Source organism: Condylostylus longicornis, unplaced genomic scaffold, assembly GCF_029603195.1.
Source record: "Condylostylus longicornis isolate FDR11 unplaced genomic scaffold, ASM2960319v2 ptg000291l, whole genome shotgun sequence".
In the NCBI taxonomy this organism is placed as follows: Eukaryota; Metazoa; Arthropoda; class Insecta; order Diptera; family Dolichopodidae; genus Condylostylus; species Condylostylus longicornis.
In genome coordinates, this window is record NW_026578255.1 from 22,329 (window position 1) to 94,417 (window position 72,089).

A 72,089-nucleotide genomic window follows, 5' to 3' on the forward strand; every position below is an offset into this window, starting at 1 on the left:
ATTAGACGAAGCCTGTAAAGAGCATGATATTGCATATTCTCGAAGTAACACTATTGCTGATCGTCATATTGCTGATAATATATTAGCAGAAAAAGCCTGGCAGAGAGTTAAGTCAAAAGATTCAAGATTTGGTGAACGAACTAACGCCTGGTTGGTAACAAGCGCAATGAAGGCAAAAGTTAAAACTGGAATGGGTTGTAGAAATGGGGTAAAAAAGAAGAACAAACAACCTTTAAGAAAATTAATCCATGAAGCTAAAATTGCTATTAAAGGTTATAAACCTGAAAGAGAAAAAGATGCAATAAAAATTGCGCTTAAAGCAGCTAAAAATATTCGTAAAAATAGGAAATCGGTAAAAATTCCACGTATAATTCCAGTTCCAAAAACTGGTGGTATTCTTCCATTAATTCCGATATTTGCGGGTCTTTCAGCTGTTGGAGCTCTTACAGGAGGTGCTGCTGGTATAGCTAAAGCTGTCAACGATGCTAAAAACGCAAAGAAGATGTTAAACGAAAGTGAGCGTCACAATAAGATTATGAAGGCTATTGCTATTAGGGGAAAAGGTTTACAATTAAAACCATATAAAAAAGGGTTTGGATTATATTTAACTCCAAAAAACCACTAAATTTGCTACCCAAAAGAGCACTGACAAATATTGATATAAACGATTTTGGTCGAAAGTATTTACAAAATTTCCGTGGTGTTTTTATGAGAGATAATCTCCCTAAAACTAAGCCATGGAAACGTGAATGTGGTATTATAAATTTAGATAATTCCATAGGTCAAGGCACACATTGGGTAGCATATCATAAGAATTCAAATAATATTCAATATTTTTATAGTTTTGGAAATTTACAACCACCAATTGAAGTTGTGAAATATTTAGGCGATAAAATTTCATATAATTATAAGAAGTATCAAAAATTTAATACATACAATTGTGGTCATTTATGTTTACGTTTTTTATCTAATAAAAAATTTTAAGAATAAAATTAATTTGTTGTTGTTATTATTTTTGTATTCATTGCTATAAAATTACAAGTTCAAGAAAAAAACATGATAAAAAATGAAAAGCAAAAGTAGGTCAAGCTTTTTTCATATGCTGAGATTTATAATGACCACAAAATTGAGATAGCAGGTTCAAGGCTATTTTTTCGCTTTAATTTTTAGAATTTTATATGAATATTAAACAATCTGTTGAATTAATTAAGTTATAAAATTAATTGATCAGAACGGTAATTTAATTAATTTTCAAGGTGAAACTATAACAGCAAGATTACATTTGAAAAAACAAGAGAATACATAAACATGATTCTTTATGATAGTAACAACTATATATATGCAGTAAACCAGGTTAATCCATTCAATAATCAATCTAACTTAACAGTGAGAGGTTCGAGGAGAGCAGGTAAACCAACTTTAACAATTGAAAATCAGGAATTTTTAAAATCTATAGGATTAAAGCTGAAAATATATTAAAATGAAGAATTTATTCAATAATCCTGTTATTGATGGGAGCAAAACAAGTGAGCACTGGCACACATATTCACCATTTTTGAATTCATTCAATAAAAGCGATATTATACGCATACAAATACAAAATCAAAATTAAACATTCTACCTTCTGAAAGTTTACTCTATATTGAAGGTACTATTACAAAAGCTGATGGCAGTGAAACAGCTAAAACAAAGCTTATAAATAATGCTATTGCATTTTTATTCGATGAGATACGGTATGAGTTAAATGGGAAAGAAATTGATAACAATAGAAATGTGGGTATAACATCATGCTTAAAAAATTATGTTTCATTGAACAAAAATGAGAGTCAAGCACTTATTAATGGTAGCTGGTCACCTGAACAATCAATTCAACCACAGACTTTATTTTTCAATTATTGCATTCCGTTAAGAAGGCTTTTAGGATTTGCGGAGGATTACAAAAATATTGTACCTAATGCTAAACATGACCTAATTTTAACATACTTAATTCCTTACTTTGCTCTGATGCTAATGAGAAGCCGAAAATTCAACTAACCAAAGTGCAATGGAGAGTACAGCATATCAATTTAGCTGATGCATTGAAATTGGACTTGTATAGCAATATTACAAATAACGCAAAAATAATGTTGGCTTTCAGAAATTGGGAATTGTATGAATATCCATCGTTACCAGAAAATACTAATCATCATATTTGGAATGTAAAAACAACAACTCAATTAGAAAAACCGCTTTACATTATTTTTGCTCTACAAACAGATAAACTTGACCAAATAACGAAGGACCCATCGAAATTTGATCATTGTAATATAACTGATCTAAAAGTTTACCTTAATTCAGAATCCTATCCGTATGAAGACATGAATTTATCATTTGAAAGAAATCGTTATGGTATTGCTTATGATGAGTACACAAGGTTTCGAAGTAGTTATTACAATTATCCTATATCTGAACCTCTATTAATATTAAATGAATTCAAAGAAAAAGCTATGATTTTGATAATAGATACTCGTTATCAAAATGAAAATCTAAAAATGGGGCCGGTTGATGTTCGAATTGAAATGAAAAGTTCAGCTGCAATACCCGATAAAACAACAGCTTACTGTCTTATACTACACGATAGATTAGTAGAATTCACGCCTTTGACTGGTGAAGTTAATAAAATCGTTTAATGAAAGAAAAAAAATAAATGAATAATTGGACTTTGAATCAAACAAGCATAAGATCATCAAATTCAGCTTCAATTATAATTATTGTTATATAAACTTTCACAATCAATCTGGTGATTAACTTAAAATAAAAAAAAATAAAAAAATGGATTACGTCATCATCGATATACAGGGTTTTAGGGATAACAATAACAACTTCATATTAAAAGAAATTGCTATCCTTTCATCAAATGATGAAATACAACATTTTATTATAAAACCTCCATATGGTTATCATATACTTACATCTAAAACTAAGAATATAAATAATTGGTTAACAAAAAAACATCATGGATTTCGATGGTCGGATGGTCAAACACATTTTTGTGATATCATCAATTTTTTAAAGATTTATATAAATAATAATAATACAATCATATATGTGAAGGGTGAAGAAAAGAAGAATTGGATTAATAAAATTTTAAAGCATAGTAATACATATGATTTGGGGTCCAAACATGATTCAACAAGTTTAAAAAAATTGAAAAATCAGCATACTTATTATTCAAAAAAATGTTCTTATAAGCATATTGGTATTTGCGCTCTTGAAAATGTCTACTTAATAAAACTGTTAATCTAAGCGATTTTATAGTATTTAAGAAATGAGAACGACAAAAATTTATTCATTCAGTCATTTTATTTACGATTTTTAACATCAAAAAAACAAAATCAATATGGATAAAATAAAAAATTATTTTTCGAAGAATAATAACAATTATGAAAATATAGGAAACACATCAACTGATTCCACAAAGAGGTGGAAAGAAGAAATTAAAAAAGCAGATCAATCAGCTAGCGGAACATTTAATAAAAATAAGATATGAATTGTATAAAGAAAAAATAAAATAAATAATTGTAGTTATAGTTTTTTAAAACAATAAAAAATTGTTTTCTTTACCCTCCCCTCATTTTTAGATTTTTTTTTTTTTTTCCTCCACTCATTTTTAGATTTTTAGAAAACAAAAACCTGTAAAGCATGCAGAAAAAAGAATCTTACAACGATTTCGCAATAACGCCAATAAATTTATTTTAAAAGAAATTGCGATTTTTTCATCAAACAATGAAATTATGCATTTTATTGTTAGACCTCCATATGGTGAGCAAATTTTGAATTTCAAAGCTAAACAAACAAACAACTGGCTCACAAAAAATCATCACGGTTTTAAATGGAGTGATGGTATTTCAAATTTTAGTGATGTCACCACATTTTTAAAAATTTTTATAAAAAACAGCACAAAAATTTATGTGAAGGGAGAAGAAAAAAAACAATGGATTAAAAATACTTTAGGACTTTGTGATGTAATTGATTTAAGCGATCAAGATTCGACAAGTTTAAAAACAATAAAAAAAAAAAATTTCCGAGTAGCAAATCGTTGTTTATTTAGTCATATAGGATGCTGTGCTATCGAAAATGTTTATATATTAAATATGCTGATCCCAGCTAATTAATTCTTATACGAAGACTAAAAATTCTACCAATCATCATATTCAATTTAGATTTTAACTTGAAAAGGTCTTACAATGGATAATAAGAAAAATGATAGCAAACCTAGTTTTAGCGGACAACTAAAAAGGGCTATTAACAACATGGTGTATGAAATTAGAAAACCTTCATCATCATCATCATCATCATCATCATCATCATCATCATCAGCATCATCAAATACAAAATATGATAGGAAAAATTAAAAAAAATTTTTTTTCTCTTGTAAAACAATTTCAAAATAAGTAAAAATCAAATGGAAAAAGATAAAATAAAGTTGGGTCAAACCAATGGTTTGTATTGTAGCACTTTTCCCTTCAACAAGTGAAAATTCTGCTTTTAAATACAGTCTATGTATACCTATCACACTATAAAAATTATTTTCATTCATATACAAAACTATTACTAGGATTGCATATATTTAGGATGACGCATACTCGTATATGCAGTCTTTGAAATAAAGCAAAAATTAACATAAAAAGGGGTTAACATAATGCTCGATTTTAAGGGTTAATTGTGTGAGTTAAGAAAAATAATTATATTTTTTACTGTCATGGAATTTACCGTTAGCTTTTTGAGTTTATAAAAATTTGGAAAAGCTTGCGGTTTCGGAAATATAGGGTGTCAAAAATTCAAATTTTACGATTTTCAAGAGGTGATAACTTGAGAGGGGGTGGAGATGGAAAAAAAATTTCTTCTAACGAAATGAACTACTTGTTAATGTCTAAAAGCCCCTAAAATTTCAAAGTTCTAGAATATAGGATCTAGAAGAAAAACGACATCAAAAATTTGGAAAAAAAGGACTTTAGATAACGGTAAATTTCAACGGCCATTTTGTTTTTCTAAAGTTTAACTATAGCATACTGCGCTAGGGGAAGCAAGCCGCTGCCTTTCTGCGTTTGCGAAATTTCAAAAATGCTTATGGTTTCATTGCAACAAATATTTAAAAAAGGCCACTTTTAGGGTTTTGGGGGGGTATAACTTCTAGAGGGGGGGAGATAGGTAAAAATTTTGTTCTACGAAAATAAGTTTCTAGTAAAGATCTATGTATATATTCAGCTTTCTATCTTCAAGGGTGTAGAAGTTTTGTAAACAGATACACGGACGGACGGACGGACGGATGGACGGACAGAGTGAAACTAATAAGCACTTTTTTCAAAAAATTTTTTGGAAAAGTGCTAAAAATGAAATAATCTGTAAAAGCAATCCGAAAATAAAAAAAAGAAAACAACAAAACAACATTTTATTTTTTTTTTTCTTTATTAATCTTTCAGAAATATTTAGCTTAAACTATAGTGACCCCAGGGTAAAGAGTCATAAGAATTTTTTAACAGAAATCTTTTATTGTCATTTGAATTTAAACCAAGTTTTTTCTGTCTTGTAGTACTAACATTATGATTTTTTGATAAAATTAAATTTTGTGTAATTATTTTGTTAATATTGTCATTCAAACAGTTTTTATAATCATCAAAATTTATATCTTTTTTTACAACTGATTTTTTTACACCTTTAATTTTTTTTATAGGTTCTTCGTTTTCAATTTTTAATGTGTACATTTTTGATCTTAAACCAATAAATTCTAAAATATTCTTACCACACATTTCATCTTTCATTAATCCTAATACTTTCTTATTTACTAAAGGAATTCTCCACTTATTATTTATTAGATAATCACTAGTATCAAACCTTTCATAGCAGTCATTTTTTATAATTTCATATATATCGGTAATAAAAATTTCTAGAATAAGACTGTCAGTATCAGTATACAAAAGATTACAATTTTGTTTCAATTTGTTTTTCATGTAATCATAAAAAAATTCATATATTGATATTTTCGCTATATCTAATATTGCCATACCCACATATATAGGTTTGTTAAAATAAATTTCACTTCTATATAATTCTATGGCAACTAAGTTTTCATTAAAAATAGCAGAGCTTTTAAAATAAGGTGACGCAATTAATGCGTTAACCCCATAACGACCATGCCAGTAAGTTTTAAGTTTTATGTTGCAGTGTTTTCTCACGTTTTCTATCGTTTTGCCAAATATTGCATTATTCATTAATTTAAAGAGTTCTTTTGAAAAATTGTCTTTCGATTGTGCCCGTAATTTAGTATTCAACTCTATATATGGTCGCAGAAAATCTGATTGAATAAATTTTAAAATTTTATGAATTTTTGTTACTTCAAGACCATTTTTTAAAGCTAATTTTAAACTTCTATAATGAAGAACATATCTATCTTTATTGTACAAGGTAGCAACTAATTTTTTTTCGTTTGAATCTGTTAATAAATGTTCTGGACAGAAAGGGAGATCTCTATGAATATCGTGAAGTTGTGTAGGATAATTTAAATCCACCTCAAAGATATAACCAATATCATTTTTATCAGAAATGTTTAACATAAAATCTTTATCAAATTTATTTATTTCAGTTTCCCATTGAAAACTTTTTAATGGTAAATACTGACTCATACTCCACCCATATTGATTATTAACATCAAAATACATTAAATATTGAAATTGTAATGAAGAATCAAAGTCGTTCATGTATTTATTATTTGCTTTTGAATAGCGTTTAGAAACTTGAGTTAAACCTCCTCTTACACCATTTTCGATAAATAATATCATGTCAATATCTGTTAAAAGTTCAAAATTTACATTGGTGTATTTGAGCATAGCATCCCAGGAAAACCCTGGCAAAGTAAAATAATGAAGTGGGTCTAAGTCATATGTTTCCATACAAAATTTTCTGAATTTTTCAAAGATATCTGTTAATAACATAATATCAGTTTTTAAATACAAGTCAGAATATTCACCTAAATTTTTGATGTGAAACTCATTCCAAATTTTTATAGCATGATTGTAATCTTCATCACTAATATGCGATTTGTTTAATTCATTATAAAAAAAATATTTTTCAGGTAATGATGAAATTAAAAATTTTTCATGATTATCTAAATAATCATAAGGGTAAATTCTTTTTTGCTAAGCAATGAATATTGATTTTCTGTTATGTTTTCAAATTGATCTTTTAAATTTGGAAAATCGCCTAAATTTTTTGCTAGACTATCTAAACTACTTCCCAAAAATTTAAATGAATCTATAAATCTAAATTTTATATCACTATTATCAATATATTTCGTGAAACTAATATATTTCTCTTTATTTATAGGAAGTAAATCTATTTTACCTGATATAACTGAGTTTAATTCCTTTATAATAAAATGTGAATCATAGCCGCTTAGGTTATGAAATACTACAGGAACATAGAAAGAATTTTTATAATTTATGTTGCAGTTTTGATGAGCAGCTCCTCGATATTCACCATTTAAATGATCATGATCCTTACATTTAATATTTTTTTCTTTAAATGGTTGATCACAAATAAAACAAATCTGAGCCTCTTCAAATTGGTAATTTTGTTCTTTAGTGAGAGCTTTCATTTTTACAGGTGATTTTAGATCTGTTTCTAATAGGTTAGCAATTTCCTTAAGTTCATTTAAAAACCAATTGATGCAATTTTCACCTCGTAAGAAACGGTATTTTGTATTCGTTATATATGTTGATTTTAAATAATATCCAATAGAAGATGGTTCATGTTCTTGAAAAATATTATTATTAATATTATTTGGATTATTTTTCTTTAAAATGCATTTAATATCCGCATATATAACGCACGGTAACATAATTTTATTTTTAAAGTTACTAAATTTTAGAATATTATTTTTTTCAGTTGGTAATGTAATTGCAGACTTATTAATTTTATTGCAATAAAATGAGTGATTATTTAATTTTTCATTTGTATCAAAATAATTAAGGCATCTTTCACAAAAATATTTTTTATGACCTTTTTTATTAATATCTTGCGAAAGTAATCTTGATAAATCTTTAATTAAAACGTAATGATATTTAATCTCTACATCATTATCATTAATATTTGATTCAGAATGACAGTTAATTTTTTGTTTCTGTTCATATATATTTTGTATTAATAATAAGTTAGCATGTATTTCACTTTTTCCTTTTGTTAAGTATAAGGGCACAACCTTATATTGATTTTTTTTGATTAATTCTAGTCCAAAAACATTTACACTAATTTTATTTAATTTTTCAAACTTGGAAATATCTTTAATTAATACGGGAAACTTAATTCCATTGAAATTAAGTATACCCTCATAGTTTGGATAACTTGATCTGCGGTCTGAATGATGTTGCGAAGGATAAAGTAACCCCATTATACTCCACGCAAAGCATGCATTATCAGAATTTTTAATATTTATGCAAGCATGTTTTTTTTTAATAGATTGGGGTAAATCTATATATGACGAACCTGCCACAAATGCAGTATATGAATTTATATTAACAACTAAATTTATTATTGATGATAAGGCCCAACCGCTGCCTTTTTCCTGAAAATCATCAAATTTAGTTAAAAGTTCAGCGATTGTTCTTCCACACCAATCATCACTTTGATCCCTGAGCACAACCGAATTTTCAGTACTTAAATATTTTAAATCATACACATTATCAATATCATTATTTAAATTTGGTAATACAAATTCGCCGCAAAATGTTAAATTTATTTTTAATGCATTATATGTCAATAATATTTCATTTACTTTACTAGTTATTATTTTTTTACACTTTTCCAGAAATATTTTCGGGTCTACATCATTAATGTTTGTTATTACCCCTGTTTGTATTCTATTTTGGAATGCTGATGTCAAATTTTTCCATTCCAATTCACTATTGTCTTTATTTAATAACTGAAATTTAATTTTAGTTTTATATGACTCTAAACTAGAGATCACTGTACTTATGCAAGATTTGGTTCCGATATTTGATAATTTATTATCGCGCAATAATTGATTTAAATATAGTAAGTCTTTCAATATTATCATTAAATTTTCTTTTAATTTTTTTTCACTCGCGTTCTTTTCATTTTTAAGAGAAAGCCGTGTATGCTTTCTTAAAATAATTTTTGATATGTCCGTCATTGTAAAAATTATTTTTATTTTAATACGCAACTTAACCGTCCAATAAAAATTTTAAAACTAATTTCAATTTTAACAATTTGTTTTTTAAATTTGTTGTTTTTTTAATTAAAATTATCAGTAAGTTTTAATTGTTTAACATGATAAAAAAAAAAAAAATTATATATCCTTTGTACTGGTTCTACTACCTGAAAATTAAAATATCTGAAAATTAAAATACCTGAAAATGAAAATATTTGTGAAAAAAAAAATAACTAATAATTATTTATATTTTACTTTATTTTTAATAAATATAACTAGTACACTCTTTGTACTGGTTCTACTACCTGAAAATAAAAATATCTGAAAATTAAAATACCTGAAAATGAAAATAATTGTGAAAAAAAATAGCTAATAATTATTTATATTTTACTTTATTTTATTGATTTTTTTTTTTGACAATATTATTGGTTGTCAGCCAATTTTTCTTGTGAGAAAATGTCTTCTCTTACCAATTTGCATTTGCCTTTTTGATGGCATATCATTACTATATCCGATTCTACGTTGATCTTGCTAATTTGTTCATCTGTTAAGAAGTCTTTCATAAATTCCGGTAGGAAAAATACCGTATTTTCGAATTCCAGCATCAGTCGCTGGCCGTACACGGTATTTTTCCTTTCAATTTTATTTACTTGGTAATATTTGTTCAATACTATGTCTCCCACTCTTAAGGCTCTCTTCATCACGTTCCGCCTTATGACCTTTTCATTGAAGGTATCTAAAATACCATCAATATTTTCTTCACTTCGTCTTCTTTTACGGTTGTTGCCGTTGTTGTTGTTGTTGTTGTAGTTGCTTTTGCTGTTGATTTTTCTGTTGTTGTTGTTGTAGTTGCTTTTGCTGTTGATTTTGCTGTTGTTGTTACTAGTTACCCTACTGCTACTGGTGCCAGTAATAGCATAATCAAATGCTGATGGTGGTAGCGGATCCAGGATGATTGAATCTATTATTTCTACTTCGCTGGTCATTTTGAATTATTTTAATTATTTTAATTAATTAATTATAAGTACTATTTCTTTAAAGTAGTTTATTAAACTGAATAATAATTTCAAACGACGGTCCTTTTTATTTCAAAAATTACATTTGCGTAGGCGTGGGTTCCATCAATACAAAATTGCAATTCTTCTAACAGTTAGGTCTGAAATTACTGATAAAGTTTTATATAAACTCTAAAACACACAAAACTAGCCTATACTTTTATTTTTTTATTCAAGAAGCAAAGCAAAGGAATTCCCTATTGTGACGTCATTCTCATTCTTTCATAATAACAAAATCTTGCTTTTATTTTTTATTCAAGAAAGAATCTCTGACCTCACTTTCACTGTTCGTACAACCAAAATCATGAAATTTTTATTTTCTTATTTTCTTATTCTCAAATCACACAAAAAAAATTCTTATCAAAACAATTAATAAACACACATTATTTTTTTACATTAAAAGCTCTCCAATTTAATTCATACCATAACAATATACACTATGAACATTTCTTATCACCACTATGAAAAATATTAAAACTAATGACTCATTTCCTGGTCTAGAATCGGCCTGGTCTAGAATCGGCCTAGTATACCTACTCGCAGCAATATTGACCACAAATTTCTGAATAGTCCCCTTGCAATCGTTTGTAATTGCAGGCAGTGTAAGAACTTTTTAGAACTTTTTTTAAGAAATTGTGAAGCTCTTTTTGAACAGGTGCTTGTCCATACGAATCAAAATATTCAATAAATCCATTTAAAGGTACAAAAATGCATATCCAATGTTTACCTGGTTTAGTATGAACATCAGTATTTACCACTACAAATCCAGGTTTTTCAAAATGCTTAGGAAGCTTGTCTAGGGGAAGAACTCCTTTGAAAAATTTTTGTGTTTGCTGATTACACGACAATACATGTTTTATTTCTAAAGTGTTCATTGTACTTATTAATCGGCTGATTCAAAAGAAATAATATCATAAATCTTAGTATTCTCTTTTAAATAATGTTTTAAAAATTGCATGCTGGAACGACCATTTGTTATAATAACATCAAATTTTTCCATAAATCCGCGAAGTTCTTTGTTTTCTTGCTCATTAAATACATTGCCGAATTTATAGTTTTTTGTGGTATTTGGCATAATTTCTTTTGTAGGAAATTTGTAGTTTGTTTCCTTGGTGATTATTTTGGAATTTCCTCTTATTCCAACACATGTAACATTCTTAACAAATATATAATCGGTATTATCAGTACAAAACGTCAAATCGACAATTGCACAAGTTTTTTTAGACATGTTTGTTGTGTAGTGTACAACACTTGATTAATTTTAAGTTTGTAAAAATTGTTCTATTTATACATTTGTGTAGACATTGCGATTTTTGTCTATTTGAACGTTGGAATCAAATTCTCCATAAATAAGTGCTGTTAATGTAGATGAAGTTGGTTTTGATAATCTTGCTTCGATTCTTATAGTTCCTTGATTAAGTAAACCTTGGCAAATTTCATTACCCGATGCATCTGGTGTTAAATCAAAAGCCAATAAAAAGAAACCATTTGCAAACATAGATTTTGTTATTTGATGTCCTCTATCGTTATGATAAATTCCTGTTCCAGAGAATAACGTATGATAAGCTCTTGTATTGCAATTATTATCATCAGAAAAACTTGTTTCTATGGCAGCGTTTGGTACTTGCACACCATTAACATAGAGCATGAATTGTGAAATATCAAAATGCTTAAAATTGTATGGATTTTTTGATCGTTTTCCCGAATACCCTGCATTTTCAGTCATGCAAAAAATAATCGTGTTTGGTAATTGGCCAATAAAAACATTATCTAGCGAAATTGACGAACTATTACTGGTGATAGTAAAATTTTTCACTTCCACTCTTTTATAATGATATTTAGCATTTGATTTTTCTAGAACGGCATTGTGAGCTAACAATACACTAGGATTTATTGTTACATGCCGCATAAATAATTTAGCCTCTACAATTTTAAATTGTGATTCATCAGAGTCATCCGCAAATAGAAAGAAATCTGGTTTTTCTAATGTAAAAAGAATTCGAATATCCACATTATTTATTAAATGAGTGGGTTGATTAAACATATCCACATGAAGTTTTCCCATAAGCTCAACAACGTTACTATTATGATATAGTTTTTGACGTTCCTTTGAACCATTATTGTCAGATCTAGCTATATTCGGCTTATCTAAAATCCATCCAGCACATTCTAAATGAGTAGTTGCAGCATCAGTTCCATAATTTAATAGAGATTCAATATAAGCTCTATAATGGTAATTTCCATCTGATGGAGTAATATTTTTACCATTAAGTTGTACGTTACATTGCTTAATCAGAGAATGCAAAATATTATTAACCACACTCGGTTGTTGAATTGTTTTCTGATCTGCACCTTTATCATCATGCCATGCTGTTCCATCTTTTTTCAAAATTTGAACTTTGAGTTTTATGTATGTTGAAGATAAATCCCTGTAGGTGTCGCCGTGACCCAACGAAACAAATTCTATTGTTGAAGGGTTATCCAGAGAAGCAATGGGATTGTATGACACCTCCTCAGATTTTAAAATATTGGTTTGTATTGGCGGAGTTGCAAATAAATCTAACTCTGATTTCATGCATTCATTCATTTTTTTCTTGTTTTTTTAATTAAAAATATCTGTTTGGTGAATTTTTCTGCGTTTGCTCTTGGCTTTACGTTTCTTTTTATTTGAATGAGTTAATCTCGTTGCATGAGTTCTTTTTATAGTCCTTCTTCTTATACCTCTTCCATACATTTCATTCAATTTGTTTACAGCTCGGCGTCTTAAATTTTTTATTGCTTGTTTACTTCTATCTTGTAATACTTCTTTTGGATTTGCTCCAGCAGCAATATCAGATAAAGCATTAATTCCAGTATCTAAAGTCTCTTGTTTTACCAAATTTAAGCCAGATGATATGAGTGGTTTTAAATATTTAAACAACCCTCCAAAAAAACTTCCAAGTCCACGACCTCTTTGATATTGCACACTAGACTGCACTAACGGGAAAATATCATCAATACCTCTACCTGCTTGAATTAAATAATACTTATAATACGAACGATTCATCGTATAAGAATAAACGACATGAACCTGCCCACTTATTTATATCTTTTGAAATGCAATACAATTTTTGTAGGTATGTTACTTCTGGAGAAATTTATATTATATCCAAATTTATCGCAAATTAAAACTGAAATACTATCAAAGTTATCTTTGTCTATACTGCAATATTGAACTTTTTCAAATTGTATTATTGTATCCGCAAAGGGATTGATTGTGTTTATAGTTTTCATACATCTTGTCATTGTATCGCCGATATATTGCGGTTCTATTATATCGGTATAAACAAACAGCATATCAGTTTTTGTTTCCGGAGACGTCAACAACGTATTTGCTATTATATGATAAACCTCAATAATTTTAGTTTTATATTTTTTAAGTTCTTTTTGTACAACGAGTGCTTGTTGAAAACATGTTTTTAATAAAAAGTTTACTGTATACCCAGTACCAGCCAGTATTCGTATTTCGACCACAGGTCTTTCACTGCATAGTTTTATGTACTCTGTATGAGTGGTATCTATTTTAAATTTGTTATCCAAAACATAGTTAGCATCATTTGAAATAAAATTGTAGATTTCCCATATCAATTGTTGCTCCACTTGCTTTCTGGTGTATCCTGGATTTGGAAAAATATTTTGAAACAGCGTGGGTAATAAAAGCGTTTTCCAATCACATCGTAGTTCATTTTTATTATAAGGAATATAGGTTTTTCCAATACCGATGGAATTTTTTTCTGCTGTTCCAATAAATATTACAGCAGCTTTTTCGTAAACTTCTCCAAATATATTTGGAATAAAATTGTTCAAAAAAATTTCAGAAATTCCCACTTTCCAATTACTCTTGTTTAACTCAAAATGCTTTGGGAATTTATTTGTAAATTTTGATAAAGCATTTTCTGGAAAATATTTTATTGAGGCATCACTTAATAAAGTTATATAAAAATCCTCTTCCTGATTTATTTGAATCGTGTCCATGGTTGGGTTGATGAACCAGAATCAGATTTTACTTTTGTCTTCTTACGTACAGGAAAATTCAGTTTTAGCTGTTTATCGTCTGCTTTTGTAGATGATCGAAGTACTCGTTTTGAAGGTTTTTTAGGGCTTTCAATAGGAACACTTATAATATCTCCTGAATCAGTTTCAAACATGCGCACATTTGGTGTATGAATAGATTTGCGTGGCTTTAAACGTGCACCTTCCGAAGCTACTGATAGTGCTCTATCTCGGTGAAATGATTCGTCTTTTATAGTATCGTCAAAGACATCATCCTCGTCTAAACTCCAATTTTCAATTGGTTCAAATTCAAAAAGCTCCTCTTCAGGTAAAAATGTAGTTTGTAAACCAATATTTTTTTGGTATATATCATCTGTTTGAACACTAGTACTTTTTTGTGCCGGTTTTACGCGTGTTTGCGTGCCTTTAGACTCTAATAATATTGGCTTATTTAATGAGTTAACAGGCGTCTTTGACATTCCTTGGCGTTTTTTGTTACTAAATTTCATCAAGTTTTGACGATATAAATACCATTTCTGATTATCATTTAACTTTTTGTTAAATAGAATAGCTTTTATATTTCTATCAATATCCGAGAGTTCATTATCGTTTATGATATTTTCTTTAAGTTTATTGTATAAGTCTGGTTGAATAACAATCATCCGTTGCAATGTGTTGTTCATTTTGTATATTTTGAAATTAGTTTTCCTAGTAAACCCGATAGAACTGTACCGATTAACATTGGTAAAAAACCACCTTTTTGTATAATGAATTTACGTTTAACGTTTATAGATTTTTTTGGGCAAGCTAAATATCGAAGTTGATTTTTATATTTTCTTATTCCCAATAATTTGTTTTTGGAAAGTTTTGTATTTCCATTAAGAATGTTCAATGAAATTTCACACAAAGTTTTTATCACCTCAGAGTCACAATTCTTTATTAAAATATTTCGAAATTTTGTTTTAGATTTTTTTAACGTATGCAGTATATGCTGGTTTGCTATCAAACGTTTCATATTTCTCACATAACTTTTTATTTTTTAATTGATCTAGTGTGCAAAAGCACACACAACTTTTTATTTTATTATCATATATATCAGTTCTGAATTGAAATAAATCGTTTATACCTTGTGTCAGGTCTAAAATAATATAGCTATATGGCTTCGACGTTGTCTCATTATATAGCTTTTGAAATTCTTTAATGTTTTCTGGTACTATTTGTCGTGCCAAAGGTAAAATTTGCGATTTATCTCGTGGATTTTGAAATAGAACCAAGTACTTTGCATTTAACGATATATCTCTGCAGAATTTTCCTTGATGAAAAACATTTTGTGATACAAGCATGATTGATAGGTTGCGATGATGAGATCCTTTAGTAAAAAGTTCGCAAACTTTTTTACTGTAAGCATCATTCATTAAATCATCCAAAATAATCATTGTTGCAATATTGCTATCATTATTTAAATTTTCTGGAATTTCATTAAAATATTCAATTTGGGTAAAATTTAGGTTTTTCGGCATTGCGTTGTTTTCTGGATTACACCACATAATATGTTCTATTTCAGGCTGAATTAATTTATTCATTTGATTGATCAAATTACAAATAAATGTTGTTTTGCCTGAGCCAGACGGCCCAGCTATTATCATTGTAAACGGGTGATGGAATTGAATCATGTTTTAAACATAAACTTTTTGCAGCTCTTGATAATAAAATCTTCCGCTTATTTCTTTACCCTTCAAATCGTGCAGTACAAATAACGGATAAGGTTCTCTATTTATAATTTTATTTACTATAAAAATTTCTTTCGCCCATTTTTCTGTATAGCCATGTTCAAAAGTTGCTTTTTTTCTACGTACTCGTACTAAATCTCCGACAAAAATGTCAACAAATAATTTAGGGTCTTTTTGAAAACGTTTTTTAAAATTGTTGTAAATTTCTTTAGTATGTTTTAATTCAACTTCTGCAGGACGAAATTTTGTGGTACTGTGTACAGAAATATTGTAACTTTTAACGAGTTGCGGTAAAATGTCTATGTATCTTTTACTAGAACTTTCTGTAAAGAACCTGAACATCTTTTCTTTTAACGTTCTATTGAATCGTTCAACCACAGCCGCTTTATTTGTTGATGCTATTATTGGAAATCTTTGTTTGATATTATTATGTTGTAAAAACTTTTAAATATTATATTTTGGAATTCTCTACCTTCATCTGATTGAACCGTTTCTGGTTTTCGTTGACTTTTTAATATAATTTTACTAAAGGCTTTTGTAACTTCAGATCCTGTTTTTTGTTTTAAAGGTACTACCCAAGCAAATTTCGAAAAAACATCAATTGCTGTTAACAAAAATGTGTAACCATCATTATATTTTTTAAACATTTTTAAATCGCAAAGATCTATTTCCCACAACTGATCAATTTTTTGAACTAGGTAATGATTTCTTGGAAACTTTGTTTTCACCGGGTGATGTAACGTATAAGTTGGTTGACTCCTCAACCCAGCTTGAATTTTTTTCAGAGATATTTTATCATGTTTTAAAGCCTTGTGAAGTTTACTAATTGAACCATAAAGGTTTTCTGTATCTTTATCATAATATGTTTTAAGTATTTTAGAATTGACATTACCCATATTAAAAGCAACTTGTAAGCTTCAAATCTTTATATAAAAAGAAAACATTACAGAAAATTAACTTCTTATATATTATATTTTCTCTAAATTTTTAAAAAAAGTCAAATTTTAATAAAAAAATTTACAAAATGCGTTTCTTAATTCGACTAACAGGTATCGGTTTTTTATTCAAAATTTACATACATTCTGTTTAACTCTATAAACAACAGATTCTTTATCCATTCAAAACTTACATACATTCTGTTTAACTCTATAGATAACAGATTCTTTATCCGGCTGGAAGACAAAAAATTTTATATCTTGGCATGCCTACGTTTACGTTAATATTCCACCACGATTTATATTTTTCTTTTTATTTTGCTTTTTATTTTTAAAAGCTTTTTTTGTTTTTTATATTGGTTTGCTCGATCAAGTACTACTCGAAAATATTTTATATCTTAACATGTAAGCTACACCTACGTTAATATTTCACCACAATTTATATTTTTCTTTTTATTTTGCTTTTTATTTTTTTATTTTGCTTTTTATTTTAAAAGCTTTTTTTTTTGGTTTTTTATATTGGTTTCTTAGCAAAAGTGCTACTCGTAAATACCCTTTCACTCACTCCAATTATTTTTTTATATATTTTACTACGGAGAAGTACTACTATACTACTTATAACTCTTTCCTGCTCCATGGTCCTCTACTGGCACCTCTTCTCGATTTTTAGTTGGGCGAGGAGGTCGTTGGCCATTTTGCTCCTATTCGTATTACCTTGTAGTACTCTAATCATCGCGACGTTTTTATACCCTGCACTTCGTGAAGGGTATATTAACTTTGGTATGGAGTTTGTAACTACTTGAATAAGTCATCTGCGGTATGGACATATATATATATTCTTGCTCAGCGTAAAATTCTGCGTCGATTTAGACATGTCCGTCCGTCCGTCCATCCGTCCGTCCGTCCGTCCGTCCGTCCGTCCGATCGCACGATAACTCAAAAACGAATAATGCATTCGACACCTAACTTTCACAAGTTTTTTCTTTTGTGCCAAGGACGAACCCTATTGCTATTGGACTAATTCGGACAACGGGTTCGGGTAGCTGCCATACAACTCCAAGAGTTTATTTTAAATATTTCAAAAACTAATAAAGCTATAAATATAAAATACATGTATACATGTGTCCAATTATATTCTACATATGGTCTAAAAATTATAATGGGATAGCTGCCCCGGTTCGGGTGGCTGCCATACAACTCCAACAGCAAATTTTTTATATTCCGCAAAATAATAAAGTCAGATTCATGAAACTTGGCAGTCATGTGTCCAATTATAGGTCAAATATATTTCTGAAGGTTCGGGTACCTGCCCTACAACTCCAGAAGCTAATTTGAAATATTTGGAAAAATAATAAAGTCAGATTCATAAAACTTAGCAGTCGGATGTCCAATTATAGGTCAGACATATCCGTGAATTTTCTATAGAATGATTTTACAGGTTCGAGTAATTGCTACACAATAACGAAAGGTGCAGGGTATAATTCAATCGGTTTATACCGACTGAAACGTTTTTACTTGTTTTAGCTTTCTCTAGTGCCACCCTAAAAGCATTACATCTACCCGTCTACTTTGCCTTACCCTGCAGTTTATCCATCCTATTTTCACTCTACTCGTATTTGGCCTCCATTTCTATTATTGCCAACCTCTGCTCCCTTCTATTCGGTCTTGTTAGAGTCAGCTTGTACTCCGGCTCCCGCCCAAGAGCGCCCTTCAGCGCGGCCCTTACCTCTCCTTCCGTTGTAAGACAATCGAGGTCCCTTATTTCCAATGGAACAGTCGGAGTCAAACCCTTTACCACGGCCGTCGTGCCCAGCACATTCTGTAAGCTCCTAACAAAATCCCGCATATCTTTGGTCTCATTTGACATCTCCACAAGCACATCCCCCCTTTGGGTTCTTCGGATGCCACTGATGACTACTTGTGAACTCCAGGATCCACATTGCTCATAATATCCTTTTATATTTCCGCATATGATTTCCCTTGCCCGGGTCTAATTAACAATGCCTCTGACCTGGTTTTAGGCCATCCATTGTCCTTTCTTTCTCGAAGAATCCCTTTGTTTTCTCTTCTTCGAATTGCCGGTAAAGCCAGCCCGGCCCGGAACCCCTTCATTTTCTTCACGCACCAACACGCTGCCGGGCTTTCCTGGCCTCCTCGAAACCAAATGTCATTCTTCTCTTCTGAGCCGACTGTGACTCCGGGGCCGTGGCTGGACTCGGGCTCCGACCCCTCGTCCGCTTGTTGGAGATCGTACATGGCGGCACCATCCTGGGTATTCGTGCGAGTTCCTCTCTTCTTCTTATAATTTCGACTCTTCGCGACCTACATTATCGCATCTTCTCAATTGCCCCTTCGAGCTTCACGAGTCCATCCTTGATACTCATGCTCACGTTTTTTGGTACAGTGGCTGTCTTTAACATCATTCCGATGACATTCTGCATGACCGTGAGCTGCTCGTCCTCCATTTCTTCTAGCCGGGCAGCCTCGTCCACCTCTGTGTACTCGCTTCCAATCTTTAAAAGATCCGCCTGTTTCTCTTTACTTAGATTCTTTTCTATAACATTACCTGTTTGCTCTGGTGACCGGGCTAGCAGTCTGCTACGCCTGAAAGGATCTGTTTTCGATGTTCCATTCACCATAATAATCTCCATATTTTGCTTGTTGAGGTACGTTGTTGTCCTTTGGCCTACTGCTGTTACATTCTGCTTCCACGGCGTTGCCGTTGTGTCTTGGGTATCCTGTTGCCTGTTTGCTGTTGCCGTTGATCTCTGCTGCGTTGATTTATTTATAAAATGCAATAACTGATCCCCCCCAGAATCCGTGGGATCGGTCTCCAAAGAGAGTGAATTTTCCACCAGAACTGGATTTCCACCTGGGGTAATAATATCTTTCGTTTTATTTATTGCATAAGGTTTGAAGTTTGAGCTCTTTGTTGTGAAGCGGCTCCTCTTCGTCTAAGAATACGGCCCCCCCTATGGCGTACAGAAGCCGACCAAGGCGCCGCTCATTATGAGTACAGACGCGCTTGGAATTTTCCCGAAGTTTGACGACTACGCGTCCCATCGCCGAAACCCGTACGACGCTGGCGCACGCACCCATCCTACCCCCCAACAGCTAGCTGGTTTTAAGCGCCAGCGATTCGCATTTCACCCAGTCTCGTCGGCTCTACCGTGGTAGATTTCCAGGGGATACGCGGCAGACAACTATATTGCCTACCTTCGAGGAGGTGAGACTTGGGCTTGTTGGCAGAGCTGCTGACATCAGACCGGGATTTCCTAGCATTTACCGTAAGCACGTTGGGAGACTAGAACCGATACCAACTTTCATCCCCCGATAATTATAATAATAATAATAATAATAATAATAATAATAATAATAATAATAATAATAATAATAATAATAATAATAATAATAATAATGATAATAATAATAATAATAATAATAATAATAATAATAATAATAATAATAATAATAATAATAATAATAATAATAATAATAATAATAATAATAATAATAATAATAATAATAATAATAATAATAATAATAATAATAATAATAATGATAATAATAATAATAATAATATTAATTTAAAGTAATACTACATAAATTAAAGTAATAACTATATATTGAAGAAAACTGTTTAATATTTAATGAAAAATTTTAGGTTCTTTTAAAACAGCATATTTCGGAATCTGTTAATAAAATAGCGCTCAGAATATCTCATCTTGACCAAAATCAAAGAGACAAGTAAGAAATGCTTATTAAAACTAACAAAAATTTGTCTGTGGACCTAATCAAAAACTAAATTGCGCGACGGCTGGGATTCGATTATAGAAAAATTGGCGCTGTAACCGATCCAAGACATCAATGTAGCAATAATCAACGAATTAGAAGTACTAAAGGAAGGAGCATCCTGAAAAAACAATGAAGCTAAATTTTTTCTAATTGTCTCTTTCTTTGCTTCGACCATTGTCAGTCATAGTCTGACAGGAGCGTTTTTACTTTATTTTCTTCACTGGCCTCTACTATAAAATATGTGTAATTTGTAAGAACAATAAGTTGCAAAACTTTTTCAAATTAAAAACTAAAAAATATTTCTAAATATTTTTTCATTTTAGATATCTGTGAAATAAACAAATTTAAACAAAACTCATTATTTTCTTTTCCTGTTTGAATAAAGTTATTTTATAAATTGCAAATATGTATAAGTATTTTAATATCACAATATTTTATGACCCTCGAAAATGAACATACATATTTTGTTTAAACATTTCTTATATTATCAGTTTTGCTTGATAATTTTACTGCACAACTCTAAACATTATTAATAACAATAAATATAAATACATATAAATCTTAATGACTCTAAAACAGTGTAATTTTTAACAAATTTTAATTGATATGATGGTTATTACTCATTGAAGTAGATGGTATGTTGTCGTATTCTTCTTTATTCATTAATTAATCTTCATATACTAATTCATTCTAAAACAAAATATTTTAGAATATAAACAATTCACGCTAATATTGTATTTTACTTGCTAAATTCAACGCCATCGGGACGTCTTCATTTATTTTTTTGGTGACCAAATTTTCACTCTATAAAAGGAAATATATCTCATTTCATAATTTCCTGGAAAACTATAATTATACAAAAAAATAATTATTTAAAATGTTTGTTTGTACTCGTATGCTACATTTTATCAAACACAAACTCATTTTACTTTAAAAAAAACCTGTCCTGATAAAATTATGGCATCCGAAGAAATTTTAATTTAAAACAAAACCAAAAACATAATATGTTTTATGTGCAAAATTAAAAACTTAATAAAATTAGAAATTATGAATAATAAATAATTTTCATAATTTCATAAAAAATGATGATATCACATGTATATGATATAAAAAAACTATTTGTTTTTGCAAATGGGAATAACAATTTAAAACTATACACCCTTTTCTTTTTCAACAAAATTCTTTTTTTCATTATTAATTAATAGAAAACAGATATAGAGAAAACCGCATTTTCCGTTAACAACGGAAAAAACGAATTTACCTGACCTACTTTTGGCTCAAGAACACCCTGTCAATACGCAAAGAGTGCTAGATGATGTTCTCCGAGGACATATAAGCAAATATATAATGTGTATATAGATAATATTACCATCTTTGGTAAAAATGAGGAGGAACATTTAAATATAACTCAAAGAATAAGAAATAATAAGAATTCCTTTAAAACAAAATAAATTTCTAAGGATTCATAGTATCTAAGGAAGGAATAAAAATATTTGACACAAACTCCTGTTCAGAAAAGTTCTGTTAGTAAATTAGATGTTTATTTCTCCAAGAAACAGAAACTCATTTTTTATTTTATTATTATTATTATTTGTGGTATAATTATTATTGTGATTATAATTTAAGTTATTAACAGTTGCATGTCGAGCTTGAGAAGCAGCTATATCATAATAACTTTGAAGTTGTTATTATTAGGAACATATTTAATATGTATTTGTTGTCTTGAAAATGTTGATAATGACGAAAAATTAATATGCATGTTGGCATTAATATTGAATAGATTTTTATTATACCCGTACGAACGAATATTCGAAGGTTATACTAAATTTGCTTTACCGTTTGCAGCGCTAAAAAATAATAGTCTGAGATATACTCACTCAACTATATGTTTTTGATCAGCGTCGAATTCCGAGTCCATTTAACTTTGTCTGTCCGTCCGCCCCAACGACTCAAAGATTAGTTGAGCTAAGTTCACCAAATTTTCAGAAATGATTTAAAATGAAGTGCCAGAACCCTATTTAAATTGGATATGATCGAGGTACTGGCTCGGATAGCTGCCATACAACTTCAAAATTTATTTGACAATATCTCAGAAACCATAAAAGCTGTAAATTGAAATTTTGCGAATAGCGAATATATTAGCAGAGACAATGTGTTTGATAAAAATCGTTGAAATTTTGAAAAACAACTTGAAAAGTTATTTGGCATTATCTCAGAAATTATTAGAGCTACGATATAAAAATTTCATGATTTTTATATTACAAAGTGTATTATTACGGTTGTTATGTCTGATAAAAATCATTGAAATTTCTTGACTCGTTATAGTAGCTGCCATACAACTTCGATAGTAACGTAGTTTGGCCATAACTCGTAGATTACAGATTGCAAAAAAGCGGTAACAGTACACCGCGACCAGAAGATATAGATCTATTGTGCCCCCCAACTAAGTGCGGGACAAAGCCCTACAATAGCCCCTCGAGACCCACCCTTCTGATGAATTCGAGCAACTTTAAAGGGCCGGCAGACTGCAGCTCTGGAAATGCGCCGAGAACTCCTCGTCCTGTCCGAAAAACCTGCATACATCTTCACTTCCCAGGCCTTTTCAGGAGAATTATCACTTGATTCCTGCCGGGTCCCATTATTTTCCTAAAGCGCCGCTGGCCATAACTTCCCAGAAGCTCTTCAGCCTGTCGAAGCCCTGGAGACACCTCCAGCGCTCCGAACGCCGCCTCTCCATTTCCTTCCTCAATTCTCTCGTTTCCTTCTACGCTCACTTGTCCATGAACCCAGCACAGTGTGACACGGATGCGCTTACTCTATTTGTTTCTCAAGACAGCTCCATACTATCTCAGGGGATACTGCGAAAGAGCTCAAGCTCTGATGAGCAGCCTGACTATCCGACTGCACGCACATTTCTATGGCAAGCATCTCCGACTGAAAGACGGGTTCGAAGAATTTGGTTCTTGACCCAAAAACGCCCGCACTCATCCTCTCACGGGTCTTTGATCCATCCGTTTACCACATGATAACATGTGACCCGGTCGGGGAGCCCGAAAAATCTTTCTTCCATCTCCTTCTGTCGCTTAGCAACCAGGTGAAGTTTTTCTCGAAGGTATATCTTCTAACCATTTCATCTCTGGGAATTGTAAGGAGCGGAATCTGGCCGGTGAGGCGTTCCCAATCTCCTCCTCCGAGCACTCCCATCCCATTTTTCCCTAACCTTAGAATGGCTGCCTTCGCCACCAACTCGACAAGGAGATGCAATGGGGTTAGCCCCAAAATCACCTCCATTGCCGCGGTTGGACTTGTCTTCATAGCCCCAGTGATGTAAACACATGCAGGTCTCTGCAAACGTTCCAGGTTCCTTCTTTTTCCCTAGAGTATAACTCTTCTGCCCCAAGCAACCACCCCGTATGTAAGGAGCGGCACCACCATCATGTTGTACATCCACCTCATGACAGACGGGAAGCATCCCCACGATACAAATGGCCCTGCACACCATGAGTGCCCGGGTAGCCTTTGCCCTTACCACTTCTTCGGTTCTTCGCCTCCAACCCTCCAGTATTAATGCAGGCCTTGACAGGTGTGAGATCTCTTGTCATGTACTCTGAAAGTAAAGCTTAATTAATATTTTTCCTCATAAGTATGCAGGCTCTGGGTAGGTCCTGCCCATTATCTCATACTACCTGAACATCTGTAATTGACAATCCTTTGATTTGTCATCTATAAACCCAGGGTTCTTGTACCATAGCTATGCCCAGATGCTGTTTCATGAACATCCTTCCCAGGACGGCGGATGCAGCCTTCGCGTGGTGGAGGTTCACCTGGGCCACCCTGGTGTCCTTGCCCTTCATCGCTTCTGAGGGCCGAGAAAGGGTATCTTCCCCTGTCATCGGAGCACCTCCCTCTTGAGATGGCTCTTTCAGGCTGAGGTGGGTAAGCTTCAGGTTTTCGACTATCTCATCCATTGTTGTTAGAAATGGAGGTCCTCCCTTCCCAGGTGTTTCATACCCTTCAGAGAGTGCTTCCCCATCGCTCATCCATCTTACCATTTTTGGAGCGGTGTCTAGAGGCCTGTCCCATTCTGAGACCGTGAAAGGGGATTTCCCGAACCGGTACCGCAGAATGTGAACGCTCTGCCGATTAGCCTCAGCTGAAGCGTCGTCAATACCGCTGGCCCATGAATTTCCAGAATCGGGTGTGAATTCCCCCGCCAGCGTTCTACTAAAATTCTGTCCCGCACTTCTGGGGACGAAGGCGATTATGGCGTGTGGTTTCGGGATATCGTCTCCCTTCTTAGCGGCCAGTGGGGGCCCATCCCATTTCTCCAACACTGGTGCTCGCCCCATCAGCCACTCCGCCGTCTCCTAATTCGCTACTATAAGTAGGTATAAGAAATACTATAAGTAGATGGCTTCAGGCACTAGAAGAACTTTCCTTCCTGCGGCATACTGCGCAATATTACTAAATTTACTGCGACAATAGGGCAGGAAAAGACGCGCCGTAGTTTTTAGTTGCAGAACAAACCGGAGCTACAACACAGTCGATTTCTGAATTCTTTTCTGCAAAAGATATAAAATGCTTAAAGTTCCCCTGTGCTTAGATAGACGGCACTCAAATCTAACTTCAATATGTATCTGTAGCAGCAGTATATTCGTCAAAATAAAAACCTACAGCGGCCTTCCAGCTAAGGGGAAAGGGAAAAATGAAAAAAAATTTTAAGAAGAAAATAAACAAAATCTTTTAAAATCATTTATTTTTAATGTAAAATTCTACTAAAATAAAATTAAAATTTTACCTTGAAGACTTTCTTCCTTATTATATTGTCTCGTACACAAGTATCTTCTTATGGAGAAAAGAGAAAAGTTATTTTAAAAACTAAATAATAAAAAACGTTCCACTATATAATTAAATACGAATTCATTAAGAATAAATTTAAGATTAACATTAAATAAATTCTTTTTTTAAATAACCAAAAAAAAAATTTTTTTAAATTAAAAATGAACCAAAGTAGAATAAAAGAGATCTCTATATAAAAACATAAATCAATATTTTTTTAATCTAGTTTTCGAACCAATTGTAATAAATTAATTACACAGATATTTACTTTTCCTTCTCAAAGGAAAAATTAAAACATTTAATGTAAAAGTATGATAATAAAAAAAACCAACAATATCAGCAACGATACGGATCTAGCAAAATTGAATAAAATTCCAGATGTCGTAAAAGGTATAAGGGAATTTTCTAATGAACAAGGCGAGTATGGATCATAGAAGAAGAGTTTCGAAAGAATACTCGCCCTACATGAACTTTTAAAATGGACTCCGAAGTACTATAATATCATCAACACAATCAGGAATAGCCGATATAGCCTTGGAATGGTACAATACTCTGCTTCATTGTGGTGAAATAGTTGAGGGCCTAAATATTCATTATAAAGATAAAAGAGATTTAGGTACCCTAGAATATCAAATTACCATGATGATACAGGATAAGAGTCATGATAATGATTACTACAAGTGCATTTACAATCGCCCATTCTCGAAAAATTCTGTTCCGAAAGTCATACAACAATGACAGAAGCTCTAAGGACAAGGCCTTAGTTCAATTGAGACCCGCCAAAATTTATCAGTATAACAGAAGCACAACATCTCCCAGAGGCTCTACACCTTTACCTCAAACTTGATAAAGTCAACTACAGGATGAATCAGAACTTCCTCTATACAACGTCATAGAAATTCCAATATTATACCTAAATAACCCACAAAATTATTCCCGCATTAATTTACAAAGTAGCTACAAACATAATAATCAAAATAAAACAATAGTTCTTCATTACAATAACCAAAGCTAAATAGTGATCAATAGCAAAAAATCTTAAATAAACACCTACCATTTAATGCAAATAATAAAACACCAATATAATAGAACACAAAGAATCCACTACACAAAACCCGAGCAAATTGATGCTTGTAATAGTAAAGTCAAAAATCAACCAAAGTCCTAACCACTCCTGCAAACGGCTGGGATTCGATTATAGAAAATTTGGCGCTGTAACCGATTCCAGATATCAATGTAGCATTAATCAACGAATTAGAAATACTAAAGGAAGGAGCATCTTGAAAAAACAATGAGGCCAAATTATTTCTAGTTGTCTCTTTCTTTGCTCTGACCATTGTCAAAGTCATAACAGGAGCGTATTTATTTTATTTGCTGGCCTCTACTATAAAATATGTATAATTTGTAAGAAGAATAAGTTAAAAAAATTTTTCAAATTAAAAACTAAAAAATATTTCAAAATATTTTTTAATTTTAGATATCTGTGAAAAAAAAAACAAATTTAAACAAAACTCAATATTCTTTTTGCCTCTTTGAATAAAGTTATTTTATAAATTGAAAATATTTATACATTCGTAGTAAGTGGCTCATGGAGTAAAGACGTTCTTTGTGATCAATGATTTCATAAAAATTTTTTTTAATTATTAAAAAAAAAGATTTAATAAAAATAAGTTTGCTAAAAATATTGTTGGTGACTTGAAAACATTATAATATTAGTGTAGTGATTTTATAATAACAATTACTTACTTTCGTGGGTTAAAACATTATAATTTAAAGTTGTGATATAATATTCAATACCACGGAACCTCCTAAATAGGTAAAAGTAGGTTTGTTGACAATTAATGTTAGAAAATTCTACCCCACCCCAACGAAATGCAAGTTGTGCCACAGGATTGAACACAAGTTTAAATTTTGCAAGACAACCACTCCTCGTTGTAGTAGATGCTCTAAAGAAGTAAAAGATACACCTGAAGAACATGCTACATAGTGCGCCCCATTAAATATATAAATTGCATTAGTTCATCCTCCGATGATGGGCACTCAGCAGATTCAAAAGAATGTTCTTCCTTTATCAAAGAAAAGAATATCCTTAAAATTCAGTTCTTCTATTAATAACTCTTCATTTTCTGAATTAGTAAACAATAGTAAAGAAAAGAGTAGTTAAGGGATGGGGTTTCTATTACAAATTTTATGTTTTCCCGTCGGCAAATCGAAAAAATTGTAATATTAAGGGGTTTCTGTTACAAATTTTATGTTTTCCTGTCGGCAAAGTAGAGTAATATTACATCAAAGAGTTCCCATGTACACTGACCGAAAAAAGTATAGGCACAGCTAAAAATTTTATGTTTGAACCGAATTTCAGAAAAAAATATAAACTCTACAGAAAAACACTAAAAGTAAAATTTCGCCACACTTTAATTCGGCCGTCACTGCTGTAATTGTTGAATTCGACCGTTTCTGCTGTAAATGTTGAATTTGCTCTCATCAGAAAAAATAACTTTTACAAAAATCGGTATTTTTACAGCAGTGACGGTCGAATTAAAGTGTGACGAAAATATAACACTAAACTGAATAAAGAAAATTTATGTGCAACAGTGAAAGATGTAGATGGTGGAGTAATGGTATAGGGTTGTATGGCCACATCCGGAGTTAGGGAGCTTGTGTTTATTAAAGTTACAATGGATAAGATGATGTTCATAAATATTCTTGAGGAAAATCTTAAGAAAAGTGCAATCAATTTGGGTCTTGGTAATCATTTTCATGTCCAACAAGATAATTACCCGAAACACACTGCACATATTGTAAGAGGGTGGATATTATATAATGTTTGCGGTATTCTAAAAACATCTCCCCAATCTCCAGATATCAATCCCGTTGAACATTTATGGGATGTTTTAGAAAAAAGGGTTGGAATTCATCACATTATCTCTAAGACCCAATTGAAAAATGTTTTAGCAAACATATGGGCGAATATTCAACCAAGTATTACTCAAAATCTAGTCAATTCATTGCCTAACAGACTAAAAGAAGTTTTGAAACTAAAAGGAATGCCTACTTCATATTAGTTACTAATATTTTTTTATAAATTAAGATAAAACATGTGCTGTGCCTATACTTTTTTCGCACCCAATTTGCCTTAAAATTTTTATTTAATTATTTTTTGACTTTTCGGTTACGAATTTAAAAATTTGTTATTACGTTTTGAATAAAGAATGAATTAATGAACAAATTTTACTTTTAGTGTTTTTTTGTAGAGTTTATATTTTTTTCAGAAATTCGGTTCAAACATAAAATTTCTAGCTGTGTCTATACTTTTTTCGGTCAGTGTATGTGTTTATGCTTGCATGTATGTATGTATACATATGTTAAAAAATTTAAAAATAATGTTTACTTAAACATATTGTTCCGTTTTTTGTTAATCGTGTCTGTGTTAAGATAATATTTTTTTCAATAGATCGTAAAAATATTTTAATTGAAAATACTAAAAAATTGCTTCTAAAAGTTAAGAAAAACAAAAGCAAAAAAGCAAAACTTGCTTTACCTTACCAAACAGTACAGAAAACTATATGCTATAATCAAATATATAAATAATAGTAAAATCATATTTAAAAACTTTGATCTTTTTTTAAAGTTTTTACTCTAAGTGAGTTTCATCACTTAGAGTAAAAACAAAGAATTAGAGAAAATCGAAGAAGAAATATACAGCAATTTAAATAAAAGTTATATAAGTTTAAAAGATTATAAGCATGCAACAGGTTTTGGAAAGAATTTGAAATAAAAAATCTAGGTAAATACAGCGATCTCTATTTAAAAATAGATATGCTTTTACTTGTTGACATTTTTGAAAACTTTAGAGATGGTTGTATTGCAAGTTGCGGTTTGGACGCAGCACATTATTTTACAGTACCGAGTCTAGCATGGGATGCAATGTTAAAATGTAATAATATTGAAAATGATTTAATAAATGACATATGTTGATGTTTGTAGAAAAAGTTATTAGAGGTAGAATTACACAATGTTCTAAACGATATCCACAAGCTAAGAATAAATATATTCCTGGATATGATGCTAAACAGGACTCACATACCTTATATACTATGACATTAATTCTATGTATATTTAATTCTATAATTCTATTCCTCAAGAGGGGCTATGATACAATATCTACCATGCAAAAATTTTCAATGGGTCGATAATCTTGAAGATTTAAATTTAAACATGCCGGATTATTCATAATTTGGATATGTTTTGGAAGAAGATTTAGAACACAGCGAAAATATGACAAACAAAGTGATTTTCCAATGGGTCCAGAAAAATGCGCTCCACCGGGATCAAAAGGAAAGAAAATGCCGGCAACATTAATTGACAAACGAAATTACATTATTCTGTTGTGGTTACGCCACTGATTAAATCTTGAATCACTGGTATGAATTTCACACTCTTTAAAAATTTGCTAAATGTAGGTCAATCATAAAGTTGATTGACATTTTCTACATATTCACCACACCGATTTTTAATTTTAATTAGAAGAATTTTAAGCCATGCTTGTTCTTCTTTTCCGGAACGTCACCGCGCTTAGACATATAAGTTAATATAAAGTTTAATTCTAAATTCAATTTAAAAAAAAATAAAAAACTAAGTTTAAAAAAAATATACCTAAAATGAAATAAAGTGTAAAGTAAATTATATCAAGATAAATTTCAATCTCTAAAATTCTAAATAAAATTGTTAATAATAAAATTAAGTTTAAGTTTGTGAAACTAAAATTAGAATTATATATAAAATAAATTTTGCAAACTAATTGTTAAAACTTAAAACTATAAATCTTAAAGTTAACAAAAATAAAGTAATTATAAATTCTGAAATAAAAATAAAGTGTGTGTTTGATTGTGCTAACTCAAAATTGTGCACTTGCACTCTAAAACATAAAAACTTAACATTGGTATCAAGGCACATTGCCGAAGTACCAAAAGTGGTGACCCCGACTGTTGTGTAACAACAATTATTCTGAATTCTAAACTTCTATTATTATTTTCTCATTTATTTAAATTACCAAAATTGTTAAAATTGCTAATTTGTCAAATTCAATATTAACCCACATGTATTTGCAAACATTATATTTAGTTAATATAAATATTTTCCTATACATAATTATGTAACATTTTTCAATTAAACTCTCTACCATTTTGGGGGCTCAACCAAAAAATACAAAAAAATGTCACAAAATGTGAATCTGGATGAAACTGCTGCCAAACAAAAGGAGTTAGGAAAGGAAATAGAGAAGTTACTGATTAACTTTAAGAAAAATTCAAGAAAGACTGCAGAATATCTAGCCGCTAAGCTAGGTAAACTCAACAAACTATGGAAGCAATTTTATATCAACGACTTGATAATAAAAGAATTTTGGAGTGCGAACACTGATCACGCATATTTCAAAACTGAATACTACAACAAGGTGAAGTTACTCAAGGAGAACCTACAAGACCGATTTACAAGTAATGTACCAGCTCAAAGCGCAAGCCAACCCAAAGGGTCCAAGGTTGAAAAGCAAGCTGACGCAGACAATGAAATGGACGGCGATTTAGAAGAGAATAATAATGACGAAGCTGAGTTAAACTCTAATGATTTAATGGACATAGAGCAACAGTAGTGTTACAAAAAGCAGCACAATAAAATAAAAATGTTTTAATGAGTTGTCAATAAGGAGACGAATGCATGCCACAAAAGAACTCTGTCACAGCGTGTGTGCAATATCCTAAAACACTAACCACATATTGGAAAGATATCATTAGAACAAATGATGATGCCGCAAACGAACAAACATCAGGAAATCGTTAAATGATGATGCCGCAAGTTGAGGAGAAACATCAGGAAATCGTTACAAGAATAAGGGAGCATACGCAGAAGCAAATCTAATCTGGTGAGTCTACAAGGGCAGAAGAAAACAAAATAAAACTACCGCAAATTAATATACCAATGTTCAACAGCCAATATGACTCATGGACCAACTTTTTTTACCTATTCAATTCGCTTATAAATTCAAATAGCCAATTGGATAACGTTCAAAAAATTTATTATCTCAAAAGTCTACTGTCGTGTAATAACTTAATTAAAAATCTGCTAGTAACTAACTAAAATTACGTTACTGCATGGGAATTAATGACAGCCAGGTACAACAACACAAGATGCTGTTCTCAACATATATGAATAAGCTGCTATCTCTATCTCATTTAAATAATGAAACATCGACTGGATTAAAAAACATGTTGGACATTACAAAAGAATACCTTTGTGGTATAAAAAGCTAGGCATTGAAACAGATTCCTGGGGTCTTATAATTAGTTTTCTAATTATAGAAAAAATTTATAAAGAAACTTCAAGGCTCTACGAACAACAGGCAAACCCCAAGAAAATCCCAGAATTGACAGCTATGTTCCAGTTCCTGGAAACAAGGTTTCAGGCGTTAGAAACTTTGGGGGCCCAGCTATAAAACCAAAATATGAAAAGCGAAGCAACCAAATGTATCACAGCGTGATGAAGGTAAAAGAATATCCAATTTGTAAAGAGCAGCACAAAATTTACTCATGTCAAAAATTCAAAGACATAGGTATTACTCAAAAATGGGCAGCAGTAAGAAGGCACAATTTATGCTCAAACCGTCTCAGCAGCAATCATGTGAGAAACAAGTGCATTTTAAAGATCACTTGCATGAAATGCAACAAAAATCATCACAGGCTGTTACATCATGAAAGCAGAGTAAAATGACATAATACTGAGTCACCCAAAAAAACACGAATTTATAATAATAATCGATTTGCCGAATAAACCAAAATATATCACAATGATTGTGCTCTCCGAAATTTCCAGAATTTTCGACCCGCTTGGATGGGCAGCACCAGCTGTGTTAACAAAACATATGGAGCACAAATATTGATGGGATGAGCTATTACCGTCACGTCTACATGATAAATACATCAATTTTCGCAACCAATTGAAATTTACAGATCATGTGAGAGTTCAATGGTGGCTTTTCTACACTTCAACCAAACCACTTGAACTTCATGCGTTTTGTGACGCTTCAGGTAGAGCATAAGCCGGATTAGTACACTCACGACTGCACCAAAACGGTTATAAATCAACATTAATCACCGCCAAAACAAAGTTACCATCGTTTTCGCAAAAACTTTCAATACCGCGACTAGAACTAAAGGGAGCAGAATTACGAGTACTAATGAAACTGCTTAATAAGGTAGCTGATGATTCAGAAATATCAAATATAGTACTAATTGCATGCACTGATTCCCAAGTAATATTTTCCTGGCTCCAGGAAAACCCAAGTAAGTTTAAAACCTTCGTTGCTAACCGCGTTTAAATCATTCAATCACCAAGGAATATTATCTGGAATTACGTTAATACAACTGAAAATCTTGCTGACTTGGTGTCAGAGGAATCTGTCCGAAACAAATTATTGAAAACAAATTGTGGTGGTCAGGACCAGAATGGCTACATAACGATACAATAAATGTGACAGACAAAGCACTTCAACCAACACAGTTGAAGTTAAAAATAAGTTCTCTTACGTCAACAAGAACACCAATCGAAGCTCTTTCCATTGAAAAATTTTCATCATTGCCAAGGCTACAAAGAACAATCACCTTCTGTCAAAAGTCATTCTGTCATAATGCAAAAAATCCAAAAAGAAAGAATACTGGACAACTAACAAAAACTGAATTGAAAATTGCACTGTATTCCATAATCAAACTAGCACAAACTGTCTATAACACACAAATTAGCTGTCTAATAAAAAACAAGTTACTGCCTGGTAAGACAGCAAGATACTAGAGCTTCGCCCATTTTTAAAAAATTGTATATTAAGGGTGGGAGGCAGACTACGAACAGCAAATATCGACGACAATTCCAAACATCCTATTATAATACCACGTTCTAGTAATTTGGCGTCATTAATAATAGACCACGCACACCAAAAAACACTTCATGGATGGAAGGATTTAACCATGTCATGAATCCTGGGAAAATTTTGGATTACCAACGGACTCCACAGAGTAAAAAAACAAATAGCGGAGTGTGTCGTTTGTCAAAAATGCAACGCATGCCCAAACACCCAACTTATAGGTGACCTACCTGTAGCTGGAGTAACCGTTTCTTACCGTTTACTCACACGGGTGTTGACTTTTCTGGTCCAATACAACTTAAATCAAGCACCGTGCGTAACGCCAAGATAATAAAAGGTTACATTTGTGTGTTTATTTGCTTTGTAACTAAAGTTTCATCTTGAACCGTATCAGCCCTATCCAGCGATACGGCTGAATAAACTCAGCAGACACCGACTTTGAACTATGAAAACGCACCTGAAATAAATTATAAAGCGCAATTGAATAAAGTTTGTTTATAATTAATAAAAAATATAATATAAATTTAAAAAGAAAGTACATAAACATATACATATATAACATCAAATTTAAAAAGCACAAATCTCACGCAAATAAAAAAATCTGATGTGGTCAGCACATAACCGACCGCATTGTGTATTGTCTAGTTAAATGAAAGTGTTACAGAATATTATAAAAATGTCTGTTAAATACTTCTTTCCAATTTTTAGGACATTAGTAAGCTTATAGTTAACATACTTAGAAAAATGTAAATTTGGCTCTTAGTAGAGTTTCGCTTTGTGCTACCCGAATTCCATGAAACGCTCGCCAGTTAGTTTCGGTAACAACCAGAACTCAAATATCAAATTTCAAGAAATTCCATCAATTTGTTCTGTGGATATGGTGAAAAATGTAAAATCGGCCCGCAAATCCGTTTTCAAGCCCTGATCTTTCCAAAAAATTTATATGTTCATTGTTTTAATACGAGAAGTTCATATATTAAATTTCAATGAAATCGGTTGATTATTTCTCTTTATATACACAAAAATGTATATTTGGCCCGTAGTAAACGTCTAGTTGCCGATGCCTGATTTCTTCCAAAACATACGAATTTTTGCGGACGGTCGAGCTGAGCTTATATATAAAATTTCAAGTAAATCGGTTGAATATTTTCTTCAAAATGTTCAAAAATGTAAAACAGGCCCGCTAAAAAGTGCAGTTCCCGAGGCCTGATATATACCAAAAGTTGATCGATCCTTGCCATGGTGGAAACAAACTTACATATAAAATTTCATCAAAATCGGTTCAGCCGAACTTGAGATACACGCGTGCACACACAGACCGATAGACCGACAGACGGACAGACCGACAGACCGACAGGTTGCTAAAAATAGTTTATTTACACTTCCCTACTATGGAGAAGTGCATTCCCACCGAAAACTCGATATGCAAAATTTGTTGCCATCACATAACCTACCTATTGTTTACACAATACGGTCGGTAAAAATTAAATCATCCATTTCACATATACAAAACAAAGGGTTTCTAAAAAAGGAAAAAAACATAAAAAAAAGCGGAATCCAATAAAAAGTTATTTTGAGCGCCAAAATCAACCAAAACCACGCCGAAAATCTTCAAGGGACTTATACCACTACAACGTAATTTTCAGTAACCAGTGTTGGAAAATTACGAATAGTAACAAGCGGGAACATCAACAATCCAATAACAAGCAACAATCATCCCAGTAACATCAACATCATCGTAGCAACATTCTCCAGTAGCATACTATATCAACTTGCATCATCATAACAACATCCCTGTAGCAACATCATTACATCAACATCGCAGAGTTCTTTCATACATACGTAATATGTTTTAAATTCTTTTCATTTTTTTAAATTCCGTGACTTCAGTAATGCTTTAAAAAAGATTTAAGTACGGTATTAATACGGTATTAGTACCGTCTCAGAGCTTTCAATACCTTTACATTGTAAAAAAAAGCTTTAAATGTTAAATCAATATTATATTTAATGAATTAAGGTATAACTTACTGCTCTTTTTCCATTTTTTTTCAAATTTTAAAAATAATGGTAACATTGGTTATTTCTGGTAACATTTATTAGGCAATGTATAAGAAAAGCGTGCTCGATTTTTTCGATACCCGATTTACTTTTATTACGTATAAAACGCATTTTGGAAAAGTGTACAATGTCAAGAGCTTTTAGTAAACTTTTTGGAATTTGATACTTTGTAAAATTTTACGTCTTAAGCGCATTATTGAAGTCACGGATTGTTCATACAATTTTTAAACATATGTATAAAACAAAAATTATTTTTTTTAAATTATAATTTAATTTAGTTCTCAGTGTATTTCCCACGGTGTTGAGGCTATAGTTTACTTTCCTACGATCTCAGTACATCAAATCTAACGGTTTATAGGCATGGTTAATTATTACCACAGATTCATACCCTGTCTCGCTAGGATATTGGCTCCCATTAATGCCTATCTGACCGAGCTGCTAAAGAAACCCAAAACTGCTAAAAATTTTATTTGGCCGGAAAACTTACACGGTTCTTTCTCGAACGTTAAAAACTCCCTCACAAATATAACTCTAGTGGCTCGCCCTCTATTAAACGGAACATTTAGCATCGCTACTGATGCTTCCGAAACTGCGGTATGAGCAGTATTGCAACAAATTCGCGACAATAGCTGGGAACCTTTCTCATTTTTCTCGAGAAGATTATCAAACGCGGAAAGAAATTATTTATACGATCGCGACTAATATGTTTTAGCATTCGATCACGATCGTTGCTTCGCGACGAAAATACTTCCTTTTAGCTATGCAAAGTTACTTTGCCCGACTTAGATTTATACTGCGAAGTTTCTACTTCAACGAACCGACCGTATGTTCCTAACGGCTCGCGTAAAATCGTTTTTGAGCATCTACATGGATCTTCTTATCCCGGAATTCGTGCATCGCGAAACTGAAAACCTATAAGTATTTTTGGCCGGGTATAACTTCGGATATCGGAGATTGGGCAAAAGCGTGCGTGGCTTGTCAAAAATTTAAGGTTCATCAACACACCAAATCGAAAATCGAAAAATTTCGCGTTCCATCGGCTCGTGTTTGAGCATATCCATATGGATATCGTGGGACCTTTGCGATTTCGAACAATTTTCGAAATTGTGCACCTGCACTTTAAAACGTAAAAACTTAAAATTGCTATCAAGGCACATTGCTGAAATACCAATAATTCATTATAAAAATTTAAAGCAATATTTGAATGAAGGTCTTAAGCTAAAAAAAATTAATCGTGCCATCAAATTTCAGCAAAGTGACTAGATGAGACCATACATTGAATTAAATGCACATCTTAGAAAAAATTAAAAAAATGATTTTGAAAAAAATTTATTTAAATTAATGTGCAATGCTGTTTTTGTTTGTGCGGCAGATATGGGGCTAAAGCTCTAATTTCAAAACCTAATTTTCATTCTCGTACCATTTTTAATGAATTTTATAGCAATTGCGATGTTGAAAACAGACGTAATTTTCGACAAGCCCATTTATATTGGAATGTAGAACTAGATATTTGAAAAACAAAATTATATGAATTCCATTATAATTGTCGATTATGTTATACGGATACAGATTCTTTAATATATCAAATTAAATCAGATGATATTTATCACAATATTAAACAAGATATTCATCATTTTGATACATCAGATTTTTCGCTGAATTAATTAACGAATAAATTCATTGGACTTCCTGCTAAAATATATGCTATACATTTTCTAAAAGAAAATGATGCTACCACTAAAAAAGCAAAAGGTATCAAAAAGGTTATTTTAGAAAAGGAAATCACATTTGAAGATTATAAGACTTGTCTTGAAGAAAATTTGGAATATATACATGAACAAACTAGTAATAGATTTCAAAATCATCAATTATTTACTACTGCGAAGGAAAAATTGCTTTAAGACCCTTTGATAACAAAAGATATTTACTTATAAACAGTCATAATACCTTACCAGGGGGCATTACAAAGTCCCCTCCTAAAAATTAATTATTCTATGCAAATAAATAAAAGAGTTCATATTATGTCTTCTAAATTATTTTTTTATTTTTTTTTCTTTAACTATGTGCTACAGATATTATGACAATTAATTAGTTAACTTCTGGAGTAAACACATTAATTTACTTGCCGTCTTGCATCATTATATTAATTCGGAACCATATCCAAAATGTAAGTAAAAAAAAAAAAATAAACAAAAAAAAATTTACTAATTTATTAATTTTACAACTTATTGCATAACTTTTCTCTATTTCAGATCTTTACCCACCATGCAAACTACTTTTGAAATCTTAGAGATGGGGTATAGTCCAAGAGGGTTCCCAGGTAGCTGCGCATTTCGCAAGACAGATGGGTCAAGCCCCTATTGTGCGTTTTGATAATGTATTTTTATAATTTATTGTACTTGTATTATGTTGTAGTGTATTTTTAGAAAAAGTTTTATAGTAAAAAAACCAAACATTATTAAAAACATTCTTAGTTTTGTTTTTATTTTATTTTTTATTTTATTTAATTTTTTTGGGTATACTTTTTCGTGGGCATAGGCAGGGAAACCAAACCCGATAAAAAATGCTGATAAATAAATTTCTTAAAAAAAACCCTTATCCAAAAAGAAATTGGCCGAAATATTAATATAAATACACTAAACAGTCTATTGTAAAATTAATTACTTTGAATAGTCTATTATAAATTCAGTTAATTAAATAACTTTTAAATCATAATAATGTCTGGAAGAAGAACTAATTTATCAAATAAATTAAATTTTGACATAGATTTCTCGGTCGAAAATGGTGCATCCTCAAAAACCAAAATAACTTTTGAGCAAGACGAGGTAGATCTCTTCAAATTTGTGCATGACCTTAACAATGTTCTCAATAGCAATTTTAATTCTCAACAAAGAATATGAAATCGAAAAATTAGAAATAAGAAATTCAAAATCAGAGGTCCGGATGGTCAAGTAATTAGAAGCATTTATTTAGATTTTAAGAGATTCTACACGTACTTGCCTTGCAGTATGATTCCAGGTACACACCCGAAATAATTAATGCTCTAAATAGGAGGATAGAAAACAAAGAAATTATGTATAAGTTTGTTATTCATTCAAAAGAAAACAAAAACTTTCTATTGGAGTTCATAATTGAACAAATATAAATATATGTATATTTATATCATGATATATGTATGTATAATATATCATTAATAATATATAAAATAAAAAAAATAAATAAATAAGAAACAAACCAAAAATATATGTTATTATTTAAAATATACTTTATTTTCAATTTTTTACAGTTTTACAGGTTTTTTCTTTCAGATATTACATTTTTGCGTAATGTACGCTATTTTAAACGTTTTTTACTTAAACTTAAAATATTTTATGCTTGAGGATGATGATGGCGACGACGACGAGTTTTTACAAGGATTTTTAATGATCATATATTGAGTTTTTTTGGTCAAAGTTCACCAAACTTCATCACAATTTCTTTTTCCTTGCTGTCCTTATTATCCATATTAAAAATTGTATCCTTCCCTCTTAAAATTTTAAGTTAAAACTAATTCAAAATTTTTTTAAGCTGATTATTTAAATCCGATAATTGCTGAGATTGGCAATTTTTTATTATATGTACATTTTCCATTGAAAAAAATCCCTTATGACTAAATAAACATTTTTTAAATGATTCTACATACTGATTTTTTAATACTTTTAAACTTGTTGAATTTTGTTTGTTTAGAATTTTAGATCAACAACATAGTCAACTCTTTTAATCCAACTCTTTTTACCGACCGTATTGTGTATGCAATAGGTAGGTTATGTGATGGCAACAAATTTTGCATATCGAGTTTTCGGTGGGAATGCACTTCTCCATAGTAGGGAAGTGTAAGTAAACTATTTTTAGCAACCTGTCGGTCTGTCGGTTTGTCGGTCTGTCGGTCTCTGTATGCACGCGTGTATCTCAAGTTCGGCTGAACCGATTTTGATGAAATTTTATAGGTATGTAACTTTATTTCCACCATGGCACGGATTGATCAACTTTTGGTATATATCAGGCCTCGGGAACTGCACTTTTTAGCGGGCCTGTTTTACATTTTTGAACATTTTGAAGAAAGTATTCAACCGATTTACTTGAAATTTCATATATAAGCTTTTCTCAACCGTCCGCAAAAATTCCTAACTTTTGGAAAAAATCAGGCATCAGCAACTGGACGTTTACTCCGGGCCAAATATACATTTTTGCGTATATAAAGGGATATAGTTGACCAATCTCATTAAAGTTTAATATATGAATTTCTCGTATTAAAACAATGAACATATAAATTTTTTGGAAAGATCAGGGCTCGAAAACTGATCTGCGGGCCGAATTTACATTTTTGACCATATCTACGGAACGAATTGATGGAATTTCTTGAAATTTGATATTTGAGTTCTGGTTGTTACCGAAACTAACTGGCGAGCATTTCAGGAAATTCGGGTAGCACAAAGCGAAACTCCACTAAGAACCAAATTTACATTTTTCTAGGTATGTTAATTATAAGCTTACTAATTTCCTAAAAATTGGAAAAAAGTATTTAACAGACATTTTTATAATATTCTGTAAAATTTTCACTTAACTAGACAATACACATTGCGGTCGGTTATGTGCTGACCACATCAGATTTTTTTTCTCCTCTCTTAATCATACTCTCTCCACATAAATAATCGCATCATTTTTTATGTAAAGTTTTAAAAAAATTTATGATATAAAAAAATTTGTTTAACCATCAGGACATCAAAGTCCATGTACGATTTTTCATTTCAAATTTTTTAATTATTTTTAGAAATATCTTCACTAATTTTTAATCCTAAATTTCAAAATTTAATATAAAATTTTAGAAGAAATTACTTTTTCCCGCTGACTGATCTATTTTTAATATCTTCTTTTAAACCGTTTGTGGAATCCGTTGATAAATTCCCCTTTTGATAATCTTTCGAATTCAAATATTGTTTTATTTTAAACATATTGAGTTCTTGATGTTGACAATTTCTAATAGAATAATTCGATGAATTGCTATCGATTTCATTTCTTAAATATTATAAAAGTGCTTTAACCAGCGATTTTAATAAATAAACATTTTTAAGAGCACAAAAACCACTATGCATATAAGAAAGTCTTTCGATGGAATGAATATTATATTGATTTTATTTTAAATTTTTTAGACTCGTTGGTTCGTGATCATTATCGTCATCCAAATCAAGTGTATTACTATTTTAAAATTTTGCTAATTCAAGTTCTTTTTTCGCTTCCCTTTCAATATATATTTGTATTATTGCTTATAAAAATCTTTAAAAAATTCATGGCATCACAAAAATACGTTTTACCATCTATCCATCGAAATCTATGATGGTTTTTTGTTAAATAATTATTTATGTTTTTAGTTTTAGGTGCTAGTATATGATAGCCACACGGTACTTTTATAATAAAATGCTGGATTTCGCCATTTGATGGAAGAATAGGTATTTCTTTCAAAATAAATTTATTCTTTTTATCCCTAAAACCCTGTACATTAATGATGACGTAATCCATTTTTATACCCTGCACTTCGTGAAGGGTTTTGATTTAGACATGTCCGTCCGTCCGTCCGTCCGTCCGTCCGATCTTTTGTGCCAAGGACGAACCCTATTATTATTGGACCAATTCGGACAACGGGTTCGGGTAGCTGCCATACAACTCAAAGAGTTTATTTTAATTATTTCAAAAACTAATAAAGGTACAAATATAAAATTTTGTATACATGTGTCCAATTATATTCTACATATGCTCTAAAAATTCTAATGAGATAGCTGCACCGGTTCGGGTGGCTGCCATACAACTCCAACAGCAAATTTTTTATATTCGGCAAAATAATAAAGTCAGATTCATGAAACTAGGCAGTCATGTGTCCAATTATAGGTCAAATATATTTCTGAAATTTTGGAGAAATTGCTTGACAGGTTCGAGTGGCTCCCATACAAGTCCAAAAGCTTATTTTAAATATTTGGAAAAGTAATAAAGTTAGATTCATGAAACTTGGCAGTTGTGTGTCCAATTATAGGTCAGATATATTAGCGAAGTTTTAGTGGAATTGCTTGGCAGGTTTGGGTATCTGCCATACAACTCCAAAAGCTAATTTTAAATATTTGGAAAAAAAATAAAGTCAGATTCATGAAACTTGGTAGTTGTGTGTTCAGTTATAGGTCTGACATATCCGTGAAGTTTCTATAGAATGGTTTCACAGGTTTGAGTAATTGCTATACAACAATGAAAGGTGCAGGGTATAATTCAATCGATTCATACCGACTGAAACGTTTTTACTTGTTTCCTTTTTATATTAGTTATAAATTTTGTGGAACAAAAAGCATATGAAATGCAATATTATCATAAAAGTAGCTCCTCCAAATTTTTCCCTTCATTAAACGATTTTATTAATTTCACCGGCTAAAGGTGTGAATTCTACTAATCTGTCATGCAACAAGGTTTCGAAGTAGTTATTACAATAAATATTGTAATAACTACTTCGAAACCTTGTGTACGAATCATAAGCAATGCCATAACGATTTCTTTCAAATAGTAAATTCATGTCTTCATACGGATAGCATTCAAAATTAAGGTAAACTTTAAGATTAGTTATGTATATTACAATGATAAAATTTTGATGCATCCTTCGTTACTTGATCAAGTTTATCTGTTTGCAGAGCAAAAATGATGTAACTTGGCTTTTCCAATTGAGTTGTTGTTTCTACATTTCAAATATGATGATTAGTATTTTGCGGTAACGATGGATATTCATACAACTTCCAGTTTCTAAAAGCTAGCACTATTTCTGCGTTATTTGTAATATTGCTGTACAAGTTCAATTTCAATGTATCGGTTAAATCGATCGGTTGTGCTGTACTCTCCATTGCACTTTGGCCAGTTGAATTTTCGGCTTCTCATTAGCATCAAAATAAGGATATTCATACAATTCCCAGTTTCTAAAAGCTAGCACTATTTCTGCGTTATTTGTATTATTGCTATACAAGTTCAATTTCAATGTATCGGTTAAATCGATCGGTTGTGCTGTACTCTCTATTGCACTTTGGTCAGTTGAATTTTCGGCTTCTCATTAGCATCAAAATAAGGATATTCATACAATTCCCAGTTTCTAAAAGCTAGCACTATTTCTGCGTTATTTGTAATATTGCTATACGAGTTCAATTTCAATGTATCGGTTAAATCGATCGGTTGTGCTGTACTCTCCATTGCACTTTGGTCAGTTGAATTTTCGGCTTCTCATTAGTATCAAAATAAGGAATTATCATCAGATCTTGCGCGTGCTAAAATTGGTTCATGTTTTGTATTCGGTACAATATTTTTGTAATCCTCCGCAAATCCTAAAACCCTTCTTAATGGAATGCTATAATTGAAAAATAAAGTCTGTGGTTGAATTGAATGTTCAGGTGACCAGCTACCATTAATAAGTGCCTGACTCTCATTTTTGTTCAATGAAATATAATTTTTTAAGGATGATGTTATACCCACATTTCTATTGTTATAAATTTCTTTCCCATTTACCTCATACCGTATCTCATCGAATAAAAATGCAATAGCATTATTTATTAGCTTTGTTTTAGTTGTTTCACTGTTATCGGCTTTTGAGATAGTAGCTTCAATATAAAGTAAACTGGTAGAAAGTAAAATTTTTTGTTTTTTCCATCGAAAGAAGGAGGAAAGCACGAATGCTACTAACATACCATTCCCTGGCAACCCATAGTTAGTTATGTATTTTACCACAAAAACCTCCTCCCCATATTTTGATATCAGTCCCCTCAGGCCAACCATCAAATTTTCTTTAATATAGATTGAAAGAGATTTAACGCTCTCCGATTTGGTGAAGCGCATTTTGCGCTAAATCAGAAGGCAAAGTCCTCTTTTTCTAGGAGAATCCCGGATAATAAAGGGCCGAGAAGCCTCTCTGTTGACATGCTCCAGACGAGCTCTCACCGCCCTTTCTTTAATTTCGTCAACTACACATGGAATCTTTAGATCTCTGTGCAAATCTCCGTTTCGCACATACCACGAGGCATCCCCCATATTCCGCAAAACCCTATTCTGGAACGTTTGTATTCGCTGGACATTTATTTGTTTGACACATCCCCAGAACTGGATACCACACAACCAAACTGATTTAATAATTTGGTTATAAAGCAGGGTCTTATTTTGTATCAGCAATTTTGACTTGCGATCTAGGAGCCAATACATTTCTTTATAGTTTAATTCTAATTCCGCCTTTTTCTTCTTAACATGTTCTTTCCATTTTAGCTTAACATTCAGTGTCATTCATAGATATTTCGCCGCATTTTCTTGTGCAATATTTACCCCATTTAAATTAACACGTGGGGGATTTACAACAACAATATTTGTAAAATTTACTTGTGCAGACTTTTATTTCCCATTTCTTGGTCCAAGCATCAAAACTATTGCTTGCCCGCTGTAACTTTCTTGTGGTGTCGTCAATACTTGATACTACTACCATAATTGCAGTATCGTCAGCATATGTAGCCACAATTGTGTTTTCTAGTTGAGGCACATCTCTTGTAAAGAGTAAATATAGTATTGGACCCAAAATACTGCCCTGAGGCACACCTGCTCTTACTTCTTTAAATGTGGAATAGTCCTCCTCCTGTTTGACTCTAAATAATCTGTCGGTTAAGTAAGAAGAGAGAATATCTACATATTGCTTTGGTAATATTTTTTCTAACTTTTATATCAATTCTTCGTGCCAAACGTTTTCAAAACCCTGTGCAACGTCTACAAAAATTGCTGCATAAATTTGTTTTTCCTCTAGAGTTTGTTCAATAATATTTGTTATTCTATGAATTTGATCAATAGCTGAATTTCCTGCTCTAAACGCAAATTGGTAGTTCTGAATTAATGACCTCTCCTCAATTATAGGTCCCATTCTTTTTTATTCAGTAGCAGAGTAATTGGTCTATAAGACTTGGTCTCACTAAAAGGTTTACCAGGTTTTGATATTATTAAAAATTCATTAAAAAAATCAACATTGTTATGCCCTTTTTTGGTAATTACTTCAGTATCTCAGAGGTAATTAAATCACAACCCGGTGCTTTTCTTGACTGTATACTTTTTCTTCCACTATTTCCCTTTGTGCAAATCGAGTGATAACGTTTTCTGTTCTCACGCTTCCTACTGCAGTATTTATGTTTGAATGTATGTCATTTGGCCTAAAATTTTTCAAGATGATCTGCAAATATTTCAGCCTTATCCTTATTTTCTATTGCCCATATGCCGTCCGTTCCCCTAATAGGGGGGCACTAAGTCTGGCAGATTTGGTATCTTATTTCTATCATTTGGCCAAAATGTTGGTCTACCAGGGAACTGGCAGTAACAACCAATCTCTTTAATAGCTTTTGTTAGCGCTCTGCTTCTTGTTGAGGTCAATCTAGAACCCCAATCAATATGTTTGGCATTATAGTTACCTCCCAGAATAAACCATTCCTTAAGGAGATTCGGGAGATCTTTGAATGAACCACTCTTTATAACACGTCCCGGAGGACAGTAAAGTACAGCAACATCTAAATTTTGTTAAAGGAAAAAATCTTTTGATTCATTATTAGAATGCCTGTAACCATTCATCAATATTTTTATTCCTTGGGAATATTTCTAATATACGTTTCTTATTAAGAACGCCATTTGCGTTCCACATCGAAATTCTTATTTTATCTTCGTCCATTATTTTTTATGGTTTTTGGCGTACATACATAAACATTATCATGCTTGTCTTCTAATCTGTTCAATCTGAATGAGATTTCCTTCATAGTTTTTATCATATTTTGCAATCATTTACATTATATTTATATTGCTTTCAGGAGGTTTTTGAGATGGTAGATCTCTTCGTTCTTTGGTATGGTTATATGTTTCACCCCTCGCCCTTTGGGCATATTGTATTTCCTGCACTCTTTTACTCAATGTAGTTGTTTTTGGTTTTTTTGGAGTTTTTGAGTAATATTTGATATTATTTTTATTTGTTTCTGTTTTGTAAGGTTATTTTTCCTTTCTTGTAATTCCTGTGCGACTATACAACCGCTATAATTCGTAGGATTTTCCTGGGAGCAATTTGCACACTTTGGGGCATTGATTTTTTGCTTACTGCAACTTATCGTTAAATGAGGACCAGCACACTTGACACATTGAGCTAGACGCTGGCAAAACCTCTGTGTGTGCCCATATCTCTGACACCTTCTGCACTGCGGAACTAAATTATTTCTCCTTAGTGACTCAATTTTAATCTTCATGTGCTGAAGTACATCAATTTTGTAAATTTTATTTATGTCCTCCGAATTTTCAAAGATGCACATGAAAAGAGGAAGTTGGATCATAGTGATCTTCATTCTGATTTCTAATTTTATTACCGACTTCAATAACTTTAAATATAAAAATAAGCTGTTCTCTTTTAGCTCATTTTTACAATCTTCAGGTTGGCACGAAGGATGCAAGCTTCTAGCTATAACCTTGATGGATCTTGTTATTTTATTTCCGTAGGTATACCACTCTACTTTACCACTCATTTATTTTTTTCGTTAATTCTCCGTAATCTTGTTCTTGGTCAACATTGATTTTAAGTTAATTATTATTCATCATTATGACTCTAAAGTTTATTTTGGCTTCTTTAAGCCTCTTCCTTATTTTTGAATATTCCTCCACATTGCTAAATATAACAGGAGGGGGTTTGATCTTTCTTGTAGTGTTTGATCTTTCTTGTAGTGTTTGATCTTTCTTGTAGTGCAGATAAATGCACAGATTTGCTCACCTTGTCTTCAGGACTTATTTCAGTTGACATATCTGCTCTTCGCTTTTTGCTCTTTTTCTTGAGAATCCAATCAGTTTCCCGAGCCAGATCCTCCTCGTCTGTGCAGTATTCCACTTTGTTTATTTCTTTTATTGTATTTACATTGCTTGATTCCAATTTTAGCGTATTATTTTTCTCTCTGAGATACTGGATTTCATTTTTCAATTCTTTACAAGGCGCTTCTAGCTCACTTATTCTTATATTTAAGTGGCAGTTATCAGTTTTCTGATCTTTTATTTCATCAACTGCACCCATATTGGTATTTTTTTGTTTGTCGCCTTTGGACATATTTTCTTTGGTTTTATCACATGGCGGTGTCCGCATGACCCGAGGTGTTCTTTTAAAAGGCTCGGTAGTAGTAGTTTGATGCAATAAGTGTTCTCCCCCGAAGAGAGAACACCTCCGAAAGTGTAGATTTTCAAGATTTACTGGATTACTACCCGGGGTATAAAATCCTTTTGTTTTGTTCATTGCATTGATTTAGTTTTATTTCAGAATTTACTTCTCCTAGCCTTTGGCAATAAATACCTCGTACAAGGTAGCACGCCCAATTTTTACCGCCCCTCAGGGATCAGTGGCAGACCAAACAGCCGTTAATTCTGAATCAGACGCTTCTGGGTTTGTACTGGATTTTAGTGGACTCTTACCACAAGCATTCCTACTGCGGGTATTTCACATCCCGACCCGCCGGGAAGTAGAAGGTAAAACGTTTAAATTTTGATTTTGTATTTGTATGCGTATAATATCGCTTTAAATGAATTAAAAAATGGTGAATATGTATGCCAATACGCACTTGTTGTGCTCTCATCAATAGGGGAATTATTGAATAAATTTTCCATTTTAGTGTATTTCCAGCTTTAAACCGATAGATTTTAAAAATTCCTGATTTGCAATTGTCAAACTCGGTCTACCTGCTCTCTTCGAACCTCTCGCTGTTAAATTAGATCGGTTATTAAATAGATAAACCTTGTTTACTGCATATATATAGTTGTTATTATCATAAAGAATCATGTTTATATATTTTCTTGTTTTTTAAAATGTAATCTTGTTGTTATAGTTTCGCCTTAAAAACTAATTACGTTACCATTCTGATCAGTTAATTTTATAACAATTGTGCTGATTCTGTTGACAGCTACGGGTAAATAAATAAGATTTCGAGGGACTTCGATTATTTTATACCTGGGTGGTACTGCAACTTCGTGTAGAAATTGAAAATTCGTGTAGAATATGTGCTTTTTTGTCGTTAATATATTCCCCTTTATAATACTGCATTCAGTGCGTATAATGTTAATTTTATTGATATCAACAGGTAAGTCTGATATATACCATTTATTTGCTTCAAATTTCCGCTGACTAAAAAGTAAATTCGCAATAGTATACCTTTTTGCAGAAAATCAATCTCTTCAGTAGAAAAAACTTCACATATCAATGTATTACTATTTGGTTTTATATGAAGTTTCATCTGGAAATATTTCAAATATGAATCTGGAAATCGATTAAAGCACAAACATAGTTTCCTTGTAAATGTAGAGGTGGGAAATACTCTGCGGTTAGGATGGAACTGCATTTAAAGTTAATGTTAAAGACATGATAGGTTATGAATTACTGAAACTAATCCATTTGCGCATCATCCTTTATATCACCTCAATTATCATAGGTTGTTTAGCAAAATTCTAAAATTCAAAGCGAAAAAATAACCTTGAACCTGATATCTCAATTTTGCGGTCATTATGAATCTTACCATATGAAAAATTCTTGAACTTGTAATTTTGTAGCAATGAATACAAAAATAAAAACATAAACAAATTAATTTTATTCATAAAATTTTTTATTAGATAAAAAGCGTAAACATAAATGACCACAATTGTATGTATTAAATTTTTGGTACTTATTATAATTATATGAAATTTATACAGAAACTTTTTGTTTTTTTTATTTTTGGTTTTTTTTTTACATTTTTTGTTTAAATACAAGTATCTAATGGTTGCACCTTCATTCGAGGTTTTTATTTGATAATCATAATGTTTTGGATTGCAACATGGTCAACAGTACTATATTTTTGATAAAAAGTTGAAATCCATGAAGATTACAAATTTCAAAACATTTTGGGATAATTGAGAAATATTTTTAACACCTGAACATGGAGAGAGCGTTTGTGTATTAAGATTAAGGAACGGTGAATCAGTTTCAGATTCCCAAAGAAGAATTATGGAGAGGCTGAACTGGCAACATTTAAAAATTGAAGTTTCTGGTGGGGATATAATTGTGTCGAGAGAAATACATTATGCCTTGCATAAATCCAATGTTCGTAATAAAGCAAAATCTTTTGCAAATAATTGTCCATTTGCAGATGAAAACAATTGAGCAATTATTGAACGCAATATTTCAAATATATTTCCCGATGAATTAAACAAAAAAAAAATTATCATCAAAGTCTAGGAGAGTGAATGAAGAGGAAAAAAGAGGAAAAAAATCAAAATAAAAAGTCTATATTTAGACAAAACTTGAAGAAGGTATATTGTACTCGTATATTTTCTCTATAGAGAATATGTATAATGAAAAGAATAATAAAGCGAAAATTCGGGAGTTATTATCAAAACTAAGAAAAGCTCTTGAAAAATTTAATGAGCAAAATATGGATTATATGGAAGGTTTTCAAAAAGGAGCAGAATTATATTTATCAAAATATTTGTACATGTTTAAAATAATCTTTAATTTATTTAAAGATTATTTAAATATTAAAATTAATAACCAAATTAAGTACCCACAAGCAAAAAAAAAATCAATAAATAAAAACAAACATCAATATCATTTAAATATTAATTTTCGAGGTGTTAACATCGTTAAAATAATAAAACAAGATGCGTGCAGGCATTTATTCAATTTCAGATTTAGTTTTGGTTATTACTAGCGCAACACCTACGCCGAATATAAGATTAGATAAGTCAGCTTACGGAATAATGAAACTATAAAAGTAAATCTATCATGCATGTAGCTGAATCTGGAGCAACTGTAGCAACAACAACAAAAACAACAACATTTAATATGTCTTTTGATTCAGATAATTATAAGAAAGCTGTTCCACAATTTAAAAACGATTTAACTGCAAAAAAAGTCGCTCTCGGTGGATCCGAGTTCGGATCGGCTGTTCCACAATTTAAAAACGATTTAACTGCAAAAAAAAGTCGCTCTCGGTGGAATAATACAAAGTGCACAAGTGTTCTATAAACATTTCAGATCGGAATATGGTGATGATGAAGATATTAAAATACGATGTTCATATGATTCTAATTTTACAGAAAAAACCTTAAAAATTGATTGTCAAGAGTATATCGTAACTTCTGTTAAAAGACTTACAAGCAGTGGTGAGTTAGAGACATATCCCGCTTTCAATATTGATTATCAATCTTCTGCAGATGTAATATTAGATTTACGCAAGGTAAAGCAAACCTATCATATGGAAATATCTTAAAATATTTAAATTCTTTAATAATTTTAATTGTATTTTTTAATATACTTTGCAAATAAAAGAAGTTTTATTAAATTAATCTGCTTTATTTATCGAGGAATTATGGAACTTTCTCATCTTTAGTTTTTACAACTTTTTCTACTAAATAAAGGTCATTATGCTTAGATTTAAGCAACTCATATTCATAGAAAGCACCTTCAATGACCTTTGTAGTCTTCTAATAAGTATGTTACAGGGACTGTTATCTGCACTTTCCTTATCTTGAATATTTCTGTACTCCAGTTAGATGTATAATCTTTTTCGAAAACATGTTTAAACTTGCTTATCCGAACTGAGTTACCAATTTTAAGTTTACCTCGTTGTGAAATTTTAATGTCATTGTATGCCCTTGACAACAACTCATTAGCATTATTTATATCTACTGGGCGTCTTTGTATGGTTCGATATTTTTGTATGATTGTATTGGTTAACTAATTTATCAGTAATATCTATCCATTTACAATTTACGTTGAAGCTAAACTTTTTCCACATTTTTTCTTTTAAAGTTCGGTTGAAACATTTCACAATAGAAGTTTTTAATGAGCTATATGTAGAATAATGATTTATTTGATAGTTACTCATTAACTTTTTAAAAATTTTGTTCAAAAATTTTTTTCCATCATCGGTCTGAAGATTTTTTGGTTATAGCTAGGCTTCTTTAAAAATTAGTTCCATAGCTTCAGTGACAGCATCAGAAATTTTATTATTTATTGGTATAGCCCAAGCATATTTTGAGAAAGTATCTATCACAGTCAAAACAAATTTATATTCCCTATTTTCTTCGTATAAGCTCCCATTTCGACTAAATCAGCTTGCAATAAGTCGTCATAGCCGCCATAAATCAAGAGCCTTATCATAACTCATCTTAAATATAAATAATTAAAACAAATTTTTTTTATTTTAGATTTTTATTTTTTTCAATTCTTTCATTCAATTCATTAGCTTTACAATTCTAATCGTAATATTGTCAGCTGATATGCACGGAAAAGTTTCAGGTAAATTATCGGAGTCCTGTGAAGATGTGGACACATTGTATAATGGAATCCATAGTTCTCTTTAACTACCTGATAGGGGTCTTTGAATTGCAGTAAAAATTTGAAATGATTCTTCAATTTATTATAATGCTCCTACAATAAAATGTCTTCATATTTATTTAAAAAATATTTAATTTATATCCTATTTGTAGTAAATCCATTTTAAAGCCGCTGCTGTTCAATGTATACTTATTTTTTTTTTCTGCTTTATAATTTCATTGATTTTTCTAGTAAAATATGCTCCCACGTTTCTTAGGTCGTCTCGTGTTAAACTTAGATTATTTATAATATTTTTTATTTTAGTATTATGTTCTTGATTTATTTTATTTTCAAAATTTTTATTTTCTCACTCAACCATTCCATAAACTCCTGTTATTTCATCTCTCTGCAATATATCTCTTCTCTATATAATAATAATCACTCTATTGAGAGCTTCATTTAAAGTTTCTATTCATTGTTCTTATTTATTTGAGACCTTACGTTTATTAATTGATTATTTTGAATATCATAATTTCCATCTGAGTTTACTTGTAAGCCAATTGTTTCAAAATTTTTATTAGCTTGGTTAAAAGCATAAGGATGGTTTCGGCTATGTCCGAACTTATCTATGGTCATTATGTTAGTGGCAACGTAATTCAAATATTATTCGATAATATTAGCTTCTCTTAGTTTTTCTATTAAGGAATTAATTTCATAATTGTGATTATTACTCGTATTACCTGCTATTTGCTAAGAAATCAAAAGTCTCAATCTATTAACCGGCTGATTAGGATCATATTGAACCGGTTGCTTTGAATATATCATAAATGATATTTGGGGGTTTATAATTAATTTTCCTTTAGTTAAAGATTGGCCTATTTTTTCCCCTCTAAAATAAGCGCCGTAGCTTTTATCTAGCTGTAATTTCCTGTAATTATGTAGAGGTGACAATGATGATTCTGACTTGTCACTTTTTGAATTTGTTAATATGATTGTATTAGCAGTTGATGTTAAAAAACTTTCACACTCCAATTTTTCCTTCTTTGGTGTTTTTATTTTATTTTCGACGCATGACGTCATGTTAAATTTAACAGTACCGGATTTATAAATGCGGAGGGAGATTGGTATTTCACAACATTAGTTAAAGCTTCAATAAGCTTGACAATTGGTTTGAATGTATTTTCCAAAATTTCATCATGCATAATTTGACCGCTTTTTAATGTTTTGTATTTTCTTTTTAAGTCTTTTCTAACTTTAATCAAATCTCTCAATACTTTTTCATTCATGATTATTCAATGAATCGTTATTATTGATCTGATATTTAACTGGTATTGAACTGCAGCCGATCTGATCTGGTCTATTGTCGTTGTTAATCTGGTCTGTTGCTGTTGTTAATTTGATCTCTTACTGATATGCTTTATTATTATTGTTATATATTATGTATTCATATATATATATATTATTTAAACATATATATATATATATATATATATATATGTTTATAACTTGATAAATTCATCAAATTTTTTTCTATATTAGATCCCATTTGGATCTTATTACATACTCAACATTACGTTAGTTTTACCACAATTGGAGGGACTCACCCCTCTTAAACCCTTGATAGTAACACATTGACACATATGGACACATTGCTCCGAGTTTCTTTTTCTTTTTGCTACCCGATTTTTTATCAAAATTTTTTTACTATTGTTGTGTTGTGCACTTTTATAAACTTCATAACTACTACTGATTAAACTTAATACAAGATTATCTAATTTATATTTTTGCAATCATTTGCAATTGATTTACTTTCGAAGAAGGAATAAATTTAAATAAAGTTCAATAATCGAATGGCGCTCAGTAATAAAGATATTGCTGAGAGGGAAGTAGAATTTTTGAATTCTTTGATAAATAAATTGCCATTTGAAGCACATTTACCTGGACACAACTATTATGGTCCTGGAACAAAATTAAAAAAGCGGTTAGAACGAGGCGATACAGGTATTCATCGATTAGACGAGGCATGCAAAGAGCATGATATTGCATACTCTCGCAGTTACAGTATTGCTGATCATCATATTGTTGATAGAAAAAGCCTGGTGGAGAGTTAAAGCAAAAGATTGAAATTTTGGTGAACGAGCTAATGCCCTGTTGGTAACAAACGCATATAAAATGGGATAAAAAAGAAGAAGAAACAACCTTTAAGAAAATTAATCCATGAAGCTAAAATTGCTATTAAAGGACATAAACCTGAAAAAGAAAAAGATGCAATAAAAATTGCACTTAAAGCAGCTAAAAATATCGGTAAAAATAAGAAATCGATAAATTCCACGAATATAACCAGTTCCCTAAACCGATTGTATTCTAACATTAATTCCGATATTTGGGGGTCTTTCACCTATTGCAGCTCTTACAGAATGTGCTGCTGGTGTAGCTAAAACTGTCAACGACGCTAAAAATGCAAAGAAGATGGTAAATGAAAATGAGCGCTTCAATAAGACTATGGAGGCTATTGCTATTAGATGTAAAGGTTTACAATTAAAACCATATAAAAAAGGGATTATATTTAGCTTCAAAAAACCACTGAATTAGCTACCCAAAAGACCCCTGACAAATATTGATATAAACGATTTTGGTCGAATGTATTTACAAAATTTCCGTGGTTTTATGAGATATAATCTCCCTAAAAGCAAACCATGGAAACGTGAATGTGGCATTATAAGTTTAGATGATTCCAAAGGCCAAGGCACACATTGGGTAGCATATTATAAAAATTTAAGTAATATTCAATATTTTGATAGTTTTTTTTGTTTTTTTTTTTCAAGTAAAGTATAGCTATAGTTAGAAGTATTCAAATTTTATTGTTGTTTACTTAAACTAAATTTTTTTTCTTTTATGATAGATAAGAAATTGTAATAAAGCAGTATAATATATTGTTGGGAATGAGGGAATTAAAAAATTGGTGACGGGAAAACATAAAATTTGTAACAGAAACCCTATACCTTAACTATTGAAACGATTGCATCAATTATCGCCATATCAATCAAATAACACCACTGAAAAACATAAAGCTATAGATGTAATGTAAATATAGATATAATAAGTTCATTTGATAAGCAAGCTGCTTTTAACAATATAATACAGGCAGTTATTGAAGTTCTTTTTTGAAAGAAAAGTCAACTTTTCTACCAAGTATGGAATACTATAGCATAATAGATTTATCTTTTGCGCACAAAGATGTAGCTGATAAACTTCGCTGGAGTTTGACTGATAACGTATAGGGTTATGATCGTATTCCTACAATTATTCAGACGATAGAAAGAAGGGAAATATTAACAAAAACTAAACGTAGATTTATAATGAAAAAACCTAACTGGAAAAAAGTTGACAACAGCTAATAAGTCCATTCGGGTTACGGGAAATAAAAAAACCTTGAACAATCTCTTTTGGTATAACAACTGTATTAGTGTTTTAAAGAAGCGAAAGCATCAAGCGTATAGGGCATTCAGTAGAAATCCGTGGCGAACAAGTTAAATAAATCTAAAAAAAAAAATGCAATTTTTCGTAGAGCAATAAAGCTGGTCAAAAAAAACGAAATGGGAAGAATTTGCAAATATTATAAAGAATTGCAATCCTTCTAGCACTTGGAAAAAGTACAAGAATTTTTTAAAGAAGAAATCTAGTGTTTTTGCAGACCATATTCAGTCAAAACATCAAGTTATCAACCTTGAAGACGAGTCTTATAAATTTGTTGAAAGCGATTTCTATTCAAATTTGGGAGATTCGCTGGAGGAAAAAATTCCATGGGATGAATTAATAGCAACAATTAAACTTTTCAAAGGGTCAACTCCTGATAGGATAACGTATAAGATGATAAAAGAATTCGGCACTCTTTTTCAGTTACGGTTTTTAAATTTTTACAATGAAATTCTTGATAATTGTATTATTCCACAAGTTTGAAAAAATTGTACACTAAAGCCGATTAAAAAGCCGAATAAGGCTCTACATCAAATAAATAACTACAGAAATACGAGTATATCTTTACTTAATGCCATGGGAAAAATATTAGAAAAAATTATTTCTAAAAGACTTAATTATGTAGCATAGAACATTCTCAGGGATTCAATTCACGGCTTCAGAAAATGGGGAGGCCCTCAAACAATTAGGCAGAAGATCGATTATTTTGCGAATTTAGAACTTAAGAACAAAGACCACATAGATTTAGTGAGTTGTAATCTTCATCAGGCTATCGATTTCGTGCACAAAAGAAGAATATTAGAAATTCTCAAAAATTGGAAAGTGAGTGTTAAATGTGCAAAATATATTTATAATTTTATGACAAATGGAGTAGCAGCAGTTGAAGTTATGGGCTGTCTGTCCAGTAAAATTAAAATAGGGATGGAAGTTCCTCAGGGTTTCTCTGTCTGTTACACTTTTTAATGTTTTTATGAGCACTTAACCCAACAACATGATAAATTTTCCAGAAATTAAGCTTTTTATCTACGCTGATAATGTATTGATGTGCTGTGCGGGTGATAGAATGAGAGAGAAGCATGAACCGAGCCTTCAATGTTAAGATGATTGGGCGAAAGAAAATGGCTCTAGCTTTCCTAACGATAAAGCAGAAGCTATTCATTTTTGTCAAAAACGTGCTTGTGTGAAACCAGAAACTATTCACAAAAACAAATTAATAACTTCCAAGAGCTATATAAGAACTTTAGGAACAGTTGTTGATTCCAGAATTGAGTACAACATACATACTATTGATGTTATTAAAGAAGTGAAGAAAACTAATGGTTTGTTAAGATTTCCATGTAGCAGAAGATGTGGCCCGCCTCCTGAAACAGCCCAGAGATTAGCTACAAGCAGCTTTGAATCAAAGTGACAGAATATCGTTGGGTGCATTAAGTCCCACAAGATTCATTATTATTGTTATCAGGATTTCCTTTATTGGAACATAGAACTGAAGAATTGGCTCTAAGCTTGGCTTCTAAAACAATTATAGGCGTAATTCACCCGCTACATGAGTTATTTGAAAAGAGTTTATCAGTAGTAAATAAAGCAAGTATTTGTATGACGATAAACACCTTTGGGAAGGCAGAAATAAAGGTTGGAACTATGGATTTCTCTAGTAAGAGAAAACCATGGTGCAACGCTTTATCTTAAATCGATGATGAATTGGCGAGCATTGGAAAAAATAATCTTCACCCTGAAGTACACAGAAAAAGATTTCTAAATTATAGAATCTATTTTATTAGCAAAAGTGTATATATACATCTGCTACTAAGAATTATAATAGCGTTGCTATTGCCATAGTTAACGATAACTCTCTAATGACAAGTTACGTCCTTCTACCTGAGGTACCAGTTTTTGTGACTGAGAGGTTGGCTGTCCTAAAAGAAATCGACTTAACAAAAAACTTTAAAAATGATGAATTGATTATTTGTACTGACAATCTGGCTTTTGTCAACCAATTAAAAAGTACAAGATTAGAGTAAAAACCACAAATTTAATTATTGACAATCATCTTAAAAATAATGGACGAATAGGGGTTGCATGGGTTTCACAGGTAATGAAAAGACTGATACAGAAGCAAAGTTGGCTCTAAATTCTGCCACGGAATCGATAATACCCGCATCTTATACCTATGCTAAATCTGAAATAAAAAAATTTATTAAGAAATGCAGAAAAAAGCATTGGGATTTCACTTGGCAACATTTAAGTCTGATGAGATTGCATAAGGAAGACACACGCTGCAGCAAAGAAGAAAATTAGATCAGATGCAATCAAATATAAGAGGTTGAGACTGGGCTGTACTTTATTTGCTCATGGACATCACTTTAGAGACATCGAGCCAGAAAATTGCAGTAGATGTGAGGTTAGGCTGTCAATCAAGCATATTTTATCTGAATGTGATATCACAAATGATTTTTGGCCTATTAACTTCTAAACACCTATCAAGACACTTATAAATGACTCCATTGAAGACAGAAAAATGTTAAAGTGGCTATTGATGATTCATGGATTGTGGAATAAAATTTAAATCAGCTAATTTTTGATAGCTTATTTTAAAACTTAGAATTTGACTGAAAAATTTTTATCGTAATTATTTTTCATTTTTGATAGAAGAACTGATTAATTTTTATTAGCATTAGAAAATCAATCGTAATTAGTAAATATTGCATATATTCAGGAGAAGGGTTATTTATATTAATTGAGTAATACTTGTTTAATAATTTTCATAGCAGTTAGCAATTTAGAAATTGAGTATTATGATGAATTGATTACATTTTTATTTATTTTTTTAATTTATTATGAAAAATATAAAAAAATTTATATTATGAATTTTACTAATACAACATTATAGTTGCGGAATCAATAAGAATGTGCCTATTACACTACTAATTTATCTTAATGGAAATTTCTTCATGCAACTGCAGAACAGATGGATGACGTAATCAAAGGAACGAGTTAAAGGCAGAAAAATTATTCATTAAAAAAATTTTTCTCCTCGAACTGGACTCGAACCAGTGACCTACCGCTTTCTAGGCGGACGCTCTACCAACTGAGCTACAGAGGCATGAAGAAATTGCCGACGAAAAGTTCTCTACATTGCTTTATACTGTAATTCACATGATTACTAAGTATTTGTTTTTTGTTTACATTGATTGCTACATACAATCCATTGAAACACACAATAACAAGAACATATATATTTATAGGATAGTGCCTATTCCACTAATTATATTATGAATTTTACTAATACAACATTATAGTTGCGGAATCAACAAGAATGTGCCTATTACACTACTAATTTATCTTAATGGAAATTTCTTCATGCAACTGCAGAACAGATGGATGACGTAATCAAAGGAACGAGTTAAAGGCAGAAAAATTATTCATTAAAAAAATTTTTCTCCTCGAACTGGACTCGAACCAGACCTACCGCTTTCTAGGCGGACGCTCTACCAACTGAGCTACAGAGGTAAACAAGAAACAAATACTTAGTAATCATGTGAATTACAGTATAAAGCAATGTAGAGAACATTTCGTCGGCAATTTCTTCATGCCTCTGTAGCTCAGTTGGTAGAGCGTCCGCCTAGAAAGCGGTAAGTCACTGGTTCGAGTCCAGTTCGAGGAGAAAAATTTTTTTAATGAATAATTTTTCTGACTTTAACTCGTTCCTTTGATTACGTCATCCATCTGTTCTGCAGTTGCATGAAGAAATTTGGATTAAGATAAATTAGTAGTGTAATAGGCACATTCTTATTGAATCCGCAACTATAATGTTGTATTAGTAAAATTCATAATATAATTAGTGGAATAGGCACTATCCTATAAATATATATGTTCTTGTTATTGTGTGTTTCAATGGATTGTATGTAGCAATCAATGTAAACAAAAAACAAATACTTAGTAATCATGTGAATTACAGTATAAAGCAATGTAGAGAACATTTCGTCGGCAATTTCTTCATGCCTCTGTAGCTCAGTTGGTAGAGCGTCCGCCTAGAAAGCGGTAGGTCACTGGTTCGAGTCCAGTTCGAGGAGAAAAATTTTTTTAATGAATAATTTTTCTGCCTTTAACTCGTTCCTTTGATTACGTCATCCATCTGTTCTGCAGTTGCATGAAGAAATTTCCATTAAAATAAAATAAAAAAATTTGTTTTTATTCACTGTAAGTAATTTTTATTGTAAGTATTTTAATATCACAATATTTTATGACCGCTCGAAAATCAATATATTTTGTTAAAACAATATTAATAACAATAAATATAATTGCATATAAATCTTAATGACTCTAAAACATAATTTAATTTAATTAAATTAATTTAATTTAATTAATTTAATTAAATTAAATTATGTTTTAGAGTCATTAAGAAGGTATATAGTATAATGTTTAACAAATTTTAATTAATATGATGGTTATTACTCATTGAAGTAGATGGCGTGTTGTCGTATTCTTCCTTATCCATTAATTAAGCATCACATACTGATTCTTCTAAAACAAAATATTTTAGAATATAAATAATTTAATTTAAAACTCTACACCTTTTTCTTTTTCAGCAAATTTTTTCTTTTTTTCATTTGTTATAATTTTTTTATAAGTTTTTGTAAAATAATATTCCATTTTTAACACTTATTATTCAATATATTAAAATTTTTTATTTACAAACGACACGGTCATTCCTGGGTATGTCAGAGAAATAAAGGCGTTCTATATTTGTGATTATGCTAAAATTGCAAAGTCACTGACATAATTTTTAAAGGGGGAGGGAGGTCGCGTGTCGAAACATGACCCATGAGATAGAATAATTGAAATGAATGAAGAAACTATGTCGACTTTTCAATAACTAAAAGAAGCTCTTAATTCTAAAAAATTCTTACTAGTTTACTTAAATTTTTACCCTTTGAACAAACGACCGACACGTCAAATTACGCCATTGACCTAAAATTATCGAAAAATAAAAAACCCATAATGTTCTTATCCAGAAAATTGACGAAAACAAAAGAGTCCTACACGACGAACGAGACTATGACTTATGACTACGAACTTAAATACAAACATAGTAGCTGACGCATTATCCAAACTTATTGCAAACACCGGGACTAACATACTTACAATTACAAGTTGTAATAATAGCTCAACTTTGGAGGGGTCACGAACGAATATATGTAATTACTTTATACATTCTACCACAAGCAAGAAATCAATCAAATTATTTTTAGACAGCAGCCCCATTGTAAATGTAAAATTAGTAAAAGAAAAATTAATCAATATTCGATATACCGTCCATTCGGCTAATTTCAGATATAGTCAATCCTATACTTTTACCCAATCCTGAAATTCAAAATATTAAAATAACAACAAAAGGAACTTGATTATTTTATTTCTTAACAATACCAGTGATTATATAAGAAATATGAATGAAAAAAATATAAATGAATATACGATATTAGTGTAAAAACAGTCAAATTTTATTGAAAATAAATGAAATATTAGCTCTGTAATTTTATGTAAAAAAGAAAATGTTGTAAACCTAAAGAACTCTACCTGAATAATAAACTTATTGAAAGAAACAAATTCAGTATGCGACATATTCAACAACCATCATTTGCTAACGATAAAAAAAATTGCCTACTTGTTTAAAACTTTTTAGTGAAGATAAATATTTCGACCACTTTCATTAACAGCACAACGTTTTCAACAACAGAAGTTTCATCTATAAAATTACATCCCACTGTTTTGCAGACTAAGCTTACCATGAAAGAATTGCAGGAACATCTTTCACTGGATTTTTTTGAGATAATTCATATCAACAATTCAATTCAATTTAATTTACTTTATCCTATCTCAAATGAGCCTTAAGCTCATAAAGAATATAATTACAAAAATTCATATGATTTACAATTTAATACCAATCCAAACATTTTATCACCGCAATAGCGCAATAATTGATTCGTAGATACAATAATAACATAATAAGTAATATTTAGTTTAAACAATTTTAACACTAGAACTACCGACCGGTCAAAATGACCGGTTGTATGACTATTTCACAAGATTTTCTCCTTAAATTTCATTTAATATTTTATGAGAATAGTATGACTTTTTCTAAAATTATGTATTTAATAATATAATAAATTATTTTGATTTTCCATTTCCAATTTGTTGATATACGTATGTACTATACCTATATATACCAACCGGTCAAAATGACCGGTCATTATTTTTAACGTTTTTGATGTGAAAAAATTACAAAAACTTCCAGGAATTACTGAAAGTAGTATATATTTTTATTATAAAAATAGTAATGTATTTATGTAATAATGTATTTATATACATAGTAATGTGTTTACCTATATAAAAGTGTATTTTGACGACCAAAATTTCTATTGAAAATTCTTATATTGTTATTAAATAGTATGTGTTGAGATGTTGTTTAAATCGATTTATTAGTGTAAGACTTTTTAATTCAGCAGATTATTATTAATATCTTTATATCTAACAAGTCCCAATACTCAATTATTTTACGAAGTATTACGATTTGTTGCGATAATTTTAATTTATTTTTTTCTTTTTTTACGCAAATTATTATTTCAAAAAATTTCAGGACATTATACACGTTTTTCAAAAAGTTTCCCTTTTAAATTCTATTGAACAAAGAAGATAGAAAGGTAGGAGGAAAGCAAAAATTAAAAAAATTTTCGTATTCATACTCGTATTTCAGTATGGTTTCAAATGTTAATGAGGAAGTATGTATGACTTTTCATGTACATTTTTTATTTCTCAATAAGTTAAGTTCAATAGTGTCGGGTAACAAAAATGTTAATAAAAGTAATATAATGTGATAAATTTCAACAATTTGAATTATTATCTCATTTTGGTTGAAAGATACTTATAGAATTTTTTGAAATAATTTCAATTAGTAAAAATATTATTAAAAATAAATATAGATGTACTCGTACCTACTTCCAAACAATTTTTTTGTACATAATTATTTTAAAATTAGTTCAAACATGTTATATTGAGTGGTCACAAACTTTATTTGTGCTCTTCTTTTATATTTTATTAGCAGGTAAACAAAATTAATCTATTAGATACTATTCATTTCAAAAATAAAAAAAATATTCAAATCGGTTCATAAAAATATATGATTTGTCTTTTCAAAACCTATTAAATAATAATATATGAATACCTAATATATGAAGTTTTAAAAATTTTTCTCAAATAAAAATAGAGCTAAAATTTTGAAGTGTATAATATAAGGTTTGTATTGGTAAAATAATATTTAATTATATTTTAGATACTATTTACAAATTTCCTCTTAACATTTTTTCTTTACTATGTATTCATATCAATATTTAATAATTATTCTGTCATTAATTATATTTTCATCTTGACACTACAGTTACTTCCCATATCTTGAGTTAACCTGCCCTATGAGAAAAAAGAGCTTAAAAATAATGAAATGTTTTCAGTACCAAATAAAATGTTGCTTTTATTTTATCCGCTTTTTTGCATGTATTTTAAGAATTTTAAAATAATTGTGAATGAAAATATAAAATATTATTCTATTTAATCAATTTTTTAAATATATTTTCGAAATATTACCTGCTTTAAATAATATGAATTTATTTTGTTATTTCTTCCCAAAATATAGCCATTTCGATTTAAAAAAACCCACATAAAATAAGGTCGTGCTTTCCAGTTTCTCTCTTAGCATTGGGACTTATTAGATATAAAGATAAGATATTATAAGAATATAGATATTATTATTATACATTTTACGCGCTAAATTGGATATTGTGTCCAAATGAGTAAATCTGACATTAGATGAAATTATCCTGATGTTGTCAGTAAAATGTGATTGCACTAAGCTATTAAACATAGTATTAATGTTGGTATTCGTGTTTTTGGTTATCATTACGTGCACATGCGTGGCTAGCTTACTTTCAATAAACAACTTAATTGGCAATATTTCACGTTTTCTACGTATTTCCCCATTTCGTTTTCTACTTACGTAGCCGTGTAAGTTTGTAATTGCTTTGTTTTGAAATCTTTGTAAAAGTCTTAAATATGTATTTCTCCAAATTTGAACTGCATATATTATAGTGGAATGAAAAATTGCAAGATATGCAAATCTTTTTAATTGGCGTTAATCTATTTGACAAAATTCTAAACAGCCCAGTTATTCTTTTTTTTTGTCCATTTGTCTTTATAAACCAGATTATCATCTGCTATAATACCAGAAACTATTATGTAGACTTAGAAATTCATACAAAAAAATGTCAACATTTTATTGTACCTGTTTTTTAAATTCTACTTTTCAGTTTTTTGTGTGAGAAATTTTTACTTTTCAGTTTTTAAAAAAAATATACTAAAAATTACAAATTATATGAAAATATTTAAGTATATACAAAAACCAAACAATAAAATTATAATTTCTGACTTGAACCAATATTCTTTTTGAAAAACTGAAAAATAGCAATTTCCCTTAAACAAATTTCATAAAAAGTGTTTTTATGGTTGCGTATATTTATGAAAAATACAAACGTAGATACAAATATTTTTGTTAGCAATACGCATCACTTCATACTTATAATAAATATATTTATACTTATAATAAATAAAATTAAAAATTTTTAAAACTTTGGAGTCATATTATCCAATTCATATTATTTGATTTTCAAAAATTTTTTTTTCAAAAGAACACTATTTTCTTTTTTATTAAAAGTACTGACATTAATATATACTCACTTTATCATATAGTATGTGTAGACATTCACACATAGATATTTGTTTTTATGAACAAAATAAATTTTTCATAAATCGAAAAAAATTCTTATTTAAAGTAGCTGGTTCAAACTTTAAATGGTTTGTAAAGTAGCAATTTTCAAAGAATACTGCTTTTAAAAAGAACTGGAGGCGCAAACATAATGCTCGAATTTAAGAGTTTATTTATTCTTAGCTTTCATTTATACAAATTGGAAAAAGCTTACAGTTTCGAAAATATATATGCTGCCAAAAATGCGTTTTTTACAAATTTCGCCAGACGATAACTTCCGAGGGGGTGGAGTTGGAAAATATTTTTTTAAGTTCTAAAAGCTACAAAAGTCTTAGACTTCTACAACCCATTTCATAGAAAAACCCGATATCAAAAATTTGAAAAAGAAACGCCCTTTAGGTAACGGTTAATTTTAGCAGCCATTTATTTTTATTATTCAGTTATGACGCGCCACTGTAAGAAAACCAGCCGCAACTTTTCCGCGTTTGAAAAGTTTTAAACATTTTCCTTTTTAGTTCAATAATGGTAATAAAAATTGTATTGATCATCATAAATACATGTTAAATTTAATGGTTTTAGTATTGTTACGTAACAATTGTAAATGGCACGATGAAAAATTAGAAAAAAAAAATAAAAAATTCAGAAAATCTGCTAAAGAAACTGTACGAAAATGTTCGAAAAAACAAAAAGCATTTAATGTAAATAAAAACACGACAATATTACAAAAACTTCAAAATGTGTCGCATGTGTAAATGTCTTAAAATGTAACTGAAAAAAATATTATGAAGATATTGAAATTTTTAACATGTTACATGTTAATTGAAAGTTCACAAACAAATACATACACGCATTTAAAAAATCATGTAAAAGTTTTTGTTAAAATTACTGACACTCTGTTAATAAGTACCTTGATATTACAAAAAATTGGATTTTTCTGAACAACATATCAAAAATTCAAATTTCAACTTAAAATTTTAACTATAATTTTGATTAAATATATCTTCGAGTTTTTTCCGCATTATTTTGTACCACCATGTCAGACAACATATCTGAGAGAATTGAGAGTAAAAAATTATAATACAATGAATGAAAAAAAATTTGGTGCTATATTTTTTAGTCTAGAATATACGACTTAAAATAAAGTTAATATAAATTTTTGTTTGATTTTAATTTAAGTTTGTAATTACTTGATTTTTTAGATTTATAATTGAAATTTTATAATCGTTATAAAAGATGTTGTCCCCTATATACAAACAAACAATGTGAAAATAATTCATAATAAAACTATAATCACATACATACTTAAAAAAATTATATGGACTTTTAATATAAAATAAATTAACACGTGCAGTAATTTTTATGAACTATGAAGCATATAAGTTTAATTAATATAGTACGAGTATACACATGAAAAATACATAGATATGTGTGCGATTATATCAGAAGTATGCATTTTGGAAGGGAGATATATCATACAAATTTAGCAAACCCGTTAAATAAAATGTCTTTTTCTCAAATTTTAAAAAATACACCAAAATCAACTAAATACTTCGAAAAAAAATTGCACTTTTGGAAATTTTTAAAAAATGTTATTGAAATTTTTAACAAATGAACAGAATCTGGAAGGTTTTCTTTAAATCAATTTTTAATATTTTAATAACACAAAACTTTAAGAATAAAATCAGTAGTAAAGTAGAAAAAGCTTGAATTTTAACTTTTTCTAGTTAAAAATTTGAAAAAAGTTGATTTTTTGGGAGATTTATGATGTTAAAAAGGGTCCTCTATAGATCCCATAAGAATACGCGTAAATTCGTCAGCTGTGAACTGTCACTCTCTCTTAGGGTCCAGGCCTGTATTTCTGTCAGCCGTGATATGTACATATTATATAATAATTATGTATGTGTAGACACTCACACAAAGACACTTTTTTTAATGAACAAAATTATTTGCAAATCTAAAATTGGGGGACAAAGGTTGGCATGGGTCCTAGTCAGTTTCACATTTTCCTGACATATAAAGCTGAAAATTCTAGGAAATGCCCTCTGAAAATATCAGCGCTGCCAACAAATCCGACTCCCAACGATGGCAACAAATTTTGCATATCGAGTTTTCGGTGGAAATGCACTTCTCCATAATAGGGAAGTGTAAATAAACTATTTTTAGCAACCTGTCGGTCCGTCGGTCTGTCGGTCTGTGTGTGCACGCGTGTATCTCAAGTTCGGCTGAACCGATTTTGATGAAATTTTATATGTAAGTTTATTTCCACCATGGCACGGATTGATCAACTTTTGGTTTATATCAGGCCTCGGGAACTGCACTTTTTAGCGGGCCTGTTTTACATTTTTGAACATTTTGAAGAAAATATTCAACCGATTTACTTCAAATTTTATATATAAGCTCAGCTCGACCGTCCGCGAAAATTCATATGTTTTGGAAGAAATCAGGCATCGGCAACTAGACGTTTACTACGGGCCAAACATACACTTTTGTGTATATAAAGAGAAATAATCAACCGATTTCATTGAAATTTAATATATGAATTCCTCATATTAAAGCAATGAACATATAAATTTTTTGGAAAGATCAGGGCTTTAAAACTGATTTGCGGGCCGATTTTACATTTTTCACCATATCTACGGAACGAATTGATGGAATTGCTTGAAATTTGATGTTTGAGTTCTGGTTGTTACCGAAACTAAGCGAGCATTTCAGGAAATTTTGGTAGCACAAAGCGAAATTTTACTAAGAGCCAAATTTACATTTTTCTAGGTATGTTAGCTATAAGCTTTCTAATGTCCTAAATATTGGAAAGAAGTATTTAACAGACATTTTTATAATATTCTGTAACACTTTCATTTAATTAGGCAATACACAATGCGGTCAGTTATGTGCTGACCACATCAGATTTTTTTATTTCATATAGGTAACTTTCAATTTGAATCAATTAGTCCAATCTTTCAATTTTCTTATTTAGGTAAATTTTTAATTTGGTCACTTTTATTTGTATTGCGTTTATATTAAGCAATAGGCACGTGTGACGTGAATTTATTTATAGTTGATCAGTTTAACGTTCGTTTTTTTGTATTGCATATAGCCATATGTTAATCAGTATATTGTTCAATTTCATTTGTATTGGATTTTTTATACTTCATGTATATCATTTATACTTCATGTATATCATTTATACTTCATGTCTCGTTCAAAAAATATCTAAGTAGTTCGACTCGTTCCATTCCGTTAGTTTTCGCTTGCATTTTGCTTCAAACTTCTCAGAATATTCCACTTTTATTTAAAATAGATGGTTAAAACAGTTGTGTAGGCTAGAAAGAAACAAAATATTGTAAATTAAGAAACAAAATATTACGTAAATTAAGTAAAAATTTTGTTATTTTTAATTTCATAATAACAAAATTTCTTTCTTATTTTACATTTTATTAAAGTTACGTAAAAAATTCGAATGTATAAAATCAAAAGATATGAGTTTGAAATTTCATGTATGAATGTAAACATGCATGTACCTGGTACAGTAGATACACACTATCAGGCAGTAACATAGAAATAAAGTAATTTATAAAGAAAAAAAGGTGTATACATACTGATTAATACTTTATGAAATGTAATTATTACCGATTCATAGCAAATGTGTTTTTAATTTAAGATTGAAACAAAAATAAAAAATTTAAAGATAATTTATTTATTTTATTTTTTAATAATTATTAATTACAAAAGCTTAACACTAAATATTTAAAATAGTTTTTAAAAGTATATATCTCTTCACATCTTTTTGAAACAAATGAAATTCTCGTGTCGGCTTTTCCTCCTCACTCACAAAATTACATCCCAAACACTTCAAATAATGTTAACCCTTCAAATAATAAAAAAATTATTTTTTTTCAAAACTATTTAAATTTTTTTTTTTATTTTATGTCTTTTTAAAATTTACTTTTATTATTTTTCAAAATTATTATATAAATTATAATAATTTTTTTAAACACTTTTCTTTCCGCTTCGCTTTTTTGACCGTTTTTGACACCTTGTACTGGAATAGGTTACAGAAATAAAACTCCCATTAGTGTGATGTAAACGGAGTCGAACTTCTTCCTTATAGATAAATTTTGGTCTCATTTTATACAATACTTTTATTTGCATTGTATATTATATTAATGAGGCAACTGATTCGGTCACTTTTATTTGTATAGAATAAAATTTCATATCAGGTCTCGTTTGTTTTTATTTGTATTGGATTTAGTGTATCGTTCAATTTTACTTGTATTATATTTATATTAGCAACTGATTCGGTCACTTTTGTGTGTATTTTACTTTATATTTGTTTTAATCAATATTCCATATGAAGTATATCGTTCGTTTTCATGAGTATTGGATTTAGTATATCGTTTAATTTTATTCGTATTGTGTGATATTAATACAGATAGAAATATGGAAAAAATATAAAATGTACCTCAATGATGAATTTTGAACAAGTGAACTAATCTGCTAAGTTCAGTGAAGTGATTCGTTCTTTAAGATTAGTTCGTTCGCGAACGACACATGACTAATATGCAATCAATTTTGAAGTTTAATAATACTATCGAATCGACATGACTTAAATATCTCTAATCAAGTCTATATTACTAGCGTCTATATTACCTTGAAATCCGTTTGAAGTCGACTTTATGCTGTATATATATAAACGCAGTAATTATGGTCGGGTTTTACCTTCAGCAGAATTGGTTTGTTATCGAAATTTTAGAGCGATACTCTTCGATAACGTTTAATTTTTTTGTGTATAGTGTGCAAAAGAATCTTTGTTGTTCATATAGTTCAAAACAATACGTAGAGTAGTGTTGGAGAACTATCGATATGTTGAACCATCGGTACTTTCGATATATCATCGGAAAACTATCGCGATATATCAATAGTTTCGTAACACAACTAGCGGCATAGTAACGCAACTTGCCGCTGGATATGGCTCTATTTAATTTGTAAAGAAACATATACATAATAGTGGTATAAACATGATAGCGTAATTATAACCAAGCACAGAATGACTAAAACAAGTATATTAATAATATTATTTGAAAAAAATCAACTGGAATTAAACTTATTAACGGTTTACACAGGCTTACATAGTATAATATTTACTTTAAATGTTTTTATTATTTAATAAATATTTTTCTTTCGTTAACTTTTCATTCTTTATTTTATCGATAAAAAATCGTTTGTTATTTTGAACTTTTTGAATTGGTTTTGAATTGGAACTTTTGAAACTGCTTAAACAAAAAAAAATTTTGTCGGCTGCCGATAAACTGGCAAGTTCAGATATTTTAGAATATTAGTAAAATTATTGTATACATTGAAACATTTATGCCAATAACTTGTTTATATAAAGGCTCAGTTAAATTCGATATTCAAAGGACATATCGTTTGTTAAACTTCAACTTTGACATAGCAAGTTCTCTCTTTTGTTCATTGCAAAGAAGGAATATTAAGAATATAATGAAACTCGTTGTCAGGTTCACTTCACGTCTTTACGAAATATTTTGAAGGAAATAAAAGAACATAGAAATAAAAAAAAAATTCAAATTTCACTGATGTGATAAATTAATGTGTATAAAATTATATTGTAGAATTAATAAAAGCCAAAACAATATTTCGTTTTTGCCCATTTTTCAAAATGTATTATTGCCAAAAATTTATGTTAATATGACGAAATTATTATATGGAATTTAAAACCATCGATAGTTTCGATAGTTGAAAACTATCGATAGTATAGGTAGTGCAATCGATAGTACTCCAACTATAACTTAGAGTAGTTTTTTGGGCTTAGCCATTATGTATAAATTATTTTCTAATGCCTAAAGCGTTGTACCAACATAATATAACGCTTCCGGAAGTTTAAATCGTAGAATGTTGCACTAAACTTTAGAAACATAAATATAAAAAATATCAAAAAAGTTTTGGGGGAAATTTTGAATGATTTACAATTCAACATTTACAGTAGGTTAGTCACCTATCTAGAACTCTATGACTATATGAAACTAGGAAATATGCATTAGCCCTATGCTTCTCCTAGAAGTAAAGAATGATAAAAAAAAACAATTCAACATTATTACAGTGCAGAAAAATTGATTTTAAAGTAAATCTATAATTTTAGGCTATCGATTTTATAATTAAGCCATCGATAAGCAAAAGTAGAATAAAATTTATTTGGGTCTCGTGAATGTCTTTGACTTACAATAGATTTACTACATTAATATTTACAAGTTTAGTACTCGTATATTTTTCTTTCTCTAATAGTTATTATTATTACGATTAATTGTTTAATAAGAAATTTATGTCTTATTAAAAGATCAATTGTTTTGTTGTTCATTTAATAATACATAAATGTTTAATAAAACAAAAATTTTCACATTGTTAGTAAATCTAATTTACTGATTTACCTAAACTACCACATCAGGAACTTTAAAAGCTTGTACAACTTTCTTTTATAATATTTTTATTATATTCGTTTTTATGTATGGAACAACTCGCAACGATATCTTTTATAATTATTACAAAATTATAAAAGCACACTAATAAATTTAAAGCTTAAAATGTAATACATAATTAAAAACTTAAATTCTACCTTATAGTCTTTTAAAATATTTATTACCTTTATTTGATGTCGTATATTCTAGATGAAATCATATAGCATCAAATTTTTTTAATCACTTTGTACTTTCAATTATCTCACATATTTTACCTGACATTGCCATTAAAAAAGAATGCGAAAAAACTCGAAAATATATTTAATCAAAATTACAGTTGTAGAGTTGAAATTTGAATTTTTAATACATATGTTCTTTAAAAAACTCCAAACTTAAATTTAGTGTAAAAATTGTTAGTCAATTTTTTCATAGAAAACTTGAAATGAAAATATGCAAAAATAATTTCTCATAATTTCTCTCAAAACGAAAAGGAAAAAAGGATTAGAAATGTCATTTTGCTATAAACACGCAGTTTTTGATGCAAACGTACATAGAAAATGTAAGGTCTAGCCCTGGATATTATTGTCAACATGTACGAGTTTTGTATGTTACTTTTTTAAGTATTAGAAAAAGAATTTATTTTATTCTTTTATTTAATCTTTTATTACTAAACTCGATTAAACCAAAACTTAAACTAAACTTTTTACTTTCTAAAATCTTATTATAAAAGTATTCAAAAATCAACTCGATTTTTGTTCAATTTCTTACATAATAACATTAATTTATTAAAACAAAAAAAAATTTTTTTACGTAATATTCTTCTTTTCAAATGCAATAAACTTTGTTTGTTGTACTTGAAGAGGAAATTGTGAAACAAATTTTTATTTTGCCGTTTTGTAATATCCTTCAATTTTAACGAACGAAAAAAATAATTTCATGTTTGCGTTTCAATGTAATTTAATATTTCAGTTAATGAACTTGAAAAATAAATGTGTTGAAATTTAGTTTTTTATATTTTAATTGTTTGTTCAAAATTAGGATAAGTCAAGTACTTAAGAAATAATAATAAGAATAATAAAAAAGAAGAAATCAGAAATTATGATTCTTATGTTTGAATTTAAATAAGTCATAAAATTGTTTAAGTTGAAATTTTAAGAATCATATAATAAATTTTATATTATTACTTTTAGGACTAATAGAGTTTAGTTCTATTATTCTGGATAAAATCTCATTGGTCGGATATATAACTCCCCCATCCTTAAGATTTTTGTTCTCCTGGACAAAACATTGAGGATCACTTTTATTTATATTCTTTAAAGGTTTTTCTTTTCTTGCTTTAATTAACATATAACTTAAAATGATTAAAATAAAAAGCATTATTATTACAAAAATTGTATTAAAATATGTTAAATTTTCATTAAAATTTGTTTTATTTTTAATTTCATGAATTTCTTTATTATTTTCTAATTGCTTTAGATTTAAATGCTCCAATTTAATTGTATTATTAATATTTTTAATTGTGGCATAATTCGGAATAACGATATTATACTTAAACTCTTTATTTTTGTTTGAAAATTTAATATTATTTATTTCAATAGTACAATTGTTAAAGTAAATTATATAATTTTTATTTAGTAAATATGTTATATCATTACTATCGCTCTTTAAAGTATGGTTTTGAGCATTTATTATTAAAATCATACCTTTATTTATTTCTTCTATCTTGTAACTTTTTTCAGTAGTTTTAGAACAATTATCATATGACATTACAAAAAGGTTTGAAATACAATTTGAAGTTAATTGCAATTTTTCTATATATCTCTCCTGGGTAAGATAATATGTTTTATTTTTGAAAGATATAATATCAGAACTTGGAATATCAACTAGTTCAAAGTTTGTATTTGGTAATCCAAAAATTTTGTATTTAATAGCCTTTTCGGTGCTTAAAACTGGTATTGCTAAAACAATTCATTTGTTGTTGCTAAGGAACTCTTAAGTTCCTGAATTTTAAAAACGTCGATATTATAAAGATCTATTTCCCCTGGTGTTAAGACTGATCTACCCATTATTTGGCGTTTCGAGAAGATCACGTTTTCTTGGATTTTCTCAATTTCGTCGTTTAAAAGGTTAATGTTGGTAAGTATCTGCAAGTATTGCAATTGTTTGGTTATATTTTTATTTTCCATTGAAACGTCATTTAAAAGTTTTCAATTCATTTAAAAGTTCAATTAATATGTGATTTTTGTTTATAGTTTTCTGTAAAATATTAAGATTGTTGTGAATGTTGTCGTTAATTTTTTTTGGTTATTATAATTTGTTATTTAATTATGGGTGTTTTGTTCAGAGTTTTTCATATGTTCTTCAATTTCTATTTTATCGTCTTCGTTCATTGT

General features: G+C 30.2%; 3 protein-coding genes across 3 annotated transcripts; 1 reads left to right on the top strand and 2 right to left on the bottom strand.

Moving 5' to 3' along the window:
* The first annotated feature begins 2,123 nt into the window (after nucleotides 1-2,123).
* On the top strand, nucleotides 2,124-2,669 carry LOC129616789 (uncharacterized). The gene has a single exon (XM_055532361.1). The coding sequence runs from the start codon at nucleotides 2,124-2,126 to the stop codon at nucleotides 2,667-2,669; it is 546 nt and encodes a 181-aa protein (XP_055388336.1).
* A 4,475-nt stretch (nucleotides 2,670-7,144) lies between these two features.
* LOC129616790 (probable serine/threonine-protein kinase ifkA) lies at nucleotides 7,145-10,191 on the bottom strand. Its single transcript, XM_055532362.1, has 6 exons — nucleotides 9,676-10,191; nucleotides 9,488-9,510; nucleotides 8,525-8,690; nucleotides 8,038-8,158; nucleotides 7,640-7,791; nucleotides 7,145-7,534 (listed from the first exon to the last, which is right to left on the bottom strand). Exons 1-6 carry the CDS (start codon nucleotides 10,189-10,191, stop codon nucleotides 7,145-7,147), a joined length of 1,368 nt encoding a protein of 455 aa, XP_055388337.1.
* Nucleotides 10,192-11,545: 1,354 nt separating this feature from the next.
* LOC129616791 (uncharacterized protein F54H12.2-like) lies at nucleotides 11,546-12,847 on the bottom strand. Its single transcript, XM_055532363.1, has one exon. It carries the CDS (start codon nucleotides 12,845-12,847, stop codon nucleotides 11,546-11,548), a length of 1,302 nt encoding a protein of 433 aa, XP_055388338.1.
* Nucleotides 12,848-72,089: the final 59,242 nt, after the last annotated feature.

Coding starts and splice junctions, on each gene's coding strand:
- LOC129616791 (XM_055532363.1), bottom strand. CDS start 12,847: ATGAATGAATGCATGAAATCAGAGTTAGATTTATTTGCAACTCCGCCA.
- LOC129616790 (XM_055532362.1), bottom strand. CDS start 10,191: ATGACCAGCGAAGTAGAAATAATAGATTCAATCATCCTGGATCCGCTA. Junction 8,691..9,487: donor GTAGAACCAGTACAAAGAGT/GTACTAGTTATA, acceptor AAAATATTTAAG/TACTGAAAATTCGGTTGTGC. Junction 8,159..8,524: donor ATTCATATACTGCATTTGTG/GCAGGTTCGTCA, acceptor ATATATGAACAG/AAACAAAAAATTAACTGTCA.
- LOC129616789 (XM_055532361.1), top strand. CDS start 2,124: ATGTTGGCTTTCAGAAATTGGGAATTGTATGAATATCCATCGTTACCA.